This window comes from Littorina saxatilis, linkage group LG16 (genome assembly GCF_037325665.1).
Source record: "Littorina saxatilis isolate snail1 linkage group LG16, US_GU_Lsax_2.0, whole genome shotgun sequence".
Lineage (NCBI taxonomy): Eukaryota > Metazoa > Mollusca > Gastropoda > Littorinimorpha > Littorinidae > Littorina > Littorina saxatilis.
This window is the reverse complement of record NC_090260.1, coordinates 11,213,071-11,269,480: the sequence shown is the minus strand read 5'-3', so window position 1 is coordinate 11,269,480 and position 56,410 is coordinate 11,213,071. Positions and strand designations below refer to the sequence as shown.

Below are 56,410 nucleotides of genomic sequence, written 5' to 3'. Positions count from 1 at the left end.
TAAAATCTGTACAAACATTGACTATATTCTATACAAGAAACACTTAACAAGGGTAAAAGGAGAAACAGAATCCGTTAGTCGCCTCTTACGACAAGCTAAGGAGCATCGGGTAAATTCTTCCCCCTAACCCGCGGGGGGTATTTACAGAGTTTATGAACTGAAAAATCAAAATCTTACAAATTGGGAAGTCTTAAATTAGGGGTTCCACTGTAACTGACAAGAAAAAGGTGAGAGGTTGTGGTGAATTCATTGCCAGTCACAGGCAGAGTGAGACAGACTCCCTACAAAAATATTGTTAACACAGGTCAAAATGCCCAACATGGACACAGGCAATGCTTCTAATTAATAAATTTATTAATTAATAAATACATCAACTATTGCCAAGGGATAGACAGCTAAAGTTAAGGATGTCACCTATCTCAACCAACAAAATTCCAAATGTGAACCATTCAAGGATGTTTCCTACTCCAAAAAATCAATTACGTACTAGTTTGATTCACAATTCTAGAAATAAAATAAAATGTCACAATTAAACACAAGCGTATATTATCATTCAGAGCATGAACACTCGTTGACTCAATAACTCATAATGACGCTAGGATATTTTTTAGCTAAATTGCCATTATGTTTCTTGCTTAAAAATATTTTCGTACAAAAGCTCAAACAAAACAGTTTGCTTCTTTCAACACCAGAACAAGAAAGATGTAAGGACGCATCTTCCTGAATAACCTTTGGGGCCCACTCTGCCTCACGGTCTCAGATTTGGTCAGGTTTTTACATGGGATAAGACCATCCCTCCACTTGGTCACATACCAACAATGAACACAAATGCGATCTGTTTTTGATAGGTGTTTGTTTGTTTATTTGTTGCTTAACGTCCAGCCGACTACGCAGAGCCATATCAGGACGAGGAAGGGGGGGATGAAGGGGGCCACTTGTCAAGCGATTCCTGTTTACAAATGCACTAACCCATTACTTGTGTCCCAGCAGGCTTTAGTAAAACTAAATTAATACCTACTGGAAGATTACCAGTTTCCAGTATGTTAAAATAGGCTTAACCTATCTACTGCTGGACTTACATCAGAACACTAACAGATTAAACTATACATGAATCGCAAGACAAGCGGCAAGAGAAGAGATTTTTGGAAAAAATACAGGTGAATGAGCAAGAAGGCAGAAAAAAGAAAAGAATTCATGAAGAAAAAGAGAGCATGACAGGAAAGAGGAACCAAAAATCTACCTAACAGCAAACTAGAAAGCTCCTGCGGTTCCAAAAACAGGAGGGGCCTTTAATTTCATAACCGCAGTGCCCCACTGCGGGATTTTGATAGGTGGAGTGGGCTTCAAATTTCACTTTAAAAAAGAATAATCATGACTTGTTGCTGTCTTTGAAGTTCTAAAAGTAAAACCATTCGATAGTTCTTGCATGTCATTCATTCTACCTTTTCGTTTAAAGTGGGGAGAGGGGGTAAGGTGAGTTGGGCGTAAAGAGACGATGTCACAAGGAACGATGCTACCCAGAAGCATCTAAAAAAAAAAAAAATTACATTTCACTCTCGACACAAACACACATACACAAAACGAATCACACAACAAGTTGAGCATAATGTCAAAGACTCCCACTACGGGAGTCGCTAGTTAAGCACAATGTACATTGGCAAAGCAGTGTTCCACATCATTCAACATAAGAAAAATACCTAGCAAAACTGCCGATCTCGTTTCTTGAGTTAGGCACTATTTTTTATGATACAGGACTTGTTTTGTGAATGTGAAAGTATGCAAAAGCTCTTTGTGGGGATGTTACGCAGTTTTGCTGATTGAAAATGTTGCTGTCAGCTCTTTATCTCCCATTTATGCAGCTGTCAACGCTCGAGATAGGCAGTTTGCAACTTATAACTAAAATGAGAGAGGCAGATTGTTCAGAAACCAAACAAGTTTTAGGGTTCAAAAACATCAAAAAATGACATAGGCAATTATCTTATGAGCGTGACGATAAGAGGTATAAGACTTACCCCCAGATGCCAAAAACCAGGTAGGGCAAACAGGCACAGAAACGTACAAATCTTGTATCAAGGAGGAACTCGTACAGTGTTCATGCTTAGCAGCTTGTCTACTATTGAAATCCAAACACAGATCGACTGCTAATGTTCTTCTTCTTCTTCTTCTGCGTTCGTGGGCTGAAACTCCCACGTACACTCGTGTTTTTTGCACGAGTGGAATTTTACGTGTATGACCGTTTTTACCCCGCCATTAAGGCAGCCATACGCCGCTTTCGGAGGAAGCATGCTGGATATTTTCGTGTTTCCTTAACCCACCGAACTCTGACATGAATTACAGGATCTTTTCCGTGCGCACTTGATTGGTCTTGTGCTTGCGTGTACACACGAAGGGGGATAAGCCACTAAGCAGGTCTGCACATAAGTTGACCTGGGAGATCGGACAAATCTCCACACTTAACCCACCAGGCGGCCGCGACCGGGATTCGAACCCTCGACCTTCGGATTAAGAGGCCGACGTCTTACCACCCCGCCCGTCGCTAATGTTCTTAAATCTGTGACAGGGGAGGCTAACGCTCCTTTCACAACGGACTCTGCACCCGGGTTGTTGGCCTTTAAAGTCAACACCTGTGGTTTGTTGAGTTCTGTTTGTGATGGGGTCTGGTGGTTTCCAATTGTCTGTATGTTCATGGAAACCTTCGGGTTTGCATAACAGTTTTTATAGGGCTAAGAAATTAGCCCTAATATTTTCAAACCTGTTTGATTGCACTTCGCTTCCCGAGGTGATCGTAGTGTTTCGGCACACGGTTACAAATCCATAACCAAAACTGAAACTTTTCACATGCGGCAAATGACAAATAAAACACATCTTCAAGGTTTAAAATCGTCGATTGTTTACTTTGCAAATAAAATACCGTTTAGACACGCGCAATAGCCTAGAGGATAAGACGCTTGCCTCCCTTGCAAATCCCGACAGAATAATTACCGGAAAATGTCTATTTTGGTCGTAACGTTGTCGTGTCTAACCAAGGAGTATACATGTAATCATTTCATTTCATTTCATGTTCATTACTTTATTGTCCCATCGCTGGGAAATTCGGGTCGCTTCCTCCCAGTGGAAAGCTAGCAGCAACGGAGTCGCGCTACCCAGGTGTCTGCGTGTTTAGGTGTATTCAGCCACCTGCACTTATGGCAGAATGACCAAGGTCTTTTACGTGCCATTGTGGTAACACGGGGGTGGGACATGGCTTCCGTCTCTGGGTCTGCACATAAAGTTGACCCGTGTCCGTCCCGACCCGAATTCGAAGTCCAGTGCTCTACCATCTGAGCAACCAGGCCCCCACTCTTTATGTTACAATGATGGGGAACACTGCCCAGAAAAAAACAGGTCAACAAGTGTGTCGCCATCAGGCAAGTCACTGTGCAAAACTCGCCATCAGAACTCTTTGGCACTCTCTCAAAAAGCATCACTCACAAAACTCTTTAAAATTACAAAGTGGCACCGGCATCAGTTCTGTGCACGAAATACAGCGGCACCTGCAATGTGTGGCCCCTTCCATGAGAGGACACCTCCCTTTAAAAGGACACCTTCGGTTGTCCCTTTTCTATTTCTTTCTTTCTTTCTTTATTTGGTGTTTAACGTTGTTTTCAACAACGAAGGTTATATCGCGACGGGGAAAGGGGGGAGATGGGATAGAGCCACTTGTTAATTGTTTCTTGTTCACAAAAGCACTAATCAAAAAATTGCTCCAGGGGTTTGCAACTTAGTACAATATATGACCTTACTGGGAGAATGCAAGTTTCCAGTACAAAGGACTTAACATTTCTTACATACTGCTTGACTAAAATCTCTACAAACATTGACTATATTCTATACAAGAAACACTTAACAAGGGTAAAAGGAGAAACAGAATCCGTTAGTCGCCTCTTACGACATGCTGGGGAGCATCGGGTAAATTCTTCCCCCTAACCCGCGGGGGTTTTTATCTCGACAAAAAAATCCGTCATGACAGGCCACCTGCACTGTAGGGACACTTTTGTCCTTGTCCAAAGGGTGTCCTTTCATGGCAGGTACCACTGTAGGAGCTTATCAATCAGAACTTGAACTCACAATCTTTAACATGCAAGCACAGCAGTACATTTTCAGATTCATATGAGCTTCATCTTCAATTATCATAACGGAGAATTGTAAATTTATTTTAGAAAACCAATTTACAACAGGATCAACAACCTTTGGGGGGAAACTAAATGTACCGATTCTTAGTAAACATCAGCAAACATCAGAATTGCATAAGACACACAAATCTAAACTAGAATGAATAAACTTGCAGGTCTACCAAAGCATGCTCTCCGAATACGAATAAAATGTAAATACAATTGTTTTTTTATAAAGTAAAATCAGAAAAAAAGCGTATCCCAGCATGCATACTGACTGCCGCAGGAAGGAAAGACAACTCACTGTCATGAAAAGCAGAGTTAAAATGGGCAACGTCTACCCACAGTAAAGTCATCTGTACTATCACATGTCCAAATACAAATCTAGCATTTGGAAAAAAAAGCCAAAAGACCCAGCCTTCATTCAATGCAACATTTTGATTACTCACACAAGAGCTGGCCAGATTTAAGATTGTATCAACTTACCATGTTTCAACTTCCTATGTATCAACTTCCTACATGTGCGTGTCTGGTTTTTTTTTGTGCCTGTGTGTACTTGTTTTAGCATTGTGTGTTGTAAGATGATTTGTTATTAATCATCTTTTCAATTGTGTGTGTGTGTGTGTGAGGGTGTGTGTGTAAAATATGTGCCCTGTCCAACCCTTCCCCCAATCCAAGGAACACAATCATTGGTCACACAACTTACGCCTACAACTTCTCACTGTATATTTTCAAAGAAAGACAATTCAAAATTCATGCCAATGCGCCTGAATAAAAAGATCTAAAACCATTTCAGATTCAAACCAGGGGAAGAAATGAATAAATTAAACTGAAGGTGTAAAACATGCTCTTCAGTCTTTGAAGGCATACACAATACAAAAGGAGTTCGCAGTCACTTTTAAGAAAACAAGGCACTGATGTATATTCTATCAAAAAAGAGAAGCTTCAAAATTATGTGGTTGCTGGCAGGCATACAAAAACTACATCTGAAATATTAAAAAATAAAACTGCAAGAAAAGGAAACAGAAAATGTTACATTAAAATCCATAAGGTAAAATAAGTAAGCAGAATACCGGCAGTTGATTCATACACACAAATTTTTCAATTACTAAGAAAACCAAATAAATTATGTTTGAATACAATAAAACAAACTGAGATATATGTCTCCCCGGACATACCAAACACAGCCTGCAGCACCACCAGCAAACACAACAACATACACACAGAAAAAAAAAGTACACCAAAAACGCAATGGTATTAAGTGACCTATTCACCAATCCAACTATAGTATGTGTAATACAAGTACTGGTATCTCCGTTTCATGATCCCCCCCCCCCCCCCCTCTTCACACATGTAATGTAAACCATTCATGAAAATCTATTTCAAATGTACATCATTTATGAAAAGCTATTTCACATGTACATCATTTGTGAAAATCTACATATTTCCCATAAAAAAAAAGTATACATCTAAAACTTTCAGAAAACACAGAAAAAGACGAGCTTACAGACACATCTGAATCTTATTTGTTTTGACATTAATAACTTTGTATTTGATAAACCCTCACATCTGCACATTGCAATGAGGAAATCAGCACAGCCAATCTTTTCATTAATCGACAACGTCAAGAGAGTTTCTATCATTCCCAAACTGACAGTCTCCTACAGGTATACATGAGACAGAGCACAATTGGCAGAACTTCATTGCCTTTAATGCATAAACCATCACAGATAGCGGACAGCAGATTTACATTGTGAGCCTACCAGCAGCAACGTAGAATCAGAGAGAGAGAGAGAGAGAGAGAGAGAGAGAGAGAGAGAGGGGGAGAGAGGGGAAGAGAGGGAAAGAGAGAGAGAGGGGGAGAGAGAGAGAGGGGGGAGAGAGAGAGAGGGGGAGAGAGGGAGAGGGGAAGAGAGGGAGGGGGGGAGAGAGAGAGGGGGGAGAGAGAGAGAGAGAGGGGGGGAGAGAGAGAGAGAGAGAGGGGGGGAGAGAGAGAGGGGAGAGAGAGAGAGAGGGAGAGAGAGAGGGGGAGAGAGGGAGAGGGAGAGAGAGGGGGAGAGAGGGGGAGAGAGAGAGGGGGAGAGAGAGGGAGAGAGAGAGAGAGATATAGGGGGGGGGGGGGGGGGGGGGGTAAGAAGAGAGGGGAGAGAGAGAAGAAAAAGAAGTGGAAGAGGTGTGAAAGCCCACTTCTCAAGGTGTTGTATAGCTCTCAACAGCAAGAGGTCAAACGGTAATCCTGCATATCCTACAACTCAGTGTAAGGCACTACTGTAGTAACGTTACCTACATACTTAAGGCCACCAAAAAAAAAAGTTGGTTTAGGGTAACCTGACCCCCAAAAAATAGGGTCGGTAGGCAGACTTTATTTTTTTTATATAATTTATTTCAAAATTAAGTCAAGTTTCAAGGAGGTTACTTCCCTTAGTCTCGGTATGGTAGGCAAAATGTGGCAATGAAAAAAAGTTTTAGGATCGGCGGGAAAAATAGGGTCTGTTGGGTAACCCTAAACCAACATATTTTTTGTTGTTGCCGAACACCACCACGTATATGCCCATGCACGCTGACACAAGCAGCACATCTCACGTTGAACCTGAGCACACATTGAACTTTTTTTCAGCCTGTGACGACATTCACAGAAAGGGTATCAGCCTCTTCTCAACTTATCACAAAATGAACCCTGTAGGTTTCTTTGCCCTTCACAGTTTGCATACATTTTTTGTTTCGAGAAGTTCAAATGAATAAAGCACTGCACAGTTTCTCAACCCGTCATAGCTAACAGTATTTGCAACAAGAGCATGCGTACTTGAGAATTATTTTCAGACACCATTTGCCAACGTTTTTGGAAGAAAAAAGGACCGAGCAAGCAAAGCAAAAGATAGATCTGTTATATCTTCACAATGTCAGCTGTTCAGATCCTTGAAAAAAAATAAGAAACAAAATATTCTGAGCTTTGCGTTATTTCAAGTGAAAATGATTTTTAAGGTTAAAATTCTCATAAAGGCAACAAATATTTCATGCATAACGACCTGACAAATATTATTCCAGTCTGAATATTTGAGCACAAAAGCTTTCAAAGCATAGACAAGTGCCTACCTGCCACCCCATAACCACCCACCCCACCCCCCCAAAATAAAATAAAAATAAAAATAAATTTAAAAACCAAACTAACACACAGAAGGCGGGTACCTCAGCAATAGCCAATCAAAACAAGCACACACATTGACGTTCATTGATTCTTTCGTTCCATGCAAAGTTTTCAATCTTGCGAAGTATTTGCACTGTTGCATACACAAAAGAAAGTAATTTACTCTCTTGTTGTGCACAAAACAGTGAAAAGCCTGCAGCAGTTGAGAGCAAGGACAGTTGTATCCACTGGAGAGAAAGGCTAATAAACAGGTGAAAGTTTTGTCCATTTTCACTGACAAAAGTAGCATTGTCAGCTTTCGCTTTTAGAAAAGAAGGGACATTTTCATAAAACATACACTGGCACTTTCCACACTAGCAAAATCTAATGACAGTGATACCTGGGGTGTGAGGCCCCTCCAAAGTTTTGTCCATTTTCACTGACAAAAGTAGCATTGTTAGCTTTTGCTTTTAGTTTTAGAAAAGGGACATTTTCATAAAACATACACTGGCACTTTCCACACGAGCAAAATCTAATGACAGTTTGTTTGTTTGTTCGTTCATGGGCTGAAACTCCCACGGCTTTTACGTGTATGACCGTTTTTACCCCGCCATTTAGGCAACCATACGCCGCTTTCAGAGGAAGCATGCTGGGTATTTTCGTGTTTCTATAACCCATCGAACTCTGACATGAACTACAGGATCTTTTTTGTGCGCACTTGGTCTTGTGCTTGCGTGTACACACGGGGGTGTTCGGACACCGAGGAGAGTCTGCACACAAAGTTGACTCTGAGAAATAAATCTCTCGCCGAACGTGGGGACGAACTCACGCTGACAGCGGCCAACTGGATACAAATCCAGCGCGCTACCGACTGAGCTACATCCCCGCCCCGCAGTGGTACCTGTGATGTGAGGCCCCTCCAAAGAGAGGATTCCTTACCTTGTCCCTTTGTTACCTGTACCCGACTATAGGTAGCATTCCACCGTCTTACGTTTTTGCAGTAATGCATGCTCTTTGCCCTTTCATTGTCATCGCTTCTGTTATCGATCACTGCTTGTATGTTACTGTGTGTTATTACTATTTCTGTTTGGCTCATTGCTACATGACAGTAAGAGAGTATAGATGCGGCCAAAATTTGGAAGACGGATGATAATTTCTTAGCTTATAGCTTCTTCATTATTGCACCATGTCACACAGATTTAATATTACTGTGTTCTGTGTTCCTAAAGTTGTTAACTTTCTTTTATTCTGTATAAGAAAAACAGAATTACAGTTAACTAGGTTTAGTTCCTTAGATGTACATTACACTTCAATATTTTCAACTAAAAATCCATAGTACAAAACACTTGATTCCTTTGCTTGCGTCAAAAGAATCTCTTGTTCAGATTTTTATTTTTGTTAAGATGGCAATGGTGAGCAAAAGTAAACTAACTTAATATTCAAACTACCATATCTGCCATAACTTTTCACAGAAGCCAATAGATTAGACCCTTTGCCGTGAGATCTTAATATCACCGCTTGCACCCAAACCTCTACAAAGCTAGCATTTCAAACAATCGTACCAGAACATTGTCACACTTCTAAGTCAAGCAAAAAATAACTTCCAAACAGAATGAGGCCGTCTTGAAACGGAGACACACTGCTACACAGGACATTTCAGCAGTTCTACGTTCAGGAAAAAATAACTTAAAAACAGAAAGTACTCTGTCTTGAAACGCAGAAAAAATCTTTTGGTAGCGTTGAAGACGAATGTTTGGTGATGAAGTTACTCCTGTATCGAATTCAGCTGTGCTCCCCTGAAGCCAAGGGAGCTCATTCAAATCAGACCTTGTGCTGTGACCTCCCTTGCCCTGAAGTTACAGCTCACTACATCAAGTCCCAGCCTCTCGCAGAAAACACCAAATCTCACCCGGAAATAAAAATACTGGCGCTCCGTGGGCCCTGCAACCAGACACAAACATGGGATAAGTTGATGTTGTGTTGTGGTAAGTTTTGTGTTACATAGGTTGATCTTACTGTTTCTATGCATTCTATTCTAAACTAGTGTTGTTTTATCCCCGAGTACGCTAGTACAAGGGTCCAGCAGACTTTAATTGTGTGTGTGTGTGCGTGTCTCGACTTAACAGCCTATTGCTGGGAAACTACTGGGCGCAGTTCGTTAAAAAGTTGATACACTAACTTGATAATAGGTCCGATTGATCATATTAAAACTTCATAATGTTACCTGGGACCTAAATGCGAAATACCACAAACAAGAGGCGAAGCCTTCAAGGCTCACGTAAGAAATAGACAAACAGTAACACAAACTCACTACACGAAGCTTCGCAAAGTCTTAATACCAAAAACCCACAGCTACGGCGTGGTACTTTGACCCCAACATCGCTTCTCAAGTTTTGACATGCGAAGCTTCGCCGTAGCTCGCAACGAAGTTGGTTTTTTTTGTAAGAAGAGTGCTTTTCGATTCAAGATGGACGACGAAATCGGACTCAATACCATAGTGAAGAATGCATTTATCGACTTTGAACCTCCTACCTGTATTATTTTATACTGCGATGCATTGACATGTCGAATGACACTCGAAATCCCAGCGCTCACGCCAACTGGTCCCGGCCGTGCTCAGTGAACGAAATAGAACACATACAACACATAGAACACATAGAACACGTCATCATCAAGTACGTAAAGTACAATTTGTGACGTAACGTACTCAGAAAGAAGCACACTACGCGCTGGTCGAGACTACGTGCATGCGCTTTCTGACTAATAAGATTTGAGACGCCAAGACATGAAAAGAAAAAGATAACTCTTGCCTTCCAGTCTCGGCCCGCTCAAAACCGAGACTTTCAGTAATTCCTTCGCGTGACGTCTAACCCTCTTACGCCATAATGTGACGTCTTCAAATGACGAAATGTTAAAGTTTCTACCACAGACATACACACGCACAAACACACACACACACACACACGCACAAACGCACAGACAGACAAAGTTACGATCGCATAGGCTACACTTACGTGAGCCAAAAACGACTTGGCGGCGGGGGGAATTCGCGGAGCCACAGCCAGCCTGGCAGTCTCATAGAACAGCCGAACGCGTCACACATTGACGAGAAATATAGCGTCATAAAAAGATTACGTCACAGTCAAAAGTCTTTGACGTCTTTTTCTCTCGCGCGGTGTGTGTGTGTGTTCATTTTGTGCACATGTGTTAGTGTTACTGTGTGTGTGTGTGTGTGTGTGTGTTTGTGTGTGTGTGTGTGCGTGCATGAGTCTGTACTCATGTGCGTGTGTGTGTGTGTGTGTGTGTGTAAGAGAGAGAGATAGAGAGGAAGAGAGAGAGGGAGTGAGGGAGAGAGAGTGTGTGTGTGTGTGTGAATGTGTGCATTTTCACTGTGATCAAATTACAAATAAAAGAGAAAGGCCAGTCACCACGCACATCCTCGGCTCGCATGCAATGTATTTATATAGCAAGGGAATGCCTGTAATTCACACAGATCAATCACTTGGTCTTAAACGTGCACAAGACAAAAACTTTTATACTGGGGGAGCGAGCCAATCTGAAGAGTACTCGGGTCCAGCGCGAGCGTTTTTTATTCAGTTAATTTGTAAAGCGCGGAGAGCACGATTCTTCATGGTTCGCGCTATCTAAGCTCTCATTATTATCATTATCATAATGTCATCCACACAAATGCTAAACAAAAGCCTTCCCCACAACTCATCTTTACCTTACTCGTATTTTCTGTTGCAGTAAAGGGGGCTCAAAGTCAGACATCAAGAAATGCCCCCCAAGAGAATACAGTTGGAACTGTCCTTGCGACCACCTGTCACAAGCAACCACCTCCCCACGACCACCGACCCAAATAATTCCATACATGTTTTCGTTTTTTTTTAATTCCCCTTTCTATAGCAAACACCTGTCTTACAACTACCCCTTTACGTCAGTCCCTTGGGTTTGTGAGTACAGACCAGTTCCACTGTATAAAGACATAAGTCTGGCATACACATACACATGGCATACACATACACATGGCATACACAAGCATGGGAACTATTAACAGACGGGACGACTTTCAGAGGTTGAAAAGTCAGATGTCAGCGGCACTTTTCGTTGTGAAAAACATTTTTCTGGCCCATATTGTGACAGCTGACACCCAGTGAAAGAAAGGTGTACAAGGCTGAGGCGTACAGGCAGGGTTTCATTGACTAGTGCGCCCTGCGCCATTATTGATTAAATCTGAAAATGTCCCATCACAATTTGCGTCAGTGCGTCAAATGGCGCATTGAGATTACATACCACCGCGCCACCAAATGAAAACTTTACATCGGATTACACACACACACACACACACAGAGATAAGACGGTATAGCGGCTAATTCTCAGATGGCACCATATTGCACCATTTTGCATCTTTGGTCAAAACGCGTACAGGCCTCTTTGGCGCTTCTTGCCTTCGACTATGTCCCATCGGAATTTGGTTGAGGGGGACAAATGTCCCATTGCCTTTTTCTCCCAGGCTAAACCCTGTACAAGAATGCTACAAACCGAGAACCAGCTTCAGGAGTCGATTGGTTGACATACCTTTAGTGTTGGCAGCCAAACAAAACTTAATGCTGTTTGTCATGCGCATCTCCCGCTTAAATGTAATTATCATTTCCTGTGATCACGTTCTTGGCCTGAAGGCTGTGTGCAACATGGCAAAATGGACCCACATACCATCTTTTACAATTTTCTTACGTGATCACACACAATGTCTTGACGTAAAGTACCCAAAATAAAAAGAATTCTCCCTCTCGCTGAGACTTTCATGTAAGCTTTTGACGCAATTAGTTCACGTGCGGGACATGATGTGAGCCTGAAGGAAAATCAAAATTAATTTGAACAAAATTGCAGTTTTTGACTCCTGGCATGAAAGTTAATGAAGCTTAATATTTATTTCAAACAGATAGTCAGCCGCCTGAGGGATGACTAAAAGCCTTAGGGGCTCCGTGGACGTGACAAGTTCAGTGACTATAAGACTCTATCCCTTTAACTCTTTGTCTCCCAGGTACGGATATATCCGTAGCCACTCATATTGTTCTATCTGACCTGGTACGGTTATATCCGTACACACAGTCACTTCAGTCGCTTCCTGTAACGTCGACTCTAACGCCTGCATTCCATCGTGTTGCTACACAGTTACTACAATTCTGAGTTACCTGCTGCAGTACAGCTGGTCTCGGCTAAAAAAAACTTGGGTCAACATAGGTGGGGTAGAAAGTGTTTAAGTCCTGATTTTCTTAAATCATTGGATATCTTTGTGTTAGGAAACGCTACCGTTGCTGAACTTTGGTTCAGTTTTGTGTGTTGCATGTAGTTGACTTATTTGTACTTTGTGGGGAAGTACCGATATTATATTTTGTAAACACAATATTTATGCTTGGACGAGAATGCAGGTGAACTTTCTAGTCCTGTCAAAACAAGTTGTTTACCATGCTGTTTTAGTCGTGAGTTCGTGGCGTTCGTTCGGATTAAGTGCGTCGGCGCTTTTGATGTACGTCATAGAGAATGTCGCTAGTTTAGTCCATGCACGGCTCGTATAATGTAGTTGTATCATGTTCGGTCTGGAATATTCTCGAGATTGAGTATTTACTATATATGCCAGCGCGATTTGAATGTTAAAAAGCTTCTATTTGAGTTCTGCTACGTTGTGCAGTTGTATGTATTGAATGCTGAATAAATCCTCGAACTCAATTTGACGAGTTGTTTTCTGCTGCTGCGAAGACGGGCGACGTAGAATAAAAGAACACAACTATACGACGTTTGAGAACTTGTGGCAATCTCAAGTGTCGTGTAACACTTTGAAGGGAGGTGCCAGTGTAGATGTGAACGAACCTAGGAAGGAGATTTGCGAGGTAGGTCGACCACAGAGATCTGTAGATGTCCGGGCGCCAGGTGGTGCTCGTAGTCTCCCTTGGACGACATCTGGTTCTGAACGGAATGAAGCTGCACACACAGTAAAAAAAAAAGTCAGGATCTCTTGTAAAAAATAACTCAAAACGTGAAGAAAAACAGCTCATTTTGGGTGAGAGAAATGTAAGTTTTACGTCCTCACGCATAGACCATTTATCCTGGACCGCCAACTAGCTCTCTCTCCGCTCTTTCTCTCTATTACGAGGTAGCGGCCTCTCGCATTTAGGAACCTACGCTTACAAGCCTTTCAGAAATCACGGGGACGTGATATCCGGTGTCGATTGTAAACATGGACGAAGTTGCCGAGGTAAGTTCTGAAAATGCTAAATAAAATAAACTCAGCAAAAGTGCATATGGAACTTGTTTTTCGATGAGTTTTGTTAAGTTTAGTTTGGAGTTTTGGAAAATCCAGTTCATTGTCACCTCCCATTGTCACAAATAACTGGAGCGTGCTTTCTTTTCACTGTCTTCAAATCACTGGCCTTTCAAACCGGACGCGACGCGCCCCTGAAAGTCGAGAGTTGTAACCTCGAAGGGTCACGTGACGAGTTGGCGGTCCAGGCTATTTGGTCTATGCCTCACGGTAGCCATTGGGGGTATGTGGGACAGGACAACCTGGCTTTGCATGAAGAAAAAGGAAATAACAAGAAGGGCAAAGCCCATACGACTCACATGCTTGACCTTGACCTTTACATGACCTTGACCTTCAGAGTCAAGGTCAAATAACTAAACCTAGCAATGACATCATACACTAAGAACTGCTTTACACATTTTTCCTACCAAAATACATGTGACCTTGAAGGTCATCCAAGGTCATGCAACACAAAGCTGTTAATTCAAGACATAGGAAGTACAATGGTGCTTATTGGCTCTTTCTACCATGAGATATGGTCACTTTTAGTGGTTCACTACCTTTAGTTTAGTGGCTAGAAGCGCTGACCAACAAGTGTTCAGATATTTTTCTAATTGTCGTTTCTAGATAGTAAAATATGTGCTGAAAACGGTCAGCTATCGCACCATCAAGAAATCGGTTCCCTAGTACCCCTTTAAGGCTCTGAAACCACCCCGGGTGGCAATATCGGGTCACAACAAAGAGTGTTCCCCATAGCCGGAAAGAGCCTCAACCGTGAAAGATAGAAAGAAAGGTATTGAACAAAAAAGACGCACAACACCAATGTGAACCATTTGTGTTATCATACTTATATTAAAATATTGATGACCATGGAATAAATGGGTTATTTTTAGATTTCTGACAAAAAATCGCGAAAAACATGACAAATTGTCTTTTTTATAGCCTAAACTATGAAAGATTTAAAGACAAGTATTGAACACAAAAGATAGCAATGGATAATGGCAACAACATTTGCTCTCATTGCTGTATAAAATTGTTGATTGTTTTTTAATACTTTTCCGTTTTTGTGGATTTCACAAAGCATACCAATTAAACGGCAGTCCATGTAACTCGTCCGAATTTTTGCGGTTAAGAGCCTCAACATTTGAAGATAGAAAGACTATCATTGAACAAAAACTATGGTAAACACTAATGTTAATAACTTTTGATCTCACACTGATATTGAAATATTAATGACCATGCAATTAATGGGCTATTTTCAGATTTGTGGGTACAAAATCGCCCAAAACATGACAAATTGTCTTTTTTCTAGCCTAAACTATGAAAGATTTAAAGACAAGTATTGAATATAAAAGATTGCACGAGATAATAGGAACAACATGTGCACTCATTGTTGTACAAAATTGTTGATTGTTCTTGAATATTTTCCGTTTTTGTGGATTTCACAAAGCGTACCGATTAATCGGCAACCCGTGTCAATAATCCGAATTATTTCATGCTGCGCCAAAACGATTGAAAATGGATGGAATATTAGTGTTTGAAGACAAAAGGCGCACATTGTCATGTTAAGCATATCTTGTTACACCGTATACACATCAAAATCGTGATAGCTCTTGGTTTGAATGTTACAATGTTTGATTTTGTGCAAGTTACACACATTGATACTGACAAAATGTAATGATATTCCAGGACAATATATCCAGCGCGCTCTTTGGGTCCCCAAAACACTGTACATGGTGAGTCCCATTGTGGTGCCAAAGTAGAAAATAATTATATTCACTTTAGCGATAGTCCGCAGTGGACGACATCAAATGACACAGACTGTAATGATAACTCATAACTCGTCATCGCTTTCAGCAAACGCGTCAAAGTCAACCTCCTCATCTTCTTCCTCGTCTTCCTCGTCATCCTCTTCTTCACAACCACCATCTGCCAGAAGATCGATCAGCGACACAGGTAGGATGGGCTTGAGGCACCACACGGGTTCCAGGACACCATCTGCATTTTTCGTCCATCCCTGCCCCTGGTCGTAGGGTTTGGGCCTCTCCAGAATGCCTTCATGAGCACGCTTGTACAGGGCAACGCGGTGGTTTACTCGCTGAATGTGCGGCATCAGAGCAGATTGGCAGGGAGGCATGCGGGCTAGATCGACCTTACACTTGGACGTGAGTTTCTCGTTGTCTCCCACCATCTTGCGGAGTAGCTTTCCACGAACGACATCAACTGATTTCTCGCGACTGTAATTGTACATCAGGCACGTAAACTCTTCCAACTGCTTCACCACCCGAAGTTTGACATCCCAGTCGTCACCAAGCTGCCTGAATGCCGTGTGAAACTTGGGATTTTTCTCCAGTTTCTTAATGGCTTCACCTTTCCTTTGAATGCACTGGTGCAGTCCTCTCCGCTGTACACATATAACCCAAGAAGAGTGGCACAGTAGTCATGCCCCAGGGACTCTGCAAGCTCAGAGAGGTTGATCAGTTGCCGATGTTTTCCTGATCCCGTATCCAGGTATACAGTCAACTTGATGGCTTCAGCGTGGTAGAGAAGAATGACAAAGATGTCCGTGTCCGGGGTTCTGACCACAGAGTTCTTGTATCCCAGCGCTGCGGCATGATGGAGGTTCAGCACCACCCATCGTGACTTTGTCCAAGTCCAATGGTTCGTCTAGTTGCTGTGACTTGACGAGAAGTAGAAACGCGAGGTCGCTTTGCACCTGGTACTGGAGGGCCTTTCCTTGTGGGGATGTGAGCGTGACCTTCTTGCTGCAAGCCTCCATTGTCTTAAGTTTCTGCCTCTTTATAGTGTCAAAGAAGCTTCCTGGCTCTCCACTTTGAAGGCGGGTGATGAAGTCAGTTTTGGCGACCATGCCTTTAGCTTCCGCCTGAAGCAAGTCCCGTTCGACGTCCATGCGGACAGGGGCACCAGACGCCAAGGAGTAGAGCCTGTCTTTGTCTGAGATGGAAAACGGGTTCGTGAAGTTCTTGACAGCAGTGATGACTCTCTGAACAGCCTCCTCGCTTTTCTTGATTTCGGCCTTCTCCAGTTCGCGATGTCTCCCCACCTTTGGACAGTCTGGATCGTCGAGGAGGTTCACCATCTCCAAGGTCTTTTCTTAGACTGGGATGTCAAACTTCGGGTGGTGAAGCAGTTGGAAGAGTTTACGTGCCTGATGTACAATTACAGTCGTGAGAAATCAGTTGATGTCGTTCGTGGAAAGCTACTCCGCAAGATGGTGGGAGACAACGAGAAACTCATGTCCAAGTGTAAGGTCGATCTAGCCCACATGCCTCCCTGCCAATCTGCTCTGATGCCGCACATTCAGCGAGTAAACCACCGCGTTGCCCTGTACAAGCGTGCTCATGAAGGCATTCTGGAGAGGCCCAAACCCTACGACCAGGGGCAGGGATGGACGAAAAATGCAGACGGTGTCCTGGAACCCGTGTGGTGCCTCAAGCCCATCCTACCTGTGTCGCTGATCGATCTTCTGGCAGATGGTGGTTGTGAAGAAGAGGATGACGAGGAAGACGAGGAAGAAGATGAGGAGGTTGACTTAAACGCGTTTGCTGAAAGCGATGACGAGTTTTGAGTTATCATTACAGTCTGTGTCATTTGATGTCGTCCACTGCGGACTATCGCTAAAGTGAATATAATTATTTTCTACTTTGGTACCACAATGGGACTCACCATGTACAGTGTTTTGGGGACCCAAAGAGCGCGCTGGATATATTGTCCTGGAATATCATTACATTTTGTCAGTATCAATGTGTGTAACTTGCACAAAATCAAACATTGTAACATTCAAACCAAGAGCTATCACGATTTTGATGTGTTTACGGTGTAACAAGATATGCTTAACATGACAATGTGCGTCTTTTGTCTTCAAACACTAATATTCCATCCATTTTCAATCGTTTTGGCGCAGCATGAAATAATTCGGATGATTGACACGGGTTGCCGATTAATCGGTACGCTTTGTGAAATCCACAAAAACAGACAATATTCAAGAACAATCAACAATTTTGTACAACAATGAGTGCAAATGTTGTTGCTATTATTCTGTGCAATCTTTTATATTCAATACTTGTCTTTAAATCTTTCATAGTTTAGGCTAGAAAAAAGACAATTTGTCATGTTTTGGGCGATTTTGTACCCACAAATCTGAAAATAGCCCATTAATTGCATGGTCATCAATATTTCAATATCAGTGTGAGATCAAAAGTTATTAACATTAGTGTTTACCATAGTTTTTGATCAATGATAGTCTTTCTATCTTCAAATGTTGAGGCTCTTAGCCGCAAAAATTCGGACGAGTTACCTGGACTGCCGTTTAATTGGTATGCTTTGTGAAATCCACAAAAACAAAAAAGTATTAAAAACAATCAACAATTTTGTACAGCAATGAGAGCAAATGTTGTTGCCATTATCCATTGCTATCTTTTGTGTTCAATACTTGTCTTTAAATCTTTCATAGTTTAGGCTATAAAAAAGACAATTTGTCATGTTTTTCGCGATTTTTTGTCAGAAATCTAAAAATAACCCATTTATTCCATGGTCATCAATATTTTAATATAAGTATGATAACACAAATGGTTCACATTGGTGTTGTGCGTCTTTTTTGTTCAATACCTTTCTTTCTATCTTTCACGGTTGAGGCTCTTTCCGGCTATGGGGAACACTCTTTGTTGCGACCCGATATTGCCACCCGGGGTGGTTCCAGAGCCTTAAAAGGGTACTAGGGAACCGATTTCTTGATGGTGCGATAGCTGACCGTTTTCAGCACATATTTTACTATCTAGAAACGACAATTAGAAAAATATCTGAACACTTGTTGGTCAGCGCTTCTAGCAACCGTACTACTTATTTTGGTCACATTTCATAAGGGTCAAAGTGACCTTGACCTTGATCATATGTGACCAAATGTGTCTCATGATGAAAGCATAAAGCTAGGATTCCATTCTTACGGCTGCGGTGCGGCTCCGGCGACGGCAGCGGCGACGGCAATTTGAAAAACATTGATGAAAGAAGGGATGACCCCATTCACACGGGTGCGGTACGGCGACGGCGACGGCCCGGCGTGCGTGCGTTTTTTCAAGAAAGCTCCATGTGGCTTTCTGGACTGCCGTCGCCGGACGCCGTCTGGTATTTTGTGGGCGTGTCTCTTTTCCCGCGTTTTTCTCAGAGCCTTTCCGAGCACAAAGAGACGAAAATACTGCTGAAACCTTTCGCCATCGAGTTGCAGTTCTTGAACAAGATGGTGATGGGTTCCATACTGCCGTCTTTTCTCCAAAATGGCATGCACCCACCAGCGATGTCGTCTCTTTTGGCGTTTTTTCATTTGGCGGTACGCTAATAATATTAACATAAATTGTTCTTCATTATAAATGACAGTTTGCATGAGACGAGACCAATGTGGAGTCATGGCGGCATTGGCCGGAAGAGAACATATCCGGACGACGTCGCCGTTATATACGGTTCACGACAATGCGTTTTTCTCGCCAGAGCCGGATGCCGTTGCCGTCGCCGGAGCCGCACCGCAGCCGTAAGAATGGAATCCTAGCTTAACATGTGCCCCACATAATTTTTAAGTTTGAAACAGTTATCTTCCATAGTTCAGGGTCAAGGTCACTTCAAAATATGTATACAATCCAACTTTGAAGAGCTCCTGTGACCTTGACCTTGAAGCAAGGTAAACCAAACAGGTATCAAAAGATGGGGCTTACTTTGCCCTATATATCATATATAGGTGAGGTATTCAATCTCAAAAACTTCAGAGAAAATGGGAAAAATGTGAAAAATAGCTGTTTTTTAGACAACATTTATGGCCCCTGCGACCTTGACCTTGAAGCAAGGTCAAGATGGTATGTATGTTTTTTGGGGCCTTGTCATCATACACCATCTTGCCAAATTTGGTACTGATAGACTGAATAGTGTCCAAGAAATATCCAACGTTAAAGTTTTCCGGACGGCCGGCCGGACGGACGGACGGACGGACGACTCGGGTGAGTACATAGACTCACTTTTGCTTCGCATGTGAGTCAAAAATAAGCAAAAAAGGGCAATTTCATTTCATTTATTAATCCTATTGCTGTTTAAAAAACAAAGGAATACTGTACTCACCAATACAAGAACGAGACAGGACGGTCCGGATTTTTCGCTTATATCCACAGTCACTTCGTTGTTTAGAATTCCATAAGCGAAAATTCGTACCGTCCTGTCTCGTTCTTGTATTGGTGAGTACAGTATTCCTTTGTTTTTTAAACTTTGTTCATCTTACCACAGTCACTTCGTTGTTTAGAATCCTATTGCTGTGAAATTTGAATTGCTTCCTCCCAGCACCAAGAGTCACACTACCAACGTGAGAGTGTTTCATTTGTTCTTATTCTATACACAGATACACGAGAGAGAGAGAAAGAATAAAACCTTATCGAGCCTATGTGAGAGCTTACTGTATCGGAGTTGACACTAATGCTACTGACATACTTTTATCCCATATTATGGCATTTGTTTTTAATCTTATTCTACACACAGATACAGGAGATAGAGGGAGAGTAAAACCGTATTGAGCCTATGAGAGCTTACCGAATTGGAGTTGACTGTATTGCGGCTGACATACTTTCATCACATATTATGGCATTTCTTCTTATTCTACATACAGATACAGGAGGGAGAGAGGGAGAGAGAGAGAGAGAGAGAGAGAGAGAGAGAGAGAGAGAGAGAGAGAGAGAGAGAGAGAGGAGAGAGAGAGAAAAAGAGAGAGAGAGAGAGAGAGAGAGAGAGAAGGTAAAACCTTATCGAGCCTAGATATGAGAGCTTACCGAATTGGAGTTGACTGTATTGCGGCTGACATCACTGGAGCCTATGTGAGCTGTGTGCCTAAAGTCTGTAGGTAGACCTATCATACTCGGGTCCAGCCTCCGTCGCCTTTTCTGTAACACAAAATCTGGTTTTAAAAGCGTTGCACAAGGGAACCTCCATTTTAAGGTATTAAAAGGAAGTTCACCTGTAAAAAAAAACGTGCAAATATTTTTTATTTTTTAAATGAAGTTCTCAATATTCAAACTGCCATCATCATTTATGTAACACGCAATTAGGGTTTTAAAAGAATTAAATAAACACATAAACATGTTTGTAATAAAAAATCTTGAGTTGAGTTTTTTAAAAACACTCCAAAATGATAATTTTGTAAATTAATAGTTGATTTAAACTGTTTTGTAACTTTCACATGGATAACCTGACAAAGAACCGCCTCAAGCGCAGCAGCTTCTTACATGAAAGCAAGAGACTTGCCAGAGAGCACCAAGCCTCTGTACCTCCATCAGCACTACCAATCAGTTTCTCAGATCTGCCGCAGCCATGGAATGAAGACTACAAGAATCTTCACATCTCCACCACAGTCCCCTACGTTACCTCAGGAGATTCCCAGAACGACACTGCCAGGCGCACCCTAACACTCGCCATGATTGCTGAACGGTACCCTGAAGACGCCTTGATTCACGCGTATACAGACGGTTCAGCAACAAACGCCGTGGCCAATGGAGGAGCAGGTGTACTTGTCAGATCTCCTGAGGGGCACACTTCTACAGCAGGGATACCAACAGGAAAGTACTGCTCAAACTATGCAGCAGAAGTTCAGGCCATCATGCAAGCAGCCTCCATGATTCATGACTCGGAAAGCGAATGCCCCCAAGTTGTTTTCCTCTCTGATGCACTGTCTGCCTTGGAAGCCCTTGCAGGAAACAAACTTCCACGTCTGATGGAGAAACTCCAGGAGCTTGCCAAGACTCGACGAGTAGTCCTGCAATGGGTTCCAGCACACTGCGGAATTCCAGGCAATGAAACAGCTGATGAGCTCGCCAAACTCGGAGCCAGGGAGGAACAACCAGACAACCCGGTCAGCTTCGCTGAAAAGAAAACCCTCGTGAAGGCAGCAATGCGACCACAATCCACGAGAGACGCATATCATCTCCTAGAACGATGGCAGCAAGTAGTGATCATGCGACTACGAACTGGTCACTGTCGCCTCAACGCCCACATGTTCAGGAAGCTGAAGCTGACCCCATCACCAACCTGTCCCTGTGGTCTGGAAGACCAGACTCCAGAACATGTCTTAATGACATGCCCCCAACTCAAACCAATCAGAGACAAAGTGTGGCCAGCATCAGTCCGTCTCCGCACCAAACTCCATGGGAACAGACAAGACCTGGAAGCCACGACGTCATTCGTCTCGCAGACTAACCTGATGGTGTGACGGCGAACGCAAGAAGAAAAAGAAGTAACTTTCACATTTCAAAAACCAAATATCTAACCCCCACTCCGCTTATCAACTGAAATGAATTGATGACACCTTAAACTCCACTGCATACAAACACAGACACATCAAACAAAAATATTACATGCAAACACACATGCATAAGCCCACACCCCACAGACAGACACCACAAAACAATTTAAAAGAAACGGTCAAGACACTAGACAATTATAGACGGGCGAAGTGGCGCAGTTGCAAGACGTCGGCCTCCTAATCGGGAGGTCGTGAGTTCGAATCCCGGTCGCTGCCGCCTGGTGGGTTAAGAGTGGAGATTTTTCCGATCTCCCAGGTCAACTTATGTGCAGACCTGCTAGTGACTTAACCCCCTTCGTGTGTACACGCAAGCACAAGACTAAGTGCGCACGGAAAAGATCCTGTAATCCATGTCAGAGTTCGGTGGGTTGTAGAAACACGAAAATACCCAGCATGCCTCCCCCGAAATCGGCGTATGCTGCCGGAATGGCGGGGTAAAAACGGTCATACACGTAAAAATCCACTCGTGCTAAAACCATGAGTGATTGTGAGAGTCTAAGCCCATGAACGACGAAGAAGACTAGACAATTATAGCATGTAGTGTTCAATTACAATTTACCGCTAATTCTTCTTCTTTCTTCTTCTCGATCGCTCAGACATACCGCTAATTAAATTTGAAGAATTGCCCATAACACAAAGAACAACCCCTCAGTGTGTAAGTAACAATCGAGCCATTGTACATGGAGTTATGTTTGACCACAACAGCATCTTTGATCCATGCACAAATGTAACATGAGCCTCCATGAGGAAGAAAACAAGCATGTCTTGAATAGTACTAGGTCTGTTTGTTTTGAAAACCAGAAAGCAAGGAAAATGCAATAGAAGGCTCAAGGTTTGAATGCTTGATCTGCAGTGTGCCTCCGACACAAAAAAAACTCCATCATCTTCTATGCAGTGCCCATGACATGAGAAGCGCCTGTCAATTTCAAACTAAAAAATAAATAAATCGGGAAAATAATCATAGCGAGTTTTCTAAACTGTCAATATTCAATCCTGGCAGGCAGTGGGTACAAACGAAAACAGTTATGCATGATATTGCACTGTAGGTAATATGAATGCCTAATTGAAAGTAGATAGCATTGTGTATAATACTATACCAGGCGATTCAAGATCTGCATAGGTTAGGTTCTCTAGCTGGCAGTATGGGACGCAGTGAAAGGCATATGATTAAGTTACTAAAAGGTTCTTTGTCATGGGCTGAAACTCCCATACATGTACACTCATTTGTTTCCCCTGCAATACTCCAATTTTCAGGGGATGCAAGTACACATGAAAAAGGATAAGGCACTAGCAGGTCTGCACATAAGTTGACCTGGGGATAAAACAAATCTCCACTCTCATTCGATTAATTAAGCACAGCCCGGATTGGAACCTTCAACCTTTCACGTGGGAGGCCGACGTCTTATCCACAAGGGTACTGCACCCGTGTGGTTAAGTAGACACGTGGGGGAATTCGGGGGCTGTAATAGGATGGTCTCACACATCCCTTTTCCGATCATCAAAGCATAACGCTACGGAAGTTGGTCATTTTTGGCCGATATCCAAAAGCATATTGGCAATAACAAAGATGCATGGTTCCAGTTTCTTACACGTGTATAAAGTACATGCATACCTCGCCAGGTTTGTTTCTGTGACTAGTCGACAGACGATATGCCATTTGCTTTGTGTGTGCTTTTGTTGTTGCTTACTGTACATGACATACATTACGTGTAAAATCCAGTTCTTTAACAGGCAACAAACCTTGCAAATTTCCAGAAGCTGCAATCGTCGGCATTATACTTGTCTCGTCTAAATATCGGACCCTATTGCTATGCTGAAAACACAATAGCTGTTAACAACAGAGGTGTGAGTACTCACGGGTTGTGGCTGTTCTGTGATGCAGCAGCTGAAGCAGAGCAAGGCGTCGCCCATCATGAGGAATCTGTCTGCCGCACTAGCCTCTTAAATCCAGTCTCTGTCTCTCTGCAGTCTCTCTCCGTCTGCCTGTTTCTCTGTGTGTGTGTCTGTCTGAGCCGTTGAACCTCAGCAGCAGATCCTGAGCTGTCAACAACAACAAACATTTCTGTTAGTCTTCTAAATTGTGCACTAAGGATGATGGTATCATTACTATTAGCACAGTGGAACTCTCTTCTCAAGACCTCAAAAAAATCTAAGTAAAACAGAGAATAGTAAACATCGGAAACTTGTAATTAAAATTATTTTTTATTAAACGATCCAAAAACAATTTCATCTTATTCTTCGTCATTTTCCGATTCCAAAAACATATACATGTTATATTTGGATTAAAAACAAGCTCTGAAAATTAAAAATATAAAAATTATGATCAAAATTAAATTTCCAAAATCATTTTAAAAACTATTTCATCTTATTCCTTGTCGGTTCCTGATTCCAAAAACATATAGATATGATATGTTTGGATTAAAAACACGCTCAGAAAGTTAAAACGAAGAGAGGTACAGTAAAGCGTGCTATGAAGCACAGCGCAACCGCGCCAAACAGGCTCGTCACTTTTACTGCCTTTTGCACTAGCGGCGGACTACGTTCAGTTTCATTCTGTGAGTTCCACAGCTTGACTAAATGTAGTAATTTCGCCTTACGCGACTTGTTTTTTATAAGTGTTTGTCTGTCTGTCCACTCAAAAGACCGCTGGGTCAAGTAAAAAACCTCCCACTCCCGGGGCGGGGATATAGCTCAGTTGGTAGCGCGCGCTGGATTTGTATTCAGTTGGCCGCTGTCAGCGCGAGTTCGATCCCAGGTTCGGCGGAAATTTATTTCACAGAGTCAACTTTGTGTGCAGACTCTCTTCGGTGTCCGAACCACCCCCCGTGTATACTACATTGGGTGTGCACGTTAAAGATCCCACGATTGACAAAAGGGTCTTTCCTGGCAAAATTGCTTAGGCACAGTTAATAATTGTCTACCATACCCGTGTGACTTGGAATAAGGCCGTGAAAGGTAAATATGCGCCGACATGGCTGCAATCTACTGGCCGTATAAAATTTCATCTCACATGGCATCACTGCAGAGCACCTAGAACTGTACCCACGGAATATGCGCGATATAAGCGTCATTGATTGATTGATTGACTAACGACCTGCAAATCATAAGATGCTTACTCACTGTCACTTCATTCAGGTCTACCTTGTTTATAAATAACACAAACAGTGATGCTAACTCACTGTCATTAAATTGACGTCTGCCTTGTTTATAAATAACACAAACAGTGATGCTAACTCACTGTCATTAAATTGACGTCTGCCTTGTTTATAAATAACACAAACAGTGATGCTAACTCACTGTCATTAAATTGACGTCTGCCTTGTTTATAAATAACAGTGACAGTGATCATATGAGTATGCGTGTGCAGGGATTGGCTTGGGCGTCGGTCATCGATGTTTTGCCATGTTAAATTCGGTAAAGACCGACACACATGGGTCTCAATCCGTCAACTGACCAATAGACATGCAGCAGAGTCAGTCAGCTCGTCTTATTTTTGTCTGCTGTCTTGTTTTTTCCCCTTTTTCCCCTTCCTTAATTAATAGAAATAAATATGGTTATTGTGTCCTCAGACCTTTTATTCCTCTTCATGTAAAACCATTGGAAAATAAACAAAGAAAATGAAGAAATGAATTGAATTTTTCTCTCATTTGTACATTGTAAACAACTTTCAGAAGTGTCTCCTCACTGTCGTAATGCACAATTGCGGCAGTCCCGTGGTGGAAGGAAAGGGTTTTTTCTTGACTGATTGGATTGCAAAATCAAAATGACTGGTTGATTCATGGCTGAGTCAATCAATCAATGAGGCTTATGAGGCTTATATCGCGCATATTCCGTGGGTACAGTTCTAGGCGCTCTGCAGTGATGCCGTGTGAGATGAAATTTTATACGGCCAGTAATTGCAGCCATGTCGGCGCATATTTACCTTTCACGGCCTATTATTCCAAGTCACACGGGTATAGGTAGACAATTATTAACTGTGCCTAAGCAATTTTGCCAGGAAAGACCCTTTTGTCAATCGTGGGATCTTTAACGTGCACACCCAATGTAGTGTACACGGGAGGGGGGGGAGTTCGGACACCGAAGAGAGTCTGCACACAAAGTTGACTCTGAAATAAATTTCCGCCGAACCTGGGATCGAACTCACGCTGACAGCGGCCAACTGAATACAAATCCAGCGCGCTACCAACTGAGCTATATCCCCGCCCACAAGTATACTCATATGATCACTGTCACTGTTATTTATAAACAAGTCAGTCAACGGACCTCTAGTGGACAAAACCCAAGCCAATCCCTGCGTGTGCTGAAGTGAGACTAAGGATGGTGTGGAGGATGCTCTCTGCAAGACAAGAGTGTGACTCAATAGCCACAGCCCGATACAGTGGAACCCCCCTTTTAAGACCTTCAAAAATCTGAGCAAATTGGAGTCTTAAAATGGAGGTACATTTACACAGGTAAGGCCAAAAAACAAATAGGTGTGGTTAAGGTAACATAGCCAAAAAAAATAGGGTAGGAAGGTAGGCAATCACTTTTTTTTTAAACTTTTTTTTCTAATGTGTACAAATCAAACCTACTTGACAGGAAAATAAGTGTGTGACTCGAGCGCTTTCGCTTTCATTGCGTTTTCTGCACTCGGTTTTTTTGTTTTGTTTTTTTGTTTTTTTGGACAAATGTAATAAAAAGTTATAGGGTTGGCCCCTAAAAATATGGTAGGTCGGGTTACCGTAACCACACCTATTTGCTTTTTTAGGCCTTATGAAGATAACGTCTGAGAAAGGAGGGTCTCAAAAAGACGGAAGTCTTAAAAGGGGGGTTCCACTGTACTAAACAAGTGTTGACCTTGACGGGGTCAAGAACGCCACCACGTGGTGACACGGGGGTGGGACATGGATACTGTCTCTGGCATATTACTATATATATAGAGGTTAAAACACAAGTGTTTTTTTTATATGGCTTGTATTTCAGTCAAGACCCAGCGGATGAATATCATAAGGGACTCACGAGCCTCTTGATCACAAGAGAGAAATAGAACAGCAAATAACAGATTACGTCCCCATAATATGACATGATGGACGACAGACGTCAAGAAATCTATGACGCTGTGATGATAATCTTGGCAAGTCGAGACTAAAACTCAGCAATAGCACTGAACGACTCTCGCGCAAGTTCTCAAAAGCGTGGTAACCCGTTGCACATCTGGTCGACAGGTACATGTGCACTTTGGAATGTCAAGGACGACAGAAAGTAGAGCCAGCTATGTATTTCGTGCACCTTTATTTATCCACTATTTTATGTGTTATAAGAGTGCAATAGTTACATCATAGATGTAACAAGAGAACAATGGAAATACAAGAAATATACCTCGAGTACATTTACAGAGACAAAGAAGGGAGGTCATGGGATATATATATATCACAACTACTACGGTACATGCGATGAAAGGACACCCTAAGGACTGAGCCAAAACTGTGGTTACAGGACAGGTAAATGACAGCAAAGTTACAAGAGAATGTCTCCTAGTCCTAATTCTTAGGTTTCCTATCATCGCAGGGGCCTAACATCACAAATACCACGTATAGTAATATTACCGTATAGTATACAACTGGGGTTTTCCATTGTTTTCAGAAGGAAGTTTCTGAGATGGAAAACGTCACTTTTGGGGTTAAAGTCTCGTTTTCCCCTCTCACAATGGAAACGTGGAGGGACTATACAGTTATAACCACACTTAACATGACGGCATAAAACTAAGGCCAGATGACAAGGCCGCCAGTGTGTACATGCTGTCTTGACTAGCACTCAGACTCTACATGGAATGCATGAGAAAGTTTAAAGCCAACATGGCACCCCACTCACTGGAAAAAAGCTATACAAAAGTAATAATAGTATTATATCTTAGCTGTCAGCTGCTCATAAAAGTTAACACTTTTTTTTTTAAATAAAAAATTAAAGGAAGTCCAATTGTATTTGTACCTTTGTCAGAATTATGCTGGAGTTTTTTTTCTGTGATAATGTCTGCATAGCGGCATTGTGTACTCTATTAATAATCAAATAAATAAGGTACTTTGTATGTAATAATGTATGAGCAATTATTATCGGGATCACAAGGTTAACAATAACATTACGTTACATATCATCCTGCTGTTGCTGAAGACATTGTGGTTAAAGTTTATGATGGGAACTTTGTGCAGACAAAGAAACTGACTGATGAATGTATACATTTATGTGCAGTAGACCCCCCCCCCCCCCCATTTTAAGCCCCACACACACATTCTTCACAACCTTCTAAAATTATCTCAATACATATCAAAAACCAATTTTTCCAGATTTTTGTAAAGATCTTAAAAAAAAAGAAAAAAAAGTAGGTTCCACTGTATTATACAATGTGTACTTAACACTGAGAAACTGTCACAAATGAAAAGTCACAGCAAAGTTTCCTTTTTTCAAACTCAAAGGCTGTCATGTGTGTCAGCTGACCCCTTGCTTGTTTTACAGGATGCTCAGGGAAACGGAAATCAGGAAATGACGAAGGATCTCATAAATTATCTCAAAGTCACGACATCAACTGTGAGTGTGAACAGCTTTAAACACAAAATACTTTAAATAGAAAGCACAAGACACTGAGACTGAGAGTGACAATTATATTAAGTCTTCGTAGTAAAGTGGAACCCCCTTTTAATTTAAGAGTAAGACCCTGACATTTCTCACACTTTTTGTTCATATCATAGCCTCTGTAAATTTCCCCCCATTTTATTTTTAACTTAAAGACTCTGTCCTTTTTAAGACTTGACTATCTCAGATTTGTTTTGGTCTTAAAACTGAAAGTGGAGTTCCACTGTACATCAGCTGTGAGTGTGAACAGCTTTAGTTTAAACAGGAAATAGAAAGCACAGGACATTGACAGTGACATTATATTTACCCTTAGTAAGATAGTCTCTGTAGTACACTAGCTGGGCTTAAAGTCAACTGTGAACCTCTCCCAACAAAATCGTTTCATCACATGTCAAAGCAGCCTGGATTGATCAGCTTGATGTGTTTACTGAGGTGTGACATGCACTTCTGCTGGCTACAGTAACTCATGACAATCATCCTTCTTACAAAATGTACTGGTAATATCTTAACGACGACAAGTATACATTCCCCGTCAACACATTCCCTGCCCACCTAGAAGTTGAACTTGAAGCCTTCTTTTTACTGTTTTTGCCACTGTCCCTATATTCCACCACCTTTTTTGCCCCCAAATTTGTGAAGACAAGCAGCTTTTCTGTCTCTTTGTTCGTCGTGTTGTTTTTGTTCAACTAAGTTGGAAAACCTGATTTTTTCAACTTAAATAAGTTGCAACTTGCATAGGTCTAAGATTTTTTTGTTAACAGATTAACTTTAAATCAGACGCCAAAGCTGGTACTGGTGCTGGTAGATCTACTATTAAAGCATGGAAACAAACACACGCACAAAAACAGTCGTCATCACTGAGTGTTATCAATCACACGCCCACTGCAGCACATGCACAGGCTACAATTTAAGAGTGAGGATGCTTTATAGCTTTAGTAGCTGTTGAGATGGCAAAAGAAAAAGAAAAAGATTACAGCATTTAGTGATTTACACTTACAAAAATACAGCAAGAAGTGTATTATTGCTGATTGCAATTTGAATCATCAAGTTCCTGTCCTGTTCCTTCACGTCCATGCCATGGATCAGATTTTAAAAGAAATGAATCAATATTCAATTACATAAAGTCTGTGAATGTAATTTAAATGTGTGAAACAAAACCTAAGCGGTAATAAATCCACAGAGCTGACTTAAAGGTAAAGTAGGAAAATTGGGTGTAACACTAACAAACTAAAAGTACCACTACCAGTACTTGTGACCAGTTGTGGGGACTTGACTTCTGTGAACTACTCAGAAGTACTGAACTACTATCAGTAAGTAGATGGTAACGGTGGTGGAGGCCTGCTCAAATCGTTAAAAATCTGCCCAAATCATTAAACCTCAAGTTCAGTATCCTCTCACCCTAGTGTTGAAGTATTCCCACAGTGCTTTCAGTACATCGCAGCCATACTCGAGGAGTCCTAGGGTGTCGGTTCTTTCAACAGATAGACAAGCCGTTATCTCGGCCCCTCGTCGGTTCACTGATAAAACGTTTCCACCACCACAGCGAGAGCCGCTTCCCTGGCTAGGCACGGGATGCTGATTATCCCACCTCCACTCGACCTCACCCTACACGCCTCACTGAACTTGACTATCCATCATTTCACTTCCGAAAATGGCGACAGAATCATCGGCGACGAAACTTTCAACACATTCCCACACACACATGCCGATACTGGCGAAAGACCGCCTGACAGGCCACTGATCTTGCTGGGAACTTACCTCCAAGTCCTCCAACTTTATGTAGGCATGGTGGAATGGTAACCGTCCCAACGAAACGGGGGCAGGAAAACGCTAGTTTAGTCAGAGGAAACAGACAGTAGCACTAGCACAGACAGCCTTCTGACCTTTTCCGAACCCGGAAACAGCACTTTCTGTCAGAAGCTCGTCTCGCGAGATGAAGTGCACGCGAGATTTCGGTGCGTTTTGAAAGTGAAACGTGGATTGTCGTCTGCTACGCCACTGCGAAAGAAAGTGAGAGAGTATTCGCACGAATATCTCCTACAGGTCAATAACTTATGCTTACTGTGTAGTTTTATAAGTTTATCAATGTTTGAGTTCACACACTGTGTGCTTGGAACGTTGTTGTGCGTTTGGTGACAGCTTGGCTGTATTGATTTTGTGTGTGCAGACTCATCGTCAAATGAGATAGCTGATAGGACATTGGAGAGTTGGACATCGACACTAAGGATTAGAGGGACGAAGCCAGGTGCTGAAACGCGGTTTGTGAGAAAGTTGCATGTCGAGTGTCGGTTATTTGGCAGAAAATGAGATCTTACAAACTGGCTTTATGGCTGCGGAAAGGAATAGCTAGCTGTACCTGTTAGTGTTAAAGGCCGGTTAATTTGCATCTTGCATTTTAGACAATGACAGTCTGATTCTTTATCAGTTTATGCAAAAGAGAAAGACAGACAGACAGAGTGCGATGGACGAAGAGAGAGAGAGAAGATGTGGTGCATGATGATGATGATGGGAATGTATTTTATAAGGAGAAAGGGGGCCGGGGTGTCGTTATATATATTTACCAGGAGGCAACAACATCAACATGTATTTTTTATGGCTTAATTCGGTAAAGCAGAGCCTTGTTTGTATAATTCATGACATTTTTTCTTTCCACATGCAGATTGTGATATTAACCACTTGGCAGTAACAATTAACATCAAGATGCATTTTCGCTGGCTCCAATACGGTGGTGCCCTGTTCATCTTCACTCTTCACTGTTTCGTCGTTCCGATCGCTGCCTCATTGAAAGTGATTGACACGCCTGGCTGGATCAAGTTCATCCAGTCCAACGAAGAGTACAGCGCCCTGGTGCTTTTGTGTACGTCAACACTTTTCTCACACTGGTAGGGCATAGGGAAACAGTATTGTGGTGATCGAACCCAACCTACTCTATTTTATCCTGCCGACTTTTTTTTCCAGCTGTCGAATTTAGGCATAGGGCATAGGGGACAAGTATTATAGCGATGGAACCCAACCTACTGTGTTTTATGCTGCCGACTTTTTTTTCCAGCTGTCATTGTCAAAAAAAGTTTTTATTTAAACAAACATAGGCCCCTACAAGGCAAATTGGCAATATAGGTTTAGTCTTAGTAGATTTGATAATAAAAGAAATATAAATATACGGTAACAGCTAGTATGAGGGAGCATTCAAACTTTTTTTGCAATTTTATGACACCATTCCTCAGCACCGAGATCCATGATGCTTGAGCGTGATAGGTTCATTTCTGTTCCAGGGATTATTCTTCTTCTTCTTCTTCTTCTGCGTTTGTGGGCTGAAACTCCCATGTACACTCGTGTTTTTTGCATGAGTGGAATTTTACGTGTATGACCGTATTTTACCCCGCCATTTAGGCAGCCATACGCCGTTTTTGGAGGAAGCATGCTGGGTATTTTCGTGTTTCTATAACCCACCGAACTCTGACATGGATTACTGGATCTTTTTCGTGCGCACTTGGTCTTGTGCTTGCGTGTACACACGGGGGGTGTTCGGACACCGATGAGAGTCTGCACACAAAGTTGACTCTGAGAAATAAATCTCTCGCCAAACATGGGAACAAACTCACGCTGACAGCGGCCAACTGGATACAAATCCAGCGCGCTACCGACTGAGCTACATCCCCGCCTTTTTTTTTTTCCTCTTTTTTTTTCACAGGACAGTGGAGCTCCCATGTTAAGCCCCCCCCCCCCCCCCCCCCCCCATTTTTCACTTCCTCATCTAATGACCTTGCATTTTGAGATTGTCTGTTCATAAGCTCTGTATAAATGTACCTCCATTTTTAGACTCCCCCCTGTGTTTAAGACCTGATTTTCTCAGATTGATGTAAGGCCACAAAAAAATAGTCTGTTTACAGTAACATAGGCCACAAAAAAATCTGTTTACGGTAACATAGGCAAAAAAAATAGGGTCGGTAAGTCGGGATTTTTTTTTCTCCCCAAAAAACATATTTTTAAGTTATTTTGCAAAAAAACAGACTTTTTATTTTTTATATTTTTAAAATTTTTTTATTTATTTTTTTTCCCAAATGCCAAAAAAAAGGTCTAGGGTCGCGCGAAAAAATAGGGTAGGTCAGGATACCGTAAACAGACTTTTTTTGTGTGCCTAAGGTGGGTTCCAATGTAGACAGTAGACCAGCTAGCTTCAGATCGTATCATTGCAGGTGTGATGTGAACACACCGTGTGTAAAACTGCCAGATCTGGAAGGGAAATGTCTACCTGAGATGGTGTGGGTCTCCCCACCTGTTTCACCTCAAGCTATCGACAGCTGTCACTCGATACTTTCTTCCCCATAAACACTGGATGGTATTGTGAACATGTTGACTGACAGTAACTTGTCTGGGAAATTGAAGCTAGCTTGATCACAGTGAAACGTGTGAAAGCAATAAATGATTGTGTTTATTGTAAGTTAAACAGTAAAGAATCCACTGATACAGGGGTACCCCGCTTTAAGACCCCACGATTTTAAGATTCCCTCCCTTTTGAGACCCCGTTTTTTCGGATTTTCTGTTCAAATCCTCTGTAAATTTACCCTCATTTTAAGACTCCATACCGGCACCGTTGGCCTAGTGGTAAGGCGTCCGACCCGTGATCGGGAGGTCGTGGGTTCGAACCCCGGCCGGGTCATACCTAAGACTTTAAAATTGGCAATCTAGTGGCTGCTCCGCCTGGCGTCTGGCATTATGGGGTTAGTGCTAGGACTGGTTGGTCCGGTGTCAGAATAATGTGACTGGGTGAGACATGAAGCCTGTGCTGCGACTTCTGTCTTGTGTGTGGCGCACGTTATATGTCAAAGCAGCACCGCCCTGATATGGCCCTTCGTGGTCGGCTGGGCGTTAAGCAAACAAACAAACAAACAAACACCCTCATTTGAAGACCCCCGCTCGATGTGATACGCCCTTTTCTTCTGAAAATAAAGTTACAGAGGTTATGAACGGAAGATCTGAAAAATTAAGGTCTTAATTAAAAGGGAGGGAGACTTTAATGTGGGCTCTTAATAGGGGGTTCCACTGTCGGAGGTGTCCTCTCAGTCAGAGGGGCCTCACATCACAGGTACCCCTGTATACTGAAGAGCGCAAGACATTAACAAATTACAGCTTTATGGGCTTAACTCGAGCCTTTTTGTTGAGTCCTGTAAACATTGACAGTGTGAACTTAGTTATAAGGTGCATTGAATGTACAGAGAAGGGATTCTTGTTGGTAGATTGTGTACTTCTTTCAGTTATATTTCTTAGCTTTTGTATAAATATGTATACTTATTGTTTGATGATTTTAAACTGTGGTACAGTGGAATCCCCCCCCCCCCCCCCCCCCCCCCCCCCCTTAAATGACCCCTGATTGAAGACCCTTCCCTCCCCCAACCCCTCTGTTTAAGAGCTTAATCACGCTTTTTCATTTTCTTTCTGTTCAAATCAAAACCTGTGCATTTACCTCCATTTTGAATCAAGGCTACCTCCTTTTTGAGTCACTTGAGAAAATGTGACTCTATGTAATCGGTCAGTGTTAGTCTGTCCGGCCGTCCAGCCGGCCGGCCGGCCGTCCGTAGACACCACCTTAACGTTGGACTTTTCTCGGAAACTATCAAAGCGATCGGGCTCATATTTTGTTTAGTCGTGACCTCCAATGACCTCTACACTTTAACGATGGTTTCGTTGACCTTTGACCTTTTTCAAGGTCACAGGTCAGCGTCAAAGGAAAAATTAGACATTTTATATCTTTGACATGATGTGATTGAAAGTTTGTAGGATTATTCTTTACATCAAAGTATTTACATCTGTAGCCTTTTACGAACGTTATCAGAAAAACAAGGGAGATAACTAGCCTTTTCTGTTCGGCAACACACAACTTAACGTTGGGCTTTTCTCGGAAACTATAAAAGTGACCGGGCTCAAATTTTATGTGAACGTGACTCATTGTGTTGTGAATAGCAATTTCTTCCTGTCCATCTGATGCCTCATATAATATTCAGAACTGCGAAAGTGACTCGATCGAGCGTTTGCTCTTCTTGTTAAGACCTGATTTTCTCAGATTTTGAGGGTGTCAAAAGGGGGGTTCCTCTGTGTTGTGTCCGGTTAAGATTGGTGTTTTATTGTGACACTTCTGCATTAATTAGCATACCGTTAGTGTTGTGATAAAGTGCTAGATAACGTTTCATTAGCATTTTGATAAAGTGCTAGATAATGTTTCATTAGCATTTTGATAAAGTGCTAGATAACGTTTCATTAGCATTTTGATAAAGTGCTAGATAACGTTTCATTAGCATTTTGATAAAGTGCTAGATAACGTTTCATTAGCATTTTGATAAAGTGCTAGATAACGTTTCATTCTGGTGATCACACTGCTGACATCAAGGTGATGCATGCAGTCTCTATGTATGAGTAAGGAGAAGAGGGGGGGGGGGGGGCAGAGAGGTTGAAGGCTGGAGAATTTTGGTAGAGGAGGGGGTAGGATATATTGAAAGATAGAAGATTTAGGACGCTGAAAAAGAGTTGTGCAAGCATGTGTATGTGTGTGCGAGCCTGCATGTGTGTGCGCGCGCGCGCGTGTGTGCAGCATATTCCATATTCACTATTTTTTTATGTTGCTGGTTAATGTGTTTATGTGAGCAAAAGCCAGAGAAAGTGTGTGTGTGCACATGTGTGTTAACAAGTAAAAATCAACAACAGTAGTTGACACTGCCTAATTAAAGATGAAAGAGGATTATAACTGCATGTGCAGATGATGAGAGCAGCCCGGTGTCACTACAGGCAGAACAAATCATTGAGGACATGGAGAGTCAAGGAGAGATCGCACAGCGTGAGTGGTTCATTTCCTTCTCTTTCTCTCTATCTCTATCTCTTTCTCTCTCTCTCTCTTTCTCTCTCTCTCTTTCTCTCTTTCTCTCTCTCTCTCTCTCTCTCTCTCTCTCTCTCTTTCTCTCTCTCTCTCTCTTAAATTTAAATTAAATGAAGGCGTGCTCCTTCACAAAATACTTTCCGGCCGTGCACCACGAACTTTCGTTGCAAACTTTAAAGTCAAACCAAACCGAAAGTTTAACGTCCCAATTCCAAGGATAGATCTCTTCAAATCAACCTTAGCCTATTCTGGTAGCGTCCTGTGGAATTCTCTCCCGGAATTTGTGAGAGTCCCAATGAGTCTCAATACTTTCAAAAAACACCTTTCACTGTATTTAATGTTAAATTACGAAAAATCACAGTGATGGAAGACTTCGTTTGGTTATATTTTCATTTGTCCAAAGCATCAGTGTTCATTATATCCACACAAAAACACTCAAATTAATAACACATTTACTCATGCATGTGTATTCAGCATTGTTTTCACTACGTTACATATACGACGCTTTATATTTGTGTATAATATGTAATGTGTAAATATTCATATGTTGTTGTTTTTCTCTACCTTTTTTTTCTTCGTTAATATCCGTGTAAATATGTGATTAGATTAGTCCCCTTTCTGGGCGAGGGCTGGTTGAAAAAAAGCTTGTTGTATTGCTTATGCCACAACCCTCGAAAAATAAAATTTGATTTGATTTGATCTCTTTCGATCTCTCGATCTCTCGATCTCTCGATCTCTCGATCTCTCTCTCTCTCTCTCTCTCTCTCTCTCTCTCTCTCTCTCTCTCTCTCTCTCTCTCTCTCTCTCTCTCTCTCTCTCTCTCTCTCTCTCTCTCTCTCTCAAAAGCAAATCTTTGTGTGTTCCTGTCTGCCAGTATTACTATTAGTGTCATTGTGTGTGAAGAGTGTTTGTGGTGTAACATTTGCTCACTTGGACTGGGTGTGTGTGTGCGTGCGTGCGTGTGTGTGTGTGTGTGCGTGCGTCCGTGTGTGCGTGCATGCGTGTGTGAGCGCGCATGCGTGCGTTCGTGTGTGAGTGTGTGTGTGTGTGTGTGCCTGCATGTGTGTGTGTACCTGCGTGTGTGTTTGTGTGCATGTGTTAAAAAAAAGGAGGGTTCCCTTTACACATGTATGTAGTTGGATAGCTGTTGACCTGGTGTCTTGTGTTTCAGTGATACCAGATAGCTGTTCACCTGGTGTCTTGTGTTTCAGTGATACCAGATAGCTGTTCACCTGGTGTCTTGTGTTTCAGTGATACCAGATAGCTGTTCACCTGGTGTCTTGTGTTTCAGTGATACCAGATAGCTGTTCACCTGGTGTCTTGTGTTTCAGTGATACCAGATAGCTGTTCACCTGGTGTCTTGTGTTTCAGTGATACCAGATAGCTGTTGACCTGGTGTCTTGTGTTTCAGTGATACCAGATAGCTGTTCACCTGGTGTCTTGTGTTTCAGTGATACCAGATAGCTGTTCACCTGTTGTCTTGTGTTTCAGTGATACCAGATAGCTGTTCACCTGTTGTCTTGTGTTTCAGTGATACCAGATAGCTGTTGACCTGGTGTCTTGTGTTTCAGTGATACCAGATAGCTGTTCACCTGGTGTCTTGTGTTTCAGTGATACCAGATAGCTGTTCACCTGTTGTCTTGTGTTTCAGTGATACCAGATAGCTGTTCACCTGTTGTCTTTGTTTCCAGTGATACCAGATAGCTGTTTACTTGTTGTCTTGTGTTTCAGTGATACCAGATAGCTGTTGACCTGGTGTCTTGTGTTTCAGTGATACCAGATAGCTGTTGACCTGTTGTCTTGTGTTTCAGTGATACCAGATAGCTGTTCACCTGGTGTCTTGTGTTTCAGTGATACCAGATAGCTGTTCACCTGGTGTCTTGTGTTTCAGTGATACCAGATAGCTGTTCACCTGGTGTCTTGTGTTTCAGTGATACCAGATAGCTGTTCACCTGGTGTCTTGTGTTTCAGTGATACCAGATAGCTGTTCACCTGGTGTCTTGTGTTTCAGTGATACCAAATAGCTGTTCACCTGGTGTCTTGTGTTTCAGTGATACCAAATAGCTGTTCACCTGGTGTCTTGTGTTTCAGTGATACCAGATCTTCAGCTGATGAAACAAAAGAGGGGTGAAATCCTCTCAACGACCTTTGACATCCAGACGTTTCCAGCACTTGTCTTGATCAGAGATGGTCGCACTGCTATCTATACAGGTGGGAGAGGGGGTACGGAGACAGAAGAAAGAGAGGGGGAGAAGAGAGACAGAGAGAGAGAGGGGGGGGGGGGGGGGGGGGTTGGAGGGAGGGAGATATGTGGGCGGGTCACAGAGGAGAGAGGGAGGGAGGCAGAGAGAAAAAAAGGGGAAAGGGAGAGAGGAGAGAGAGTGTTTTTGCTTGTACATTGTACATGTATGAGTGTTTCTGTGTATGCATATGATTGTGTGAGTGTGTGTTCTTGCTTGTGTGTTCTTGCTTGTGTGTAGTATATGTGTGAGGTTGTTTATGTGTGGTAATTAAGTCCAGGGGGGCAACAATCTCATAAAGAAACATGGCTTTTTTAGTTTTACTTTCTTTATAAGCATCTACTTTTGGCTTTGCAGATAAAATGGAAAGCTATGATTCTATCTACTTCTGGCTGGAGAAGGCTGGGCCTAAGGCCATGACGAAAGTTTTGACGGACGACACTTTGGAACACCTGACGCAGGCATCTACCGGTTCCACCACAGGCCACTGGGCGGTGCTCTTGTAAGCTACACAGTTTGCTCTTACTCTACAGTTTGGTCTGTCAGTGCAGACTCTCCCCCCTGGCCTTCAACACCATCATTGAGGCCTGGCTCAGTGGAGACAGCTCAAAAATACCCCCTGTTCAAAATCCACTTCCTTCCTGTCTCAGTATCATTATCTTCCCCCCCCCCCCTCCCCTCTCTCTCTCTCTCTCTCTCTCTCTCTCTCTCTCTCTCTCTCTCTCTCTCTCTCTCTCTCTCTCTCTCTCTCTCTCTCTCTCTCTCTCTCTCTCAAAAGCAAATCTAGAAGGGCGCTGTGGCGGGGTGGTAAGACTTCGGCCTCTTAATCGGAAGGTCGAGGGTTCGAATCCCGGTCGCGGCCGCCTGGTGGGTTAAGTGTGGAGATTTTTCTGATCTCCCAGGTCAACTTATGTGTAGACCTGCTAGTGGCTTATCCCCCTTCGTGTGTACACGCAAGCACAAGACCAAGTGCGCACGGAAAAGATCCTGTAATCCATGTCAGAGTTCGGTGGGTTATAGAAACACAAAAATATCCAGCATGCTTCCTCCGAAAGCGGCGTATGGCTGCCTTAATGGCGGGGTAAAAACGGCCATACACGTAAAATTCCACTCGTGCAAAAAACACAAGTGTACGTGGGAGTTTCAGCCCACGAACGCAGAAGAAGAAGAAAAAGCAAATGTTTGTGTGTTCCTGTCTGCCTGTATTACTATTAGTGTCATTGTGTGTGCAGAGTTTTTGTGGTGTAACATTTGTTTATGATTGCTCACTTGGACTGTGTGTGTGTGTGCGTGCGTGAGTGTGTGAGTGTGCCTGCGTGTATGTTTGCCGCCTGTTACTTTCGTTTTGACGCTTTTCTTTCTCCTAGGTAGGGTCGGGTGACCAGAAACATACAACTTTTTGGGGGGGGGGCCTAATTACGCAAGCTTCCACTGGTGGGATCGGAAGCAAAATGTAGCATGTACTTGCAGTAATGTGCTGATCACCATGAAAGCAGGAATACTGGTTCAGCAAGGTGTCTGCATTTCTGAGCGTGAGGTCATGCTTTGCTTTACTCTGGCAGTTTGGTTGTGTTTCATTTCAGACTTTTCATTCCTCTTTCAGCTTTTATTTGTGATTGCATTTTGAGTTTTTCGCAGTCTTGTCCCTGTCAAATTGATATTGTTGAACTACCTAAGACCAGAGCTTATTAATTAGTTTTTTTGTCAGCGTTTCCTACTTGCTGTGTGTGTATGCTAGTGTGTGTACGTGCATGTGTGTATGCATTCACGTGTGTGCGTGCGTGAGTTGGTGAGGGTATGTGTTCAGTTCTCATTCAGTTATTTGTTTCCAAGTTTGTTAGTTTTTTTGGTGAAACTTTTTTTCATAGTCAGGTGTATGTGTGTATAATTTGTTACACAATGTGTTTTCAGTTACAAGCCGTCATGCAACGACCACTTTGCTGTACTGGAAAGCTTGGGAGTCAAGTAAGTCAACTCGATCAATGTATGACACAACATTTTCTTGGTCTGATAATGCAATAATCATTATATGTTTGACTTTTGCCTGATATACATGTTACATGAGGCCCAAAAGGTTGGGCTGCATGTCAGAAAAATAAACCTTTCTGCAAAACTTCGGATTGGTATCTACAATTAGAGTTGGTTGGATTGGTGACTGTGGTAAGCAGGGATCGCGCTAGCTTTTTAAAAAACGCGTAAGTCATACGCAACGAAACGAAAAAAACGCGTCACGGACCAATATTTTTGCGTACTACGAAAACACGTACAGATACAAACAAAACACGCACGAAAGACTTAAAGACACTCCTTACCTAAATACGGCGAGTTTTCCTGTCGAACTCCGCGCACGCCTGTCGAATAACACCCCTGCTGTCTCCAACCTTCGGGCCTTGCGAGTTTGTTTCCCGCTCTAATACGACTAGACACACTTTCCGCCTTTTGGAAGCGCGAGATGGGAGAGCAGCTAATGTCTGTTTCATTATCCGACAAGACATTATCTGGTAATACCCTCGTTACGTTCGTTTGCGATACTTCGATGCAAAAAGAAACGGACTTTAGTTTTGACGCGCAGATTTCATGTGTGTCGTCACTTCTCGAGCCCTATAGTCAGTTTCAGGATCGGGTGATTATTAAGTCAGAGCAAAAGCGCTGCGTGAAGACAAGAAAAAGTTACAATATTTTTGCGTATGGCTTACGCGGCGCGGCGAAAAAAACGCGTCAAATACGCAAAAATCGTGCGTAAACGCGATCCCTGGTAAGATGAACAAAGTTAAAAAACAAAGGATTACTGTACTCACCAATACAAAGACGACACAAGACGATTACGAATTTTCGCTTCTGGAAGCTTCATCAGGAAAAGAACACAAAAGACAACAAAAAGCAGACGCAACACGGAACGAACAAGGTTTGAAAGAAAATGGAGGGGAAACACGCAAAAAGGGGAAGGAACTCTAGTGTAAACAGTTGTGTGTGTGCATTACACCACATGTTAGTAGTTTGCAGATGAATAATGTTAAGGAAATTTCTCAGATAAATAATATGTGGAGAATTTGCAGATAAATAATGTTTTGGCAATTTGCAGATAAATAACGTTTTGGCAATTCGCAGATAAATAAATGTTTTGGCAATTTGCAGATAAATAACGTTTTGGTAATTTGCAGATAAATAAATGTTTTGGCAATTTGCAGATAAATAATGTTTTGGCAATTTGCAGATAAATAACGTTTTGGCAATTCGCAGATAAATAAATGTTTTGGCAATTTGCAGATAATTCATGTTATGGGATGTTTAGGGAATTTACAGATGAAGAAATTACTGATTCATTATTTTCAGTAGCCTATGCATATATTATGATTTTTTTGTCGTCTCTTTTTTCTTTTATTAAACATTGAATAATTTCTTATTTGAACGTCTGAACAGTGTTGGTTCTTGCTTGTTGTTTCAGCGAGAAGCTGTGGATGAGTGTAGCCATTGTTGACCTTGACACCAACCCCAAACTGCAGAAGCGTTTCAAGGTCACTGACTGCCCGGAACTTATCTAGTAAGTTCTGATGTTGTTCATATTTCAACTTTTGAAGTGATGTTCAAATTAACATGGAAACAGGCATATGAGTTAAAAACAGAATCAAAATGTGTGTCTTCTAACATTAGTGTTTTGATGGATGTCTTTCTCGAGACTTGCCTTGAAAGATTGCACGTTTGTTTGTTTGTTTGTTTGTTTGTTCGTTCATGGGCTGAAACTCCCACGGCTTTTACGTGTATGCCTGTTTTTACCCCGCCATTTAGGCAGCCATACGCCGCTTTCGGAGGAAGCATGCTGGGTATTTTCGTGTTTCTATAACCCACCGAACTCTGACATGAATTACAGGATCTTTTTCGTGCGCACTTGGTCTTGTGCTTGCGTGTACACACGGGGGTGTTCGGACACCGAGGAGAGTCTGCACACAAAGTTGACTCTGAGAAATAAATCTCTCGCCGAACGTGGGGACAAACTCACGCTGACAGCGGCCAACTGGATACAAATCCAGCGTGCTACCGACTTAGCTACATCCCCGCCCTGGTTGCACGTTAAAGTCCAGTATTACAAACAAAACAACAGTGACATTTAACTGGACAAAATATATTAAATGTGACCCTTCACCACGAAATGAGTCGCATGTCACCTCGCGCGGTTCTGCGCTAGGCTTAATATAAGTCCGGGGAGTGTCTGGTAACAGTGTGAGGGTCACCTTAGTCACAGGCTTATAACTCAAACAGTTTTTGCTCTTTTCTAAAGCGGTTTTCACCACTGGATAGAGCATAAAAAACTCTTTAGGAAAATGTAAAAATATGAAAATCATGCAAAGGTGACATGCGACTCATTTCGTCACAAATGAAAGATACAAGGGGGTCCTCACAGGACATTTTCCTTTCAGGGACATGAGTTGATGATTCGCTGAGATTACATGAAACATGATTGATCTAGCTCATGGTGACAGTAGGCTAGACCCACTTTGTGTTGTTGTTGTTGTAAATACAGTGTAAATACTGGTTGAATGTTAATGCATTGGTTTCCTAAGCAGAGTTAGGCTGGCAGACGATTGTCAGTTACAGTGCATGAGCCTCTACATAAATTATGTTGATTTAAAAACAGCTTTAACAGAGGCTCGGTAATCAAGAGAATCTTGAGCAAATGAGGCAGAGCACTGTTCATCTTGAACACACGGCCAGTACCGTATAACTGGCCTTGACACGGAACGATTCAAGGGGGGCAATCTCAGTCATCTGAAAGAGGGAAATCCAAACGCAATCCGCCTTGTTCGATTTTATGGGCTTGGACGATAGAGAAAAATAAGAAAAGCAAAAGCTGGAGTCCAGTCTGGACGAAACTGCTATCAAGAACGCAGAATTGATTTTTTTCTGAGTTTTTTTTAGCCGTAAGCGCCATGTTTATCGGAGCAGGAAACTCTTCCAGAGTGAGGCCCCTTTGTTGGTTTCACTGCGGCCGCCAGCAGTTATGAGAAATTCGAAATGAGAAATGGCGCTTACGGCTAAAAAAAAAACCTCAGAAAAAATCAATTCTGCGTTTTTGATAGCAGTTTCGTCCAGACTGGACTCTAGCTTTTGCTTTTCTTATTTTTCTGTTTGTGCATTATTTACAAAAAACGCATATTGAGTAAAGCGCTTACTTCCCTTCGTTTATTAGATCTTAGTCATCAAGGGTTTGCTCTTTTTTGCATGTCGTCAGTGACCTTCGAAGACCTCGTATTTTCAAAGTCATAGTTCTGAGATAATGAGTGTTTTAAAAATCAAATTCCTCTTCACCAGATCAAAACGTGTAGATACGAGGTTTTCACTTTTTTGTTTTGAACTTTTTTGTTTTGAATTTAAGGAACAATTACGAGGATTTTCAACAGACTCGCAAGGATTCAAACAGACAATACGAGGTTTTCCCGCTAATGTTGCTAATGTCTCAACACCCAACGGCAATACGAGGTTTTTAAAATCAGGGGAAAAAGACCTTTGCAAAATAGATAGAGTTACAAGCTTTTCACAGATGATAGGAAAAAAATCAAGGGACGGAACCATGCAAAAATCCGAAAATCAGGAAAATGTAAGTTACGAGGTCTTCGAAGGCCACTGACGATGTTTTGTTGTTACAATAATAAATGAAATCCAGTGGTTAACGTACATTTAAAAACAACAACATTTGTTTGTTACTTAACCCTTACACTGGTGCAATTCTGTAACACATGTTACATAGCCACTGGTGAATTAACAGAGAGAAAAATAAAGAAAAACGGTCATATAGGTTTTCGCATCCATGGGAGGTAATCGGAACCGACCAAACAGACTGAGCCAGTAGCGCGACATATGTCGTGACAACCAGGTGACAGTATACGTAACGTAGCGCGACATATGTCGCGACAACCAGCCTAAGGGTTAATTGTTGTGTGGGTGCTCTCTTTCAGTTTCCGTGAAGGCAAAATGTATCGCTATGAGACAAAGAAGTGGGACATACCGTCCCTCACGACCTTCGTCAAATCCTGGTACAGAAACGTCAAGGGGTCACCGGTCCCTGTGCAGCCCACCGCCTTGTGAGTAACTATTGCATGACCGCTCGCAACACTGACTGTTAGTCTGAAACTATACAATAGACCAGCAGAGACAGACAATTCACAGATCGACACAGACAGACAATTCACAGATCGACATGGACAGACAATTCACAGATCGACACAGACAGACAATTCACAGATCGACAAAGACAGACAATTCACAGATCGACACAGACAGACAATTCACAGATCGACACAGACAGACAATTCACAGATCAACACAGACAATTCACAGATCGACACAGACAGACAATTCACAGATCAACACAGACAGACAATTCACAGATCAACACAGACACACAATTCACAGATCGACAAAGACAGACAATTCACAGATCGACACAGACAGACAATTCACAGATCGACACAGACAGACAATTCACAGATCGACACAGACAGACAATTCACAGATCGACACAGACAGACAATTCACAGATCGACACAGACAGACAATTCACAGATCGACACAGACAGACAATTCACAGATTGACACAGACAGACAAAAACATATAGTGGTTCCAAGTACCAGGACAGCCCACCGCACTGTGAGTCATTGTTGCTCGACTGCTCACATCACTGACTGCCAGACTAAAAGTAACAATAGACGGACAGACACAGATAGACAGGCGGACACCCAGACAGAATAAATACAGACAGACAGACACAGATAGACAGGCGGACACCCAGACAGAATAAATACAGACAGACAGACACAGATAGACAGGCGGACACCCAGACAGAATAAAAACAGACAGACAGACACAGATAGACAGGCGGACACCCAGACAGAATAAATACAGACAGACAGACACAGATAGACAGGCGGACACCCAGACAGAATAAAAACAGACAGACAGACACAGATAGACAGGCGGACACCCAGACAGAATAAAAACAGACAGACAGACACAGATAGACAGGCGGACACCCAGACAGAATAAATACAGACAGACAGACACAGATAGACAGGCGGACACCCAGACAGAATAAAAACAGACAGACAGACACAGATAGACAGGCGGACACCCAGACAGAATAAAAACAGACAGACAGACACAGATAGACAGGCGGACACCCAGACAGAATAAATACAGACAGACAGACACAGATAGACAGGCGGACACCCAGACAGAATAAAAACAGACAGACAGACACAGATAGACAGGCGGACACCCAGACAGAATAAATACAGACAGACAGACACAGATAGACAGGCGGACACCCAGACAGAATAAATACAGACAGACAGACACAGATAGACAGGCGGACACCCAGACAGAATAAATACAGACAGACAGACACAGATAGACAGGCGGACACCCAGACAGAATGAATACAGACAGACAGACACAGATAGACAGGCGGACACCCAGACAGAATAAATACAGACAGACAGACAGAGATAGACAGGCGGACACCCAGACAGAATAAATACAGACAGACAGACACAGATAGACAGGCGGACACCCAGACAGAATAAATACAGACAGACAGACAGAGATAGACAGGCGGACACCCAGACAGAATAAATACAGACAGACAGACAGAGATAGACAGGCGGACACCCAGACAGAATAAATACAGACAGACAGACAGAGATAGACAGGCGGACACCCAGACAGAATAAATACAGACAGACAGACACAGATAGACAGGCGGACACCCAGACAGAATAAATACAGACAGACAGACACAGATAGACAGGCGGACACCCAGACAGAATAAATACAGACAGACAGACACAGATAGACAGGCGGACACCCAGACAGAATAAATACAGACAGACAGACACAGATAGACAGGCGGACACCCAGACAGAATAAATACAGACAGACAGACACAGATAGACAGGCGGACACCCAGACAGAATAAATACAGACAGACAGAAACGTTACACGTCAAAAGGTCCCTTGTACCTATACAGCCTACCGCCTTGTGAGTCATTGTTGCTTGAATCCCACAACACTGACTGTTATACTTACACTGACGACAGACAGACAGACAGACAAGAGAACAGACAGACAAACACAGAGACAGACGTCACAATACAATAATAATGGACATTTGCTATAGCGCTTAATCATATATTATATGCTCAATGCGCTTTACAATTTTTTATGCCGTGTGAGATGGAATTTTTTACACAATATATCACGCATTCACATCGGCCAGCAAACCTCAAGCCTATTAGGCCGTGCATTCACATTTCACGGCCTTTATTCCAAGTCACACGAGTAGTCACTAGTCCCTGCAGAGATCACCGTGTCGTGCATGATCATTGTTGCTTAAATGTATACAACTTTGACTGTAAGACTGAAAAAAGATAGATGAATACAGAAAAGACGCAGGCAGACAAAGTGTCACAGACACACGAATGTATACAACTTTGACTGTAAGACTGAAAAAAGATAGATGAATACAGAAAAGACGCAGGCAGACAAAGTGTCACAGACACACGAATGTATACAACTTTGACTGTAAGACTGAAAAAAGATAGATGAATACAGAATAGACGCAGGCAGACAAAGTGTCACAGACACACGAATGTATACAACTTTGACTGTAAGACTGAAAAAAGATAGATGAATACAGAAAAGACGCAGGCAGACAAAGTGTCACAGACACACACAAGGAAGGAAACGAGTGCATCCATACAGCATGCACGTCCACACAAAGACATTGACTCACTACTGCATCACACACAAAGACATTGACTCACTACTGCATCTCACACAAAGACATTGACTCACTACTGCATCACACACAAAGACATTGACTCACTACTGCATCACACACAAAGACATTGACTCACTACTGCATCACACACAAAGACATTGACTCACTACTGCATCACACACAAAGACATTGACTCACTACTGCATCACACACAAAGACATTGACTCACTACTGCATCACACACAAAGACATTGACTCACTACTGCATCACACACAAAGACATTGACTCACTACTGCATCACACACAAAGACATTGACTCACTACTGCATCACACACAAAGACATTGACTCACTACTGCATCACACACAAAGACATTGACTCACTACTGCATCACACACAAAGACATTGACTCACTACTGCATCACACAGATAGACACAAACAGACCAACAAGCTTGCAGAAGAAAGCACACACCCACAGCTTAACCATGCATGCTGCACTGAAGCACACACACACAGAATCTAGTAAAGGCAAGATTGATCTTGTGATGTTTTGTCTTTTTCAGTGATGCTCTGACAGAAGGCATCGCCAAGTATCTGAAGGTAGGTGTGAGAATGAAGTGTCTATGGTTGTAACAGCTGTATGCTTTGTTTTTTTGTTTGTTCGTTCATGGGCTGAAACTCCCACGGCTTTTACGTGTATGACCGTTTTTACCCCGCCATTTAGGCAGCCATACGCCGCTTTCGGAGGAAGCATGCTGGGTATTTTCGTGTTTCTATAACCCACCGAACTCTGACATGGATTACAGGATCTTTTTCGTGCGCACTTGGTCTTGTACTTGCGTGTACACACGGGGGTGTTCGGACACCGAGGAGAGTCTGCACACAAAGTTGACTCTGAGAAATAAATCTCTCGCCGAACGTGGGGACGAACTGACGCTGACAGCGGCCAACTGGATACAAATCCAGCGCGCTACCGACTGAGCTACATCCCCGCCCTGCTGTATGCTTTTATATTTGCAGAGACATAAAGCTGTGTTTTTTTTTCATTCTGACGCAATGATGGTGCGGCAGGGATGCGAAGGTAACTGTAACAACGAGGCCTATCATTGTGCGGTGGCAATATGACGCATGGCGATAAGGCAGCGAGATTTTCATCATTCCATGGAATGAAAAAATTGGTACTACACAGCATTTACATCAAAAGTAGACACACTTTTAACGCTGCTACAGTGGAACCCCTCTTTTAAGGCCTTCAAATATGTGAGAAAATCAGGTCTGAAAAAGGATGTGGTAAGACATCGGCCTCTTGCACAGTTTTGTATGGTTGATGTTATTTGGTGTTGCTGTCTGATGTTGAAGTCGTGTACCAAAAAGAATTAAAAACGTGTAAAAAAATAAAAAAATAAAATAAAAAATAAAAAGATGTCGGCCTCTTAATCGGAAGGTCGAGGGTTCGAATCCCGGCCGCAGCTGCCTGGTGGGTTAAGTGTGGAGATTTTTCCGATCTCCCAGGTCAACTTATGTGCAGACCTGCAAGTGCATTATCCCCCTTTGTGTGTACACGCAAGCACAAGCCCAAATGCGCACGGAAAAGATCCTGTAATCCATGTCAGAGTTCGGTCGGCCTCTTTTTTTTCTCTCTTCGCAGTGCCGGAAACCGAATCACGTGAATTGATTGTCTGCGTTCATTGGCTGACTATCAAAGTGTTTTCAAATTTTAGAGCATGCTCTAAAACCCTAAACACGATGCGAAAACACGAAACACATTTTTGGGGATGTCACATGGGAAACACGCTGTTCTGTGTTTGTTTTGAAAGAAAACACTGTTTTGTGTTGTGCGTCTGACATGTCGACATCGCCTTTGATTTACAGGAGTTATGAAAAAACAAGGTCTTGAAAGGGGGAAGTCTTAAATTGAGCCGTCTTAAATTGAGCCGTCTTAAATTGAGCCGTCTTAAATTGAGCAGTCTTAAATTGAGCAGTCTTAAATTGAGCAGTCTTAAAGGGGGGTTCCAGGGTATTCGTGAATAAACGTGCGTCTTTGAACTCCGTGTTTTTCTCTTTTCAGGATCAGCTTGAGGGTGAGAATCGGACCATGACCTTGGTTGTGATTGCTGGATTCGCCGTGACCCTCGTCCTGACCTCCATCTTCTGCTGTCTGACGGGCGGCAGCGACTCCAAGCAAAAAAAGGAGTGATACGATTGGCTGAATTTTATTTGTGTAGCCTGAATCTGATTGGGTGATTGATTCGGTGAGAGTTTGCTGCAGAATAAATGCTTGAAGTGTCAGTTTATTGTCCAAGTTCTTTTTTACTTCTGCTGCATGTCAACCTGGTCGTGCATACACTTGAGTTTTTGGCTCACGTAAGTGTAGCCTATGCGATGATAAACTTTGTCTGTCTGTGCGTGCGTGCGTGCGTGCGTGCGTGTGTGTGTGTGTGTGTGTGATAGAAACTTTAACATTTCCGAGTCTATGGATTACGTCAGTCTCGGTCAAAAGTGTTTGACGTGTGTGATAGAAACTATTTGAAGACGTCACATTATGACGTGAGAGGGTTAGACGTCACGCAAAGGAATTACTGAACGTCTCGGTCATTGTTATTGTGAGCGGGCCGAGACTACTTGGCAGATCCAGGGTCTCGCTTTCTTGCACAGTTTCACCTATGCTTACTGTGTGTGTGTGTGTGTGTGTGTAACGGAGTGATTGAGTTTGTGTTACTGTTTGTCGATTTCTTACGTGAGCCTTGAAGGCTTCGCCTCTTGTTCTATAAGTAGATGTTGAAAGTGTAGTGTCTGATATCTCTCGTCTGTGCTTAAAGTAGTTCTTCTGGTTGGGTAAATGTTCATCAATTAACTTCTTTGGACAAAGACCAATTACGACAGCATGCTGGAATATTGTGCACTTTATTTGCGACACTTACCCACCTACACGTGCACAGAGAATGGCACACAAGCACAGCCATGCATACACAAAAAGAAACACACACAACACGCACAAACACACACATCTAAACACACACACTAACACACTGACATGCAAACATGATGAACAACAGCAGCATAGTAATTCTGAACAAATGAAAGAATTTGGAGCTGGTTAACATTTTATTTGTTTTATAATGTTCAATTTGTGTTAAATTGTTGCAAAATATCTTTCTGAAAGACAAAACCTGGTTCACCATATAAATGATACAATAAGCGCAAAGATGACCTTGAGCCTTGTAGCTCAAAGCATGTGCATCGATAATCAATCTTTCTGTCTTTTCAATTCCTTCTTTCTCACATGAATTTCACACACATGTACACCACACACACACACTGACACACACACACACACACACAAATGCCAAAACAGACACGACATTTAACAAAAATCAATCCATACACAAAACCATTGCAACATAATCTCCCCCGAAAAAGTGTGGAAACTAATATTCAGGATACAAGTTAAGGGGAAACAATTAGTAAATGGTGCACAAACCTTGTCAAAAGTGGTCACAAAATAGAATTCACTCACCAAATGTGTACAGAAATTGTAAAATTGAAACCTTTTCATCACATTTCACATTGGGCAATTAATCTATTCAAAATGGGATCTCCTCACCATATGTGTGTGCATACAGAAATAGTAAAATTGAAGCCTTTTCATCACATTTCACAGTAAGCAATCAATACAAAATAGAGCCCAAAGGACAGGTCCCCTCGACTAATGTGTGCTTGCAGAAATTGTCAAATTGAGCATTTTCATCGCATTTCACAGTGGGCAATCTCTGTGAACAATGAATTACAACATCGATACACTTTCATTTCATTTCTAAGTAAGCAATCAACACAAAATGGTTCACCAAAGGATCGATCCCCTAGCTCACCAAATGTGTGCACATAGAAATGTTAAAATTGAAGCCTTCCCTTTTTCATCAGATTTCACTGCGGGCAATGATCACTGTGAAAAATGAACTGAAGTAACAATTAACGGTGGAGAAACAAAAGGTCAACGTACTTGGGCTTAGTAATAACCCTGTGCAGGCAATATAAGTACAAAGTATATAAAAATGCGTTTTTACATGAACAATGTGATTGCCAAAGGCTATACGTACTGCATGATCCATCCACCATAACACCATTTTAATATCGATCAGAACTACAGTGTTTTCAAAATAAAACAAGTTAACTTGAACACTCCCACACTAACGCTGATGGGGTCTATGTCGACCAAAAGAGTGGGATTCCCTGTAGGTGGAGTTCCTGTAGCGAGATTTCCTGTATACAGGGAATCCCACAGGGTGGAGTTAAAAGCTCGAAAAACATCAAATTCTACCGATGTTGCGATACATCACCTGACTTTCAGCGATATCAGCGAAACGCTACAGGAACTACACCCTGTAGTATTCCCTGTATACAGGTTGTATACAGGGAATCCACCTACAGGAACTCCACCTACAGGGAATCCCACTCTTTTGGTTGACATAGACCCCATCAGCCATACTAACATGCAACTACACACGGGGGCCCGGTAGCTCAGTTGGTAGAGCACTGGACTTGTGATCGGAAGGTCGCAGGTTCGAATTCGGGCCGGGACGGACACGGGTCAATATTATGTGCAGACCCAGAGACGGAAGCCATGTCCCACCCCCGTGTCATCACAATGGCACGTAAAAGACCTTGGTCATTCTGCCATAAGTGCAGGTGGCTGAATACACCTAAACACGCAGACACCTGGGTAGCGCGACTACGTTGCTGCTAGCTTTCCACTGGGAGGAAGCGACCCGAATTTCCCAGCGATGGGACAATAAAGTAATGGAAATGAAAAAAAAATGAAATAATTAAACTGCGATATCTTTTCAGCAACAACACTCTGAAACAGGTAGGCTGCTCCTTCATTGACAGCCTCCCATGAGGAAGGATGAGTGTTCGAATCATGGCCGCTTCTGGTGGGTTAAGGGTGAATATTTTTCCGATCTCCAAGGTCAACTTATCAATCAATCAATCAATCAATATGAGGCTTATATCGCGCGTATTCCGTGGGTACAGTTCTAAGCGCAGGGATTTTTATTTTTTATTTTTTTTATGCAATTTATATCGCGCACATATTCAAGGCGCAGGGATTTATTTATGCCGTGTGAGATGGAATTTTTTACACAATACATCACGCATTCACATTGGCCAGCAGATCGCAGCCATTTCGGCGCATATCCTACTTTTCACGGCCTATTATTCCAAGTCACACGGGTATAGGTAGACAATTATTAACTGTGCCTAAGCAATTTTGCCAGGAAAGACCCTTTTGTCAATCGTGGGATCTTTAACGTGCACACCCAATGTAGTGTACACGGGGGGATGGTTCGGACACCGAAGAGAGTCTGCACACAAAGTTGACTCTGAAATAAATTTCCGCCGAACCTGGGATCGAACTCACGCTAACAGCGGCCAACTGAATACAAATCCAGCGCGCTACCAACTGAGCTATATCCCCGCCCAACTTATGTGCAGACCTGCTAGCGCCTTATCCCTTTTCGTGTGTACACGCAAGCACATTTTAAGACCAAGTGCTCACAGAAAAGATCAAATAATCGATGTCAGAGTTCAATGGGTTATAATAGAAACATGAAAATTATGAGCATGGCTACCCTGAAAAACACCCCCCGCGGGTTAGGGGGAGTCCCATATTGGTTGGGACGAGAAAGAATTTACCCGATGCTCCCCAGCATGTCGTAAGAGGCGACTAACGGATTCTGTTTCTCCTTTTACCCTTGTTAAGTGTTTCTTGTATAGAATATAGTCAATTTTTGTTAAGATTTTAGTCAAGCAGTATGTAAGAAATGTTAAGTCCTTTGTACTGGAAACTTGCATTCTCCCAGTAAGGTAATATATTGTACTATGTTGCAAGCCCCTGGAGCAAATTTTTGATTTGTGCTTTTGTGAACAAGAAACAATTGACAAGTGGCTCCATCCCATAACTTTACAATTATGCTCTTTGCGCTTGACACATTTAAAATTAAAACACAGTTATACAAGCATTTACATCTACATTTCATAGTCAGCAACGCTTAATTAAAAGCATACACCATCAAACATACATTACAAAAGATTCTTCCACTAACTAAGTAATAAAAACATGAATAAAATAGGTAGTGAAAACAAGGAAATACCAGCTGAATACCCTTAATCAAACAGAACATGTTATCAACAATACTGAAAACAGCCTTAGATGTTTATATACATTATCACATTATCACTAAAACAACAAATACACTACATGTAGCCTACTGATGGACTGAGAAAACAAAATCAGGGGTTATATTTCTTGAAGAGGTGTGTTTTATTCAGTGCTCGTTTGAATGCTTGGGGTGACTGAGAGTGGCGGATGTGAAAGGGGATAGAATTCCATTGTGTGGGTGCGCAGAAAGTAAAAGTGCGTTGTCCGTATGTTTTGGTTTTGGTGTGTGGAATGGTGAGGATGCGACAGTCAGAAGAGGCACGGCATCTTCATAAAAATCTGTCTTGCTGGAGAATAGACGGTGAGGAGTTCAGAGAAGTAAGCAGGAGACGAGCCAGAAAAGAAGTTAAAGCAGAGGGTGGACAGTTTGTAGTCAATGCGTGCTTGAATAGGTAACCAGTGCAGTGTGTGAAGAAGTGGTGTTGCGTGATCTCGTTTTCGTGCTTTCAGAATGAGGCGTGCTGCCGAGTTTTGGACTTTTTGTAGTTTATGCAGGAGGTACAGAGGACAGCCAGAGAGAAGAGAGTTGCAGTAGTCAAGTTTAGAAAGAACAAAGGCACAGACAAGAGTGTTAGTTGTTTGAGAGGAGAGTGTGTGGCGAATGGTGCTGATCTTACGAAGCTCAAAATAAGCTGCTCTATAGACTAAAGATATATGTTTGTTAAGGGTCATGTCAGATGAAAGGGTGAATCCAAGGTTTCTAGCTGATGGTGAGAAAAGAATGTCGGTGTTGCCTATTTGAACTGAAACAGGTTGGGGAGAGGGAAATGTAGTGTTCTTCTTTTTGCACAGTAAGACTTCAGTCTTATCATCATTCAGCTTGAGTTTGTTATCGACCATCCAAGATTTAACATCAGTAATGCATGTCTGAATGGTCTGGATGGCGGAATGTGTCTCTGCAGGGGGACTGGGTTTATACAGCTGGGTGTCATCAGCAAAAGACTGATTTAAAACAGAATGGTTTTGAATCAGTGTGGAGAGGGGCTTAGTGTACATGATGAAAAGGATGGGACCGAGTACTGAACCTTGAGGAACGCCGAAAGAAAGTGGGGCTGGAGCAGACATCTCCTCCTTTTTAAGACTCCCTCCTTTGCAAGACCTACTTTTTCAGATTTTTAGGGGCCTTAATGGGGGTTCCACTTTAATGCAAAGCGCCACTTAACTCATTCACTTAACTCATTCACTTGACTCATTCACTTAACTCATTCACTTAACTCATTCACTTGACTCATTCACTTAACTCATTCACTTAACTCATTCACTTAACTCATTCACTTAACTCATTCACTTAACTCATTCACTTAACTCATTCACTTAACTCATTCACTTAACTCATTCACTTAACTCATTCACTTAACTCATTCACTTAACTCATTCACTTAACTCATTCACTTAACTCATTCACTTAACTCATTCACTTAACTCATTCACTTAACTCATTCACTTAACTCATTCACTTGACTCATTCACTTAACTCATTCACTTAACTCATTCACTTGACTCATTCACTTAACTCACTTAACGGATTCTGTTTCTCCTTTTAACATTGTTAAGTGTTTCTTGTATAGAATATAGTCAATGTTTGTAAAGATTTTAGTCAAGCAGTATGTAAGAAATGTTGAGTCCTTTGTACTGGAAACTTGCATTCTCCCAGTAAGGTCATATATATTGTACTACGTTGCAAGCCCCTGGAGCAATTTTTTGATTAGTGCTTTTGTGAACAAGAAACAATTAACAAGTGGCTCTATCCCATCTCCCCCCTTTCCCCTATCCCATCTCCCCCCTTCCCCCGTCGCGATATAACCTTGAATGGTTGAAAACGACGTTAAACACCAAATAAAGAAAGAAAACAACATGCACGTCCACCCAACGACAGCACACACAAAGACATTGACTCACTACTGCATCACACACAAAGACATTGACTCACTACTGCATCACACACAAAGACATTGACTCACTACTGCAGCACACACAAAGACATTGACTCACTACTGCAGCACACACACAAAGACATTGACTCACTACTGCATCACACACAAAGACATTGACTCACTACTCCATCACACACAAAGACATTGACTCACTACTGCATCACACACAAAGACACTGACTCGCTACTGCATCACACACAAAGACATTGACTCACTACTGCATCACACACAAAGACATTGACTCACTACTGCATCACACACAAAGACATTGACTCACTACTGCATCACACACAAAGACATTGACTCACTACTGCATCACACAGATAGACACAAACAGACCAACAAGCTTGCAGAAGAAAGCACACACCCACATGCTTAACCATGCATGCTGCACTGAAGCACAGACACACACGCTTAGCCATGCATGCTGCACTGAAGCACAGACACACACGCTTAGCCATGCATGCTGCACTGAAGCACAGACACACACGCTTAACCATGCATGCTGCACTGAAGCACACACCCACACGCTTAACCATGCATGCTGCACTGAAGCACAGACACACACGCTTAACCATGCATGCTGCACTGAAGCACAGACACACACGCTTAACCATGCATGCTGCACTGAAGCACACACACACACGCTTAACCATGCATGCTGCACTGAAGCACACACACACACGCTTAACCATGCATGCTGCACTGAAGCACACACACACACGCTTAACCATGCATGCTGCACTGAAGCACACACACACACGCTAAACCATGCATGCTGCACTGAAGCACAGACACACACGCTTAACCATGCATGCTGCACTGAAGCACACACACACACGCTTAACCATGCATGCTGCACTGAAGCACACACACACAGAATCTAGTAAAGGCAAGATTGATCTTGTGATGTTTTGTCTTTTTCAGTGATGCTCTGACAGAAGGCATCGCCAAGTATCTGAAGGTACGTGTGAGAATGAAGTGTCGACCGGTAACTGTGGGGTTTTGTTTACTTACGCCTAAATATGGTTGTAACAGCTGTATGCTTTGTTTTTTTGTTTGTTCGTTCATGGGCTGAAACTCCCACGGCTTTTACGTGTATGACCGTTTTTACCCCGCCATTTAGGCAGCCATACGCCGCTTTCGGAGGAAGCATGCTGGGTATTTTCGTGTTTCTATAACCCACCGAACTCTGACATGGATTACAGGATCTTTTTCGTGCGCACTTGGTCTTGTGCTTGCGTGTACACATGGGGGTGTTCGGACACCGAGGAGAGTCTGCACACAAAGTTGACTCTGAGAAATAAATCTCTCGCCGAACGTGGGGACGAACTGACGCTGACAGCGGCCAACTGGATACAAATCCAGCGCGCTACCGACTGAGCTACATCCCCGCCCTGCTGTATGCTTTTATATTTGCAGAGACATAAAGCTGGGTTTTTTTCATTCTGACGCAATGATGGTGCGGCATGGATGCGAAGGTAACTGTAACAACGAGGCCTATCGTTGTGCGGTGGCAATATGACGCATGGCGATAAGGCAGCGAGATTTTCATCATTCCATGGAATGAAAAAATTGGTGCTACGCAGCATTTACGTCAAAAGTAGACACACTTTTAACGCTGCTACAGTGGAACCCCTCTTTTAAGGCCTTCAAATATGTGAGAAAATCAGGTCTGAAAAAGGATGTGGTAGGGCGTCGGCCTCTTAATCGGAAGTTCGAGGGTTCGAATCGCGGCCGCCTGGTGGGTTAAGTGTGGAGATTTTTCCGATCTCCCAGGTCAACTTATGTGCAGACCTGCTTGTGGCTTATCCCCCTTCGTGTGTACACGCAAGCACAAGACCAAGTG

The 56,410-nt window shown here is 42.5% G+C and overlaps 2 protein-coding genes and 2 long non-coding RNA genes across 9 annotated transcripts in view; 3 read left to right on the top strand and 1 right to left on the bottom strand.

Moving 5' to 3' along the window:
• The first annotated feature begins 708 nt into the window (after nt 1-708).
• Nucleotides 709-1,546, top strand: LOC138950389 (uncharacterized). The gene is made up of 2 exons (XR_011450641.1): nt 709-848; nt 1,332-1,546. It is a non-coding gene; the product is annotated as an uncharacterized lncRNA (long non-coding RNA).
• A 5,733-nt stretch (nt 1,547-7,279) lies between these two features.
• LOC138950388 (CDC42 small effector protein 2-A-like) lies at nt 7,280-30,429 on the bottom strand. Of its 3 annotated transcripts, XR_011450640.1 has the most exons (6): nt 30,285-30,429; nt 23,778-23,960; nt 20,395-20,505; nt 13,147-13,257; nt 8,177-9,216; nt 7,280-7,675 (listed from the first exon to the last, which is right to left on the bottom strand). XR_011450640.1 is itself a non-coding variant. In XM_070322128.1 (5 exons), exons 2-4 carry the CDS (start codon nt 23,832-23,834, stop codon nt 13,147-13,149), a joined length of 279 nt encoding a protein of 92 aa, XP_070178229.1. In that variant the 5' UTR covers nt 23,835-23,960; nt 30,285-30,429; the 3' UTR covers nt 7,280-9,216. The 3 variants fall into 3 exon arrangements, 2 of the variants coding, with proteins under 2 accessions (XP_070178229.1, XP_070178230.1); XM_070322128.1 differs by having other exon boundaries at nt 7,280-9,216; XM_070322129.1 differs by lacking the exon at nt 30,285-30,429 and adding an exon at nt 29,925-30,278 and having other exon boundaries at nt 7,280-9,216.
• Nucleotides 30,430-30,443: 14 nt separating this feature from the next.
• LOC138950387 (uncharacterized) lies at nt 30,444-48,699 on the top strand. 4 transcript variants are annotated; one of them, XM_070322123.1, is made up of 11 exons: nt 30,444-30,569; nt 30,694-30,771; nt 31,186-31,383; nt 35,278-35,355; nt 37,486-37,605; nt 37,992-38,136; nt 39,546-39,599; nt 41,080-41,175; nt 43,586-43,711; nt 46,974-47,010; nt 48,479-48,699. In XM_070322123.1, exons 3-11 carry the CDS (start codon nt 31,227-31,229, stop codon nt 48,605-48,607), a joined length of 942 nt encoding a protein of 313 aa, XP_070178224.1. In that variant the 5' UTR covers nt 30,444-30,569; nt 30,694-30,771; nt 31,186-31,226; the 3' UTR covers nt 48,608-48,699. The 4 variants fall into 4 exon arrangements, with proteins under 4 accessions (XP_070178224.1, XP_070178226.1, XP_070178225.1 ...); XM_070322125.1 differs by having other exon boundaries at nt 30,694-30,784; XM_070322124.1 differs by having other exon boundaries at nt 30,462-30,536.
• Nucleotides 48,700-55,163: 6,464 nt separating this feature from the next.
• The window catches only part of LOC138951572 (uncharacterized), a 2,311-nt gene continuing 1,064 nt past the window's right edge, over nt 55,164-56,410 (top strand). Inside the window, exon 1 of the long non-coding RNA XR_011451177.1 lies at nt 55,164-55,525. This is a non-coding gene — a long non-coding RNA (uncharacterized lncRNA). The remainder of the gene's footprint in view (nt 55,526-56,410) is intronic.

Coding starts and splice junctions, on each gene's coding strand:
- LOC138950388 (XM_070322128.1), bottom strand. CDS start 23,834: ATGATGGGCGACGCCTTGCTCTGCTTCAGCTGCTGCATCACAGAACAG. Junction 20,506..23,777: donor TCACAGAACAGCCACAACCC/GTGAGTACTCAC, acceptor TTTGTGTTACAG/AAAAGGCGACGGAGGCTGGA. Junction 13,258..20,394: donor ATACAGTCAACTCCAATTCG/GTAAGCTCTCAT, acceptor CTGTGTGTGCAG/CTTCATTCCGTTCAGAACCA.
- LOC138950387 (XM_070322123.1), top strand. CDS start 31,227: ATGCATTTTCGCTGGCTCCAATACGGTGGTGCCCTGTTCATCTTCACT. Junction 31,384..35,277: donor CAGCGCCCTGGTGCTTTTGT/GTACGTCAACAC, acceptor CTGCATGTGCAG/ATGATGAGAGCAGCCCGGTG. Junction 38,137..39,545: donor GGCCACTGGGCGGTGCTCTT/GTAAGCTACACA, acceptor ATGTGTTTTCAG/TTACAAGCCGTCATGCAACG.